This window comes from Sciurus carolinensis, chromosome 1, assembly GCF_902686445.1.
Source record: "Sciurus carolinensis chromosome 1, mSciCar1.2, whole genome shotgun sequence".
Lineage (NCBI taxonomy): Eukaryota > Metazoa > Chordata > Mammalia > Rodentia > Sciuridae > Sciurus > Sciurus carolinensis.
Genome location: NC_062213.1, coordinates 126295880 through 126367968, shown reverse-complemented (window position 1 = coordinate 126367968; position 72089 = coordinate 126295880). Strand labels below are relative to the sequence as shown.

The 72089-nt window shown below is 35.9% G+C and overlaps 2 pseudogenes; both read left to right on the top strand.

Moving 5' to 3' along the window:
* The first annotated feature begins 54693 nt into the window (after positions 1 to 54693).
* LOC124976832 (heterogeneous nuclear ribonucleoprotein A1-like) lies at positions 54694 to 55584 on the top strand (annotated as a pseudogene).
* Positions 55585 to 63201: 7617 nt separating this feature from the next.
* Positions 63202 to 64241, top strand: LOC124958472 (heterogeneous nuclear ribonucleoprotein A3-like; annotated as a pseudogene).
* The last annotated feature ends 7848 nt before the right edge of the window (positions 64242 to 72089 follow it).

Here is a 72089-nt window from a genome sequence, read left to right as displayed (position 1 = left end):
TGCTTGACAAGACTGTGAGAGAAACCCCTTGTTACCCCAGCTATCACCGTGCCTGGCACAGCAGCAGTGGACACATGAGACTGTGCACATGGATGCCAAGTCCCACCTTCAGCAGGGGATTAACATACTGAAGGCAATCTTGGAATGTGAGTCGGCATCGTTTCAGATCAGGAGTAATGGAAGTGAAGCTCACTCTGGTCCCTTGATAACCTTTCCACCATGATCAGAACCTCTAAACACCTACTGTGGCTCAAAGAGGAGAAAAACCTCTAATTTTGACAGACCTATGTATTACTAATAGTCATGAGTTTGCATCAAACTACAGAAAACCAAAGTTGACACTTTGGTATAGACCAGTTTCTAAACATCACCATGACAGCAGCAAGCAGCTCGAGGCAGAAGCCTGACTCTTTCCTGTACTATAGAGGAATTTTTAAATGCTAATTATTCTCAATCCTCTTTAAATCCATAGGGACAGGACTGTCCCTCTACTGCTCATCACTATCATCCCAGCACAGAGCCTGGTATATAGTTTCTGTTCCATAAATACTTTGGAATAAAGGACTGGCTAGCATGGTAGTACATGCCTCTAATCCCCGAAACTCAGGAGGATGAGGCAGGAGGATCGAAAGTTCAAGGACAGTCTCAGCAACTTAGTGAGACCCTGTATCATAAAAAGGGGAGAGGGGAGACTGGGAATGTGGCTGAGTGGTTAAGAGAAAGGAAGAAAGCTAGAGAGAAGAAGAAAGGAAGGACAGAGTGTGGAACATAAAAGAATTCATTAATTCCAAGTCCAAGAATGAGAAGAGTCAGGAGTTATAAGCTGCCTGGACTGTGCTACAGTAACAAATAATATTTATGAACATGTCTTGCTCAAAATAAACACGTCTTGCTCAAAATAATGTCCTTTGTAAGTCCAAGCAGAGAGTCAGAGAGGTATCCAGATTCCACCTGGAGGTGCTGACCGCTTCCAGAGTCAATATGACAGGAGAAATGAGAGCCAGAAAGCCATGCTTCTGTAAGCAAACCACGTCTCTTCTACGCAGGCCATTGGCTGGAACCTGTCACATGACCTAGCCAACAGCAAAGGGAGTGGGAAACAGCGGCCCAAACACAGGAGTATGCTGGCAACATTCACCACATCAGGCCTTCAGCCACCAAAATCTAAGGAAAGTCAGTTGGCAAAGGAAGTATAGGAAAAGTCTCATGCAAAGAATCAACAAAAATAAATATGGTAAATGATCTTGGTTTTCAGGGTTTGTTTTTCTTCATAAAATTATGGCATTTCCACTTGGTAGCTATTAAATTCAGATGTGTAGGAGAGCTCTCAAAGAAATATAATACATATAGTGTGAATTAAGGTAATCCTGTAGTTTGCTCTCTCTCTCTTTCTGACACACACACAAACACAGATATACTACAACATGTCACATTTTTCTCTGGTTAGACTTAGACGCTAGGAGGAGAAAGAGAGATGCAAGTGTTCATTGATAACTGACATTTATTGAGAAGAATCAGGAGATATTGGGGATGGATAGATATCCCTGAAATTCTAAATACCCTTAAAAGAGGCTTCATTCTCATACCATTGGATTAACAAATCAAGGCAGCTCTGACCGTGAACTACCAGTTGACTTGGACCTGGTTGGTACATCTAGGAAAATTAATTATGTAAGTTAATCCCCTTAGTGACTTAAACACTCAGTGGAGTTAGCTGCACAATTACTTCTCAAAAATCTGTCAGTATCCAAATCTGGCCTAAATAGCCAGATATAATCAGTTCACAGTCCATCTCAACACTGTTACATGATTTCAGCTTGCAGGATTCTTGAACTAGAACTAGTTCTTTTTTATGGTCATACATTTCTGAGAAGCATATTGGAACTTTTAATGCCCGAGAATTAACGAACTGTTGTCTAATACCATGCAGAGTTTTAGTTAGCTTCACCAAAGTGAAAAAGCAACTTCCAAAATTCAAGAGGTCACTATAATAAACATGTAACAAATTGGCAGCTGTAGACAGTTGCTGGGGCTTTGTTCAGTCTTCCCTTCCCAGGAATCAGTTAGGGTCAGGTTATATCTCAAATTAAGAGCAGATTTTTAGGGGCTCAGGTTGTAGCTCAGTGGTAGAGACCTTGCCTAGCATGTGTTGGGCACTGGGTTTTATTCTCAGCACTGCATATAAATAAAATAAAAGTCTGTTGACAACTAAAAGTTATCTTTTTTTTTAAAAAAGTACAGTTTCTTTTTGAGATATGCTTTTCTCAAAGCAGAGAGAAAAGGGTAAGGGTACTAACAGAAACACACAATGCCTGTTAAATCTTTTGCTCAGATGTAGCATGAATTGTGCCCTCCCAAGGGCTATTGGCTAAAATCAGTCACATGGCCCAGAATAGAGAAGTATATTCTTCTCTCACAGGATGCAGAAAGTTCCTGGCCACAGGTGGGAAGGTATAATCCTCTTACAGGAAGGGGAGTGAATATTTAAGAACAAAACACGATACCAGAGTAAGTTACCAATCCTGAATCTTTCTCATCTTAATATCCCTAGGGCCTAGCACAGGTGTCCAATGAATATTTATTAAATTACATTGAATATTCATTGTATTGAATGAATATATCAGTTCAGCATAAGTCAGTCATCTAAAAGAGTAGTTTATCATATCTATCACCTCTGTTGTCATTATGTGGTATTTTTTAATGAGCCATGTATAACTAGTACTAATCTGAGCATTCCACAGATAACAATAGATTTTATCAATTGCATTCAGTAGTTTCACAAACTGAAAAACAAAACTAATAGCAAATAATTTTAAAGACATTGTCCTACATATGCATTTGTTACATATAAACTCACAATTTTCTTTTTGAAAATACTGTTGATAATGCCAATCAAACCCTTAAAAAAGTAGAAATATTTTTTTCTGAAACTTGCCTCTGCTATTTAAAATTGTGTTTCATCTACTAGGAACATTTCAGGGGGAAACACCAAAAATAATAGGTGAAGATAGGAATGATTCTTTCTATAAGGAACTCAGAAATTAGCAGTTGATTTGAATTAGCTGATTTTGAAGGCGGTCACTGAAATAGTTACAAGATTGAAGTACAAAATGAAGATTGCGTGTTCAGCCTGAATGAACTCAAAATATAATAAAAGTTTGGGATATGTTTGGACAAGGGTTGGTTATGCTGCCTTTGGATAAGAGTTCAGGCAAAATGAAATTCGGAAACTCTGCCAGCCACCTCTTGGGGATCTGGGGATAGAGGCTACGCTACAGTACGCTTCACTATCACAGAAATCACTCATTTCAATTTGCATCCATTTCAGGAGTTGGTCACGGACAAATTCACACATCCAGAAACTGGCTTTTCCTCAAAGATACCAGTATGCTACACATTACATTACAAGAATCAGGACTAATACCTTTATCCTGTAAAACAATGCAGTCCCCTCCTAATTGCAACTGGAAATTGTACCAAAGTTATCATTTGTGCTCAGTGAGTTTGTGAATTAATTCATTATGCTGTTAAAATCCCAGCGTCTCTTATCACCTGCTGCTTTAAAGACTCTGGTTGCATTAACAGCACTGCCCCGTCAGCTGCCAACCGCAGGAGCTGGAGGCAGCTAAGAAGTGAATCCTTGAACTGAGAAATTCCACCTAGGGGAGGAGACACAGCTTTGACTTGCAAACAGGGCCTGGAACCTAGCAGAGCTATCTAGAGAACCACCTGAATCATCGATCCATAAAACCATCATGAAAGTCAATGTCTCCTCCAGCACAGATCAGAGTCAGACTTAGATAAAAATTCTGTCAGTAATGATAACCCTGTTCTCTGACTGTAGACTACACTAAAGGATCAGTTGTGCCTTACTTTGAGGAAATCTCATGCAAACACTAACCTGAAAATAGTGGCCAGAAAAGACAAGCAAGCCCTTGTTTTGAAATCCTTTTCTAAATATATGTGACTTCTACATTTAAAGTTTGATGTTTCCTTTGAGAAAAAAGCCAGTATCGCTGATTAAAAGAATATTTATTTTCCATGCCACTATAAGCCTCATACATTTGCCTGGCTGCCAAGCTATAATTAATTTGCTAGTGTGCACTGCCTGTCCCGAGATTTCCATGGAGCCACACAAGTATTTCTCATTAAAATGAATCCTGAAGGCACTTTGTTATTGTTTAGTCTCAGAGAAATATTGACAGTGGTTTTCTTTCTCCCTTCATCAACATTATTGTTTTATAAATGCTAAACGTAAAAAGAATTTTTGCACACCTTTGAAGTATTCCTGATCAATAATTCATTCAAAACCACAAAGGAGTAAAATAGCTGGGTGGGTGAAACTGTGGCAATGTTAGGGAAATCACATCTGCTTTTAAATCATCACACTAGTGAGAAAAAGCTTTATAGAAGGAGCAGTGATATCCACGGCTATGCATTTCTGTTTATGTTCAAGTCAGCTGTGCCTTTGAGCTCAGCTTTAGGGGATTGTTTCTCCAGAGTTCCAGACAGCATGGGGGTGTGGGCAGCCTGGCCTCAATTTTTGTTTATTAAGATGCTTCCTGAAGTAGTAGGACCTGTGTAGTGTTCTAACTTTACCTGGGGTCATGGATAATTATCACTTAAGTCTGTGTTTGCCTTATTTTTATATATGCCTAGTAGAAAGGGATTATTCCTACTGGAATGTTCAATCCATAGCTGAATCTATTGCCACTACCAAATAATACTAAATAATAAGAATCCTATTATTCCTTCCATGAAGAATATCTATTTAAGAGAAGAAGAAAATTGAAACCTATTACACATTAGCCAACAATATCCTCTGCAGAACTCAGATATAAAAGTCAGACTCTTCATTTTACTTTTAGTGTCAGATGAAAAGGCCATGCTATTTAATTATTCCAACCATAGGTTAAAGAAAACAGCCATTAGCGCTTTTGTTAAAACATTCCTCTATTCTCTTCATTGATTTGAAAGTTAATAATGCCAGTGGTTTTCTACATCAAGGCATTGAGTTTTAAAATTACTGAACCTTATTTGCAAAGTCTAAAGTGATGGCAAAATGTTAGAGGATGCATATAACAAACTAAGATTTATTTTCTTAAGATTATTAAACATTTTAGAGCTAACATTATTTTAGAAACTACAAAAAGGGAAATAAAAATATTGGTTAAGGAATTTTACTTATAAATGTAAACCTCAAAAATTATCTTTTGGCATACTCCAGAACCCATGTAAGTTTCCTCTGGGAAGTACACCAACATCCTTCAATATGTCTACTCATTACTCAAAAGCAATAAAATCTCTTTTAATCTGAAATAAGTCTTTAAAATTACTTTTCTCATTCACAATAAAACATAACATTTTGCAAAATTAGTTATTCAATAAAAAAACACTAATCATAGCTAATCATAGTTTCATAGTTCACTTTTTTATCTTCAACAAATCAACAAATAAATCTCCTTCAGCTTCTTTCTTCTTTCTTCCTTTCTCTCTCTCTCTCTTTTTTTTTTTTTTTTTTGAGAGAGGGGGGAGTCTCATTAAGTTGCCCAGGTTTCAGTCAAGAGTGGCTGGGATTATAGTCATTGTGCCCATCCTTCTATCTTTCTAATGCATTTCACTCAACTCTATTATGAAACTAGCTTTTTGAGAACTTTCAGAAAGTGGTTGCCAAAGAGAACTAAAGTCAGATTGAGTTCTCACATGTGACAGTATGAATGAAAGCTCACCCCTCAGCTCTGTACTCAGCACTGGGGTCTCCACACTGCAGACAGCATTCAGGATGCACCTCAGATAAGGTATAAGGAAAACAAGGATTTCCTTCATTTCATTGTGTGCAGAAAAATTAAAACCTTTTACTGAGAAATATGAATAAATTAAAACCAATATTAACTCAGGAATAAGAAAGATAAACAGTGATCAATCTTCACTTATCTGCAGAGCAAACTAAGCCAAATACGCATCATTATTTTTTGATAAGGTATTAGTGTGGCATAGAAATTAGTCTGGTATAGAAAGACGTATTGATCAAATTCTTTCACAATATCTTCAGAAATAATATATACTAGCTATCATTGACTGAATTATTACTATCAGTCAGATAATATTTGAGAGGAGATTATATACGTTATCCACAAATTATATACCTAATACATACATATGTATTTGTGTGTGTGTGTGTGTGTGTGTGCGCGAGCGCATGTGTGTGCAAACTTTCAGTCTTTCCAAGTGATAGGAGACATACAGATTGCAAGTGGTGGGAACAGAACATAACATTAAGAGAATAATTCTAGAAAATGGGCACACTATGCTGAACCCTGCAGCCCTGCCTGGCTTAAGTGGATAGGATATGTCACATTCCTCAGCAAACTATCTGTTACCTGTAGGAGAAATGCAGGCCTGAAATAATATCCATAAAAGGAACCTAAGTTACCCTGAAGGTGGAGACTTCTATGACCCTTTTGACAGACCAGATTCCAAAACTCAGGGAGACAAGGATAATTCCTCCTAGCCATAAAATTTGTAAGAATTTATTGTTAAGAATCCAATTAGAATCATTCAGCATGGACCAAAGTGACCTGCCACTCTGCCATGGCAATGGGGACTTTGAAAGTCTGCTGTCATCCTGCTATCCTTCAAGAGTCAAAAGGTGCACCTGAGTGGGACTCTCTGGAAACTTCTCTGGGATGCCCAATAAAACTAGAGTGCAGGAAAGGAAGGCAAGTTGTTCCTCTCCTCTCTGAGAGGACCACTATCTCCCTTGAGAGCGTACCCTTTCCCTTTTCCTGTCTTCAATAAACTCATGCCTGTTACTCTCCAGTAACATGTCTGAAAATTTTCTGATGTGATCACAAGAATCAGGGTTAGAAGGGGGTCTTTACTATGCTTCAGTTTCTTTGAAGGTCCCAGTCTTTTGAGATTGATACTGTGTTTCCCAATTCTTAGTGAAGGAAACCAAGGTTTAAAAAATGGCAGGGCCAGAATTTGAACTCATGTCTGTCTGACTCAAAACTTATCTCCTTAACTATTACTAGGTAGTAGGATTCTCAGAAAAAAAAAATTTTTTTTTGGTTGGGGGAGTACTGGGGATTGAACTCGGGACCACTTAACCACTGCACCACATTCCCAGCCCTATTTTGTATTTTATTTAGAGACAGGTTCTCACGGAGTTGCTTAGTACCTCAATTTTGCTGAGGCTGGCTTTGAACTTTCTATCCTCCTGCCTCAGCCTCACAAGCTACTGGGATTACAGTCCTACGCCACCACGCTTGGATGTCAGAAATCTTAATTGCTGGTTAAACAATTGCATTCAAAGAACGTAAATAGGTGTTGCTGTTAACCAGTACTCTCCCAGACAGAACTCTTCTCTATGAATTTTCACATTTAGCCTTACATGGTTCAACTTTTTTCTTCTTATCACCAACTTTATTAAGATCTACTTCTCAAATTTACATATAACACAAACCTTGAGAGAACAGTTAGGTAACCTAGTGGATTACTAAATATGTTTGGACAAAGACCTAACACACAGGAAAAATGAGCCCAACCTAGATACATTTACTATGGACAAGTGTAATCTTGATCACAGTAAGGGAAAAAAATCCTATTAGTTGATCACAGATAGCCAAATAATGCTACCCCAAAATTAATCAAGTGTGTTCCTCAAGTGGAGGAAAACAAGAATTTCAAAACTGTCAGTTAATCTTTATAATACCGAAGGTCTCAAGGATGTGAGACAGCTTGCAAAAATGTGTTGAGAGGTCCTCTTGTATGCTTCAGCCAGGTTAGGGAAAAGGTCAGGTTCAACTGTAGAACCTACCCGAAATTACCTAGGTCTGGCCTCCTCCCTTCAGAGAGCCCTGCCCCCATACCAGATGGCTTCTCACCTACTGATATGGGAAGGTGTTAAGAGGCTTCAGCTGATGTATTTGGAAAATGTTTACCCAGTGATTCTAGTACATTTCTATACACATTGTATCCTACACTCCCCCAACTCTTTCCCAATGTATCAAATAAACGCCATTTATCTACAAATATGAAGGCTACAACACAGAAATAGAAACTAAAAATTATATTGTAGGAGAAAGATGTCAATATATCTTTTGTTTACAGAGGCTTAGATTAAGGAACACAAGCGCTTAAATACCCTGACATCAAAATAAAAAGAAACCAGGATTTAAAGCAAACATTGTAATTAAATGGTTAAAAGCTAAGATTATAGAGGCAGACAGATCTTGTTAGAATTACTGCATTATTCTTTATCAGTCTTTTGACTTGGGTAAACTTGGTGATCTTGGTGACTCAGCTTCTCTAAGCCTCAAGTTTCTCATCTGCAAACTGGAGTAGTTAGTATTCCTCAAGTTGAATCTTAGTTCCACCACTTCTAGCTACAAAACCTTAAGTAGATGCTCAACCTCTGTAGGTCTTAATTTCTTCATTTGAAAATAGTACAAGACAGGCACTGTGGTGCATGCCTATAATTATAATCCTAGCTGCTCAAAACTGAGGCAGGAGGATCACAAGTTCAAAGCCAGCATGAGCAACTTAGTAAAAAACCTGTCTCAGAATAAAAATCAAAAAGGGCTATGTTGCTCAGTGGTCTAGCACTTGCCTAGTATACATGAACCTCTAGGTTCAATCTCTAATACAAAAAGAAAAAAGAAAAAACACAACAATAATACTTTCTTCATAGATTTTTAGAGATAAAGAAGTGAGTTAATATATGAATATATGCAAAAATATTTAAACATCATGTGGTTTACCATTAACATCAAGAAATTCTACTTATTATTTACCATCTCTTCACAATGAAGATTATATAGCTTCCCTATGATATTTTACAGGACTCATAATAATCATAATGTGCAATGAATGAAGAATCATTCTACAAATTGAAATTCCAACTGAACATAGGTAATATTTTCCTTTTTATCAGTCAGGAGTCTGCAAAGCATTTGTATAAAATTAAACTTAGAATTTGATGATATTTCTAGTTATGTGTAATTACATCATTTAACAGGAATTTTGGGGGGATTTGCAATAAATCCCAAATGTCTTGCTAAGAATTTTGCACATATTTGAAGATATTCACATATTTGCAGAGACTTCAAGAAAATTCAATTTTTTTTCTTTTTCTTGTTTTTGCAGGGCTTGAGATCAAACCAAGGGACCAAGGGACTACTCATGCATGGTAGACAAGCACTTTACATTAAGCCATAGTTACAGTCCTCAAAACAACCTTTTTTTTTTTTTTTTGCAGTGCTGGGGATCGAACCCAGGGCTTTGTGCTTGCAAGGCAAGCACTCTACCAACTGAGCTATCTCCCTAACCCAAAAAACAACCTTTTTAATAAATTCATTTCAGGCTTCCAATAGAGAAGGCAAACAATTCAATTTGATTTTGTTTTTTCCAGTCAGACCTGGAGTTGCTTTTAATTGCTAACCTTAGAACAAAGAAATCACTTATTCACAGAAGTAGCAGTTCAGAATGAGATTCCAAAACCACCATCATCAGAGATTATTCCATACCCACCATTGTCCAAGTGACAATCTTAATACATAGGTCAAAGTCAATTTTACCTTAAACTTCTAAGATGAATTTCTCTATTGTTCAGTAAACAGCATTATGAGTTAATCTTTGGATTCCTTTAACATTTGGACAACAAATTGACTACCTTAGGTTATTTCACTTTCTCTACTTCTGCTTCACTTACACAACTTAACAACTTAAAATTCACTGATACAATTGAAATGCAAAGAGGATAATATTATCACATTATTATATTATAGCATGGCTTTTCTAAATGTAGAAAGAGAAAGTCTTGTACCAAAAGCATCTTTAAAAGACTTTTTTTCCACATATTTTTGTCATAGTCTCCAACCAATGAAAAGTCATGCTGCCTCGAAATGTATTGGATTCACTGAACTGTGTCTTCAAAGGAAAGGAACTAGCTTTTCTTTTTTTCTGATCTGAAGATTATCTAGTTTGAAGTGAACTGTTATCTCAAAATAAATGAGAAGCAGCAATAGAAGCTAAGTGAAAACCCAGGAGACAGGGCTTGCTTTGAACTGAAAGTGGAGTCAGGCTCACACAATGTGTAACCGTCCTGCAAGACCATCAGACACATCTCCTTCAGTGCTGTGAAGCATGGCACATCCTCAGCCTATTTGATAGCCATCAAAGCCTCCAAAAAAGAAAATTTGTTTTCAAATGCCCTGGGATGTTGATGATGCCCTTAATTTCAAAAGGACGAAAAAAAAAAATTAAATAAAAAATTTTGTTGTTTTTAGTTGGTGCAGTTTTTCGGTTGATGCAGTTACCTTTTTCACAATCACCTCCCAAAAGATTTTTATAAAATAATCAGCTGGTCATTGGGAAAGGAAGTAAGTATATAAAATAAAAACTCCAACAGAGACCTCTGGAACAAAGATGAAACAAAAGGCCATGAGTACATTTTTTTTTTTTTTAAACCACAGAGGAAAGTATAGACTGCTTTTAAAACAATGTGCATATAATTACTCTGGAATAATCTATCTGCAAGAAAATGAAAGTTTAGACTAAATGTGTCATGCCATTTAAATATTGCCGATCCATTCCTACCACGAGCACAAGTCTACTTATTCCTGAAAAGAAAGGGAAAAAAAGAAAAAGTCATAGTTACTCCAAATCCATATATCCTACTTCCTCCTAATAGCCACTCTTAAGAGCCTGCCTTTTAAACTGCCAAAGTTAGCCCCAGGAGTTAGATCATGTGACTTTACAACAAAACAAAAGTCTTTAAAATTATCTTTCTTTTGCAAAGGTAAAATGACCATTGTAAACAGAATCTTATGGCTCCATTCCCCCCGCTCCCCCCAAAAAAGAGACGTATCCTGAATTCAGGAAATACCTACTTAAAAGTTTAAAAGATAATCCTTTGAAACTTTCCCCAAATAATTTTATAAAAGAAAGAAGGAAAGCTGGAATTGTCATATACACTCCCCTGTAAACAAAAGGATAATCTTTCTGCTCAAGGTAAAAATACTCCGTGACTGGGCTCAGTTTAAACTTGGACTTCCAACAAGACTTTTGCTCGAGGAAATAATATGTTAAAGAATGGAAAGGAAGCCAATTGGAGACATCAACATTTAATTCTCATTACCAAAATTATAATCATAGAAGGGAGGGATTCTAAAATTAGAACCCAAAATAACTATTGAGCTGAACTCATCCTCAAAGGCAGTACTAAGCATTTAATTAGGCTATTTCTGCAAGGAAAGAGCTGGTAAATCAATATAATCTAATAAGCTTTTGGCCAGGGCAAACGAAGAGTGATCACAATTGCTCACCATGTGTTTACTCTTCAGGCCTTTTCTTGGGCAAGTTCCACTAAAGAACAATATAAACAAAGAGGAAAAGAGCAGAGAGAATTTTTTTTTTTTTTTAATGGAAGAATTCTGGCTTCAGGACACTATTTTATATATTGAAGATATATAAACCTTCTTTGGAAATTCTCCCTGTTTTGTTTGAGCTTCATAAGTTTGATAAATGACTGGTTTTTCTCCAGCCTATTAAACAGAAAGAACAGGATGACCTGAACATTCATGGTTTTAAAGTACAGCACGTGAATCTGTGAAAGTTAGCAACTTTTCTGATTTCATTCACTATGGTACAAAGAAGAATTGGCTTACATTGCAACAAGAAGAAAATATCTTTGAAAAAGTCACTTTGTTTCTCCAGGTCTCATTTTTATTGTTTGTAAAACAAAAAGTTAGGTTAAGTGTTTCCTAACTTTCTTGTCCATAGGAATTTGATAAATATAAAGAAAAGTTATTTTGACGCTTGTTAAAACAGTAAGGAAGACTTTATTCAAGACTATTGCAATAGTTATCAATACAAGAGAAAAGAGACTGGACTCAACTCTATTCAGAGTGCAATAAAGACCACTAAGAAGTTAAAGACATTGAGTAGAATGAGGAGCTTATTAGATAGAAAATTACTCAGAGGCATCAGGGGTAGGGGAATTCTTGCTTAACTAACATAAGATTCCTGCTGAAGACAAGTCAGCTAGGGTGATCAGGTACCAAGGGTGGAGGCTGAGGAATTTGACAGATATTAAGGATGGGAAATTCTCCTTAAAATAACTTAGCAGCATTCTTGCTACAACTGGACCCTGCAGACCCAGCAAGGAGAGGGGCCAAGGACAAGGGCTTAAGGGAGCTTGACTAATGTTTGGTCAGGGAGAGTTTGTTAGTCCTTCTTATCCAAGGAAGGAAGAGACGTTTTTCTTCCTTTGAACAATGTCAGTTCATTTCTCCTTCTTTTGTTCACTAACCACCATCTGAACCAGCTGATGTGACTTGGTAGTAGAGGATGTTTGCTGGATAAAGCAAACCATCAGCCCCTTAAGGTTGGGGACATTTAATAAAAATAAAAGGTAAAACAGATTGGTGGTTGGAGCAGACTGCTCAGCATCCAGATGAGAAGATTTCTAGCTGCTGGGCTTGGAACATGTTTAGGTGGTAGAGAGAGCATGGCACTGACAATCTAACAGATTTCCTGGCTTGAAATTTGAACGTGTTGGTGATAGCATGGAGCAGTGACATGGTCAGGATCAGAGTATAGAAGGGGCTCACTTCAGCTGGCAGGCTTTTTAGATAGTCCCAGTAGGATCCATCTGGGCAGTCAGTTCTAGTTCTATTGCTGGCCTTTCTGTGTGCCTCCGAAATGATCTCTTTTTGTTGACATAAAACACTCTGGCCATTGTGGATTATAGACACTTTCAGGAAAGTATCAGAGCAAGACAATAATTATCTGTGATAATAAAAGACTAAATAAGTCATGGTGAAAAATCTAATGAGAGTTCATTTTGAAAAGGAAATTTGGTTATTCTATATCATGTAGCATTTAAAATAATAACTGGAATTATAAGTAATATAATTAAAACAGATGTCATCAACAGGGAGGGTATTGACAAATTTCTAGAAACTATACAACTTCTAAACTATTTCACTAATAACATTTACCCATTAAAATATAACTTAGGGAAGGGTAAACAGCTCCTTATTTGACAATGCTTTCTATACAAATTAATAAATTAAACATAAAAAAACATTTCAAGTTTTTTTTTACAAGGTGAAACAATAAATCCTTAGAGATTTTCCAGGGTTCCTTTGAGAAACCTCAAAATCATTTTCAGATCAAGGTTTCACTTAGGCTTTGATTTGGGCAAAGTAACATAGTAAACTTGTCAACTACATAATGCCCTAAGTCACTGTGAAGCAATATTTAGCCACCTATTTAATCAAGGGGACAATAAAAGATTTCAAAAGTACCTGAAGAGGGTAACTCAACTGCAAAAACAAAACAAAAAAACAAAAACAAAAAAACAAAAAACAAACAACTTTCTTCTTTTGAGAGTGCAAAGATAATGGTTCTCTAAAATAGTCATAGACATGATAAAAAAGCACAAGAGAAAACATTTTGCAATATCTTTTTAAGAGTGGACCAATCCAAAAGACTTTGTTCAATAAAACCTTATACATCAATCTATCCAATTGCAACTGAAGCAATGGACTCACATCTTGACCAGTACAAATCCAGTACATCATGAGGGAATAAAAGAGAAAGGTTTGCTACTTGCAGCAAACAAGGAGAGCCCTAGAGTTACTGTTTTCAAATATTTTTTACTGTGCATCATAGTTGTACATACTGATGGGATTTGGTGCTAATATTCATACATGCAAACAATACAAATATAACCACATAATTTGGACAGTATCACTCCCCAGCACTTCCCCCTCCCTCCTTCCCACCCCTTGAACCCTTTCCTATACTGATGTCCCTTTGACTTTCATTTCCACCCCCACTTTTCCTTTTTTCTCTCTAGCTTCCACATATTAGAGAAAACATATATTTAACCTTCTGAGTTTGACATATTTCACTTAACATAGTGGTCTCTAATTATATCCATTTTCTTGCAAATGACATAATTCCAGTTTTCTTTATGGCTGAATAACTATATATAGCATATATATATATATGCTAAGATAATGATGCCAAGAGTTAATAAATGGGAAAATGGGATAGTGTATATATATATATATATATATATATATATATATATATATATCACATTTTTCTTTATCCATTCATCTGTTGATGGACACCTAGGCTGATTCCATAGTTTGGCTATAATGAATTGTGCTGCTATAAACATGGGTATGCATGTATCACCATAGTATGAGGACTTTAATTTTTTAGGATAAAAACCCAGAAGTGGTATAGCTGGATCATATGTAGTCCCATTTCTAGTCTTTTGAGGAGCCTCCATATCGACAGTGGTTGTACTAATTTACAATCCTATCAACAGTGTAAAAATGTTCCTTTTCTTCACATCCTTTCCAGCATTTATTATTGTCTGTACTCTTGGTGATCACCATTATTATTTAAAGTTTTGGTAGAATTCATCTGCCAGTCCATCTGGTCCTGAGCTTTTCTTTGTTGGAAGGTTTTTTATTACTGCTTCTGTTTCATTGCTAGTTGGTCTGTTTGGTTTTCTGGGTCCTCTTGATTCAATTTTGGCAGATCATATTTGTCTAGAAAGTTGTTCATTTCTTCTAAATTTTCCAACTAACTGGAGTATAAATTTTCAAAATAGTCCCTAATGATCTGTTGGGTGTCTGTGGTGATTTCTCCTTTTTCATTTCTAATTATATTTTATTTTTATTTTGTGTTTGTGTGTGCTGGGAATTGAACTCAGGCCTCTTAATCACTGAGTCACATCACTAGCTCTATTTATTTATTTATTTATTTTTGAGACAGAATCTTGCTAAGTTGCTGAGGCTGACTTTGAACGCGTGATCCTCCTGCCTTGTCCTTCCAAGTTGCTTGTATTACAGGTATGGGCCACTGTGCCCAGTTTCATTCCTAATTTTATTAATTTGGATTTTTTCTCTTTTTCTATTAGTTTGGCTAAGGACTTATCAATGTTGTTTGTCTTTTCAAAGAACTGACTCTTTGTTTTATTGATACTGTGTATATCTTTTTATTGTCAATTTCATTGATTTTGACTCTGATCTTAATATTTCCTTCCTTCTACTGGTTTTGGAATTGGCTTATTCTTCTTTTCAAGGGCCTTGAGATCTGTCATCAGGTTGTTTATTTGGGATCTTTCTGATTTTCTTACATAGGCACTCTATAATTACACTTTCTTCTTAGAATTACCTTCACGATGTCCCAGAGATTCTGATATGTTGTATCACTACTATTCTCCTTTCAGTCTAATAATTTTTTGATTTGGGACTTACTTTTAAAGCAGTCTTCTTTTGAACAAAGAAAGTGTGATTTTTTTTTTTAAAAGGAATCAATGCTTTTTAAATTTTTTTTTGTTTTGTTTTATTTATTTATTTTTATGTGGTGCCTAGGATCGAACCTTGTGTCTTACACACACTGGGAGAATGCTCTACCTCTGAGCCATAACCCCAGTCCCAGAAAATCTGATTTTATTGGAGAACCTATATGCGTTTGTATAGGAAAGCACATGTAGAGCAGGCACATTCCTGAGCATGCTTAGTTTAAAGCCATAGATCACCTATTGAAAAAGGAAAGATGGTAGATACCAGCACTTCTGGGCAGAGAAGTCTGCTCCAGTTTTCCTCAAAGAATGAGTCAGAATGACTAAGTGCCTGGTTCCTCCTAAATTTCTCCAAAGAGTTCTGGTGAGGGTGGCACTAGGAAAGAATAGAGTTACTTTAGGTAGAGGGCAGTGAAGTGAGGGGAAGGGGATGGATAGTAGAGTGAAACAGAGATTATTACCTCATGTACATTTATGACTGCATGACCTATGTGATCCTACAATGTGTACAATCAGAAAATGAGAAATTATTCTCCATTTATGTATGATTTATCAAAATCCATAAATGCATTCTACTGTAATGTATAACTAATTAGTATAAATTTAAAAATTAAAAAAAAAAGAAACTTTGAAGGTACTCAGCAGCCTTTTAAAGGGACTACAACTCTCTCCCCTTTAAGCCTGTAAGTGTAGGAGTTGGCCCCCATAGGAGCCTGCCTCCCTTGGCAGGTAACGCATTCTTAGATTTAACCACATAGGATGATTTCCTTTCCACAAACCCTCTACAACTTTTTCTATCCACTCAACTTTTTCCAGGATGTTCCTTTCTCTCATTCTGGATTAAGTCATTTTACATCAGAACAAACTTACTTTCTTTTTCCCCTTGTGAAAACACATTCTATATATAATGTAAAACTTGCATCCATGTTGTTTTATTATTTTTAGTAGTTATATTTACAGATGTTGATTATAGTTTTTAACATTAGCAACCTATTTTTTTTAGCATCAATGAAAACCAGTAAGCAGGCAATTGTGAACTGTCCCCACATACCAGGATTGTGTAATGCACTGAAAAGTTTCATGAATATGCCAACACACAATTTTTATAGATATATGGTTCTTTATAATACAAATTTTCTATGTTGCAAAAAGAACGTGTCTATTTACAGACTTGAATAGATTTAGCCTCTTCATAAAAGAAGTCAAACCATATAAACTTAACCTTATGTATAGTAATCAATGTTTCATTAGTTTATCTTACTTAGAAATGATTAATGAATATATACTATGTAGTTTAACATAGGTCAAAGGTTGCAAGTTTCTAAAAAGATTATGGAAAGTATTTTTAGGCAGATAAGATAAAACAAAATTGAAAACAGTGTTGGAAAGCCCCTGTGTAAAAGTTTCATTTCACTTACATCAATTTAATACACATGTTCTCAATAATTATGCTTGGACTGTTCTGAAATTTCACTGGACAGTATACAAGACCAACCATCACTTGAAGCTATTTTTCTGCTATTTTTACATCACACGTATGTTAGTCAAGAAATTTTAGAAATCACAAAAGAAAACCTAGAAAGTTAAATATGTGGGTTTGTGTTGTATTTGCTACTGTGCTTAATATACATCAAGCTATTCCAATTCATTTCATCACATCTTATGTACTTATTCTTAGGCTGAATTTATAATTTTTATAACCTTGAGCATCTAGTAAATATAACATTACCATATTTGACTAGTAAATCCAAGCAGAATAAAAATTTATGCTCATGTACATAATGCTGATAATTCAGAAGACATTTTTATTAAAGCAACACTATCAATCAAACTAGTCTTATTCAAATCACATGAACTTGAAAAACACTTGAGTTAGAACCAAAATTACTAATGTTAGAAACTAACATTTGGCTTTAGTTTTCATATTTCTTGGAGTTGTAGGAACATTTAATTTACATAAGCACTTATTTAGCTCTAAGCCAATTTGAATAGAGCTCTTTTCAGAAACATTATAAATTCAGTTGGTAATACCATCAGGAGATAGAAAACTGTCACCTCTATATACCATATGTACATACTTACATAAACATACAGATAGGTACAACTGTAGAACATAGTTTCCCTTCTAAAACGTTAGCCAGGTAAACACAAAACTCACAAGTTTATGTAAAATGGTTCTCATCTTTGCTCCACTTTATAGTCTGTTTGAATTGTTCAGGTTTTTTTTTTTTTAATTGTTGGTTTGTTTTGGGTTTTTTGTTTGTTTATTTGTTTTGTTGTTGTTTTGTTTTGTTTTGCTTTGGGGCAGATAGATCAAAGTAGGATTACTCAATATGATGGCTAATGCTGTTTACCTCTATGTGTGGAAGAGACTTAAGATTTAGCCTTATATGTGATATACAGTAATAAAGAGACTGTGAACTAAATTTTGGATGAAGGATCTTGGAAATATGAAATGGTTAGCTATTTCCAAAGCTTTTCTGATTTGAGAAAATAGCTATCATGTTTCAAATTAGCTTCTTTTATCTCTTTTCATCTTCAATTGGTTGCTTTTGGAGGCCACTGAGTCACATTAGTCCCTTGAGGGAAACTAAAGTTCTAGTGACTGTAGAGAGTTTGGGGCTACACTGGGAAAGGAATAGCTTGGTGGGTGTGCACAGGGGGCTGGAGGTCATGGGAGTTTGCAGGGACCATATCAATGGATATAAAGGACAGAACAGGAAAATTAAAAAAGGTGGTGAAGGAGGAAGGAAGAAGTCGAGAGGCCATAAATGAGCAAGTATGAGTAAATCATGTTTCCCAAAGAGTAAATGAAGTTCCAAATTATCATCAGTAAAACTATGCCAACAAGAAAGGCAGACAGAGTTGGCAGAACATGCAGTCTGCAGATTATGAAAAGGTGGGAAGAGTTTCAGTAGACTTGAGAAGTTCCCATGGGAGAAACAGAGAGAACAGAGAAGCCTCACAAGGTGTCCAAGAAAATTTCAGCCAGAGTCAAGGAATAAATCCCACTTGAAAAAAGGAACTACGAAGATCTTCAGCCCAAGAGGTACCATTTCAAAGAAAGAAACTTGTAAGTGTGTATACTCAGTCTTAGGAATCAAAATCTGTCCTTACCTGAACTTCAAGGGACTACCATCTGGATCACAGGCTCAGGACTCAGATTGCTAAGGACTCCCAAGTCAGTCAGTCTGTAGTGCAGACAGAGACTTCAAAGGGGCACGCTTGGGGTTCTGAGTGAGAGGCCTCGGGGTTCAATGATAAATCTGCTCCTACCCAAATTCTGGCAGTGTAACTGTTAAAGAGAATCAGAGGAAGACAGTTAAAGCGGTAAAAACATTTTATGGAGAAACTACTGAAGAAGGGGGAAAGGGACCTCAGTATGGAACTGAGTTCAGTGCTAAAGACAGCAAAGAAAATTGGAAATTTGTAGCCAATGAGCAGAACTAGGAGAGTAGATGGAAAATTACTAAAAGAAGATATTAAGTGCAGGGGGTCTTGCTTAACCAAGTTAGCAGTATTCTTTCTGAAGGTAAGTCAGGGTGATCAGAGATCAAGGGTGGAGCTGAGGGATTTTACCAGGTGGCAAAGATGGGAAATTCTCCCCAAACTGATTTAGTAGGATTCTTGCTACAACTGGGCTATGCAGGTCCAGCAAGGACAGGGGTCAAGATCAAGGCTTAATAGAAGAGGGCTCAGAGGAGCCTGACTAATGTTTGGTCAGGGAGAGGATTTTCAACATGTAGGTTAGGGCACCAGAAGAGAGAAGATCAGAATTATCAGAAGTAACAGCTGAACTTCAGGGTTAGAAACAGTCAAAACAAAAGAAGCAAACATGAGTCCCTTAAAGTCTGAGCTCACAGATCACAGCAGAGTCAGAGCAGAAGTGTCCTGGTTCTGAGGGTTTACAGGTTCCAGAAGAGGTATGAGGGGATTTAAAAATTAATCTGGCCCATTAGAATAATAACAATTTATATGAACTTGTCTTTGTGAATGAAGCTCTTCAGATTAGAATGGATTCATGGGCTCCTCCCCTGGGACACAAAGGGAAGCCATTATAAGGTGATTGAAGAAGCAAAACAAAGCAAATGTTTGATTGGTTAAAGGGAAGCAGTTGCCTTGTTTGAAAAGTACCTAGTTAGAGGTTAGTTGATGGTTCCTGATTGGTTGGGCTTAAATTTTATTTTCCAAGAATATGATTTTTTTTTTTTAAACCAGGGATTGGACCCAGGGATGCTTAACCACTGAGCCACATACCTGTCTTTTTTTTTTTTTTTTTCTTTCTTAATTTTAAGACAGGGTCTCACTAAATTGCTTAGAGATTCACTAAATTGCTGAGGCTAGCTTTGAACTTGGTATCCTCCTGCCTCAGCATCCCAAGCCACTGGGATTACAGGCGTGCACCAGCAAGAATAAGATTTTTACACTGAGTTGGATTTCAGTTGGCTTACATAGGAAACAGTGCCAGAGCCACCTCAGTCTAATGCCTTCCTAATTAATTATTTTAATGGTGGGACAGAGGAAATTTTTCTATCTTTTCTATGTTCCATGAAAACAAATGATCCTGGGGAGAACTCTAGATGGAGAGTGAACACTGTAGACCTCCTGGACTATGCCCCCTATACGTCTCACTTTCCTAACTGGAGTCTTCTACTTCTGATATCCCGTCCCCCACAGGTCTGCTGTAGGAGCCCTTGTCACAGACGTCTAGCTGTATTTCTCACATTACTTCAATGGGGTCTCTGCCACATGACAACATGAGAGCCAAGTCTCACCGAGTAACAAATGCTAGATCCTGAGCCAGATTCAGTCCCCAAGTTTGTGTCACACCTGATTGAAATAAAAATTCCATCTTTAGCAATCATGGAACCTTCAAGGACTGTCTCATCCAGAAAGTCTCAAACTCTATAGAGCATAATAATTACTGACTGCTTTTTCAAAAATGCAAATTCATAGGCCTCACTCTCAGAAATCCTGATTAGGCTGGTCTTGGTGGGAACTTGGGAATATGCATTCATAATGAGGCTTCCAGGAATCTGCCTTTTTAAGGGGCCTCTAGGAGACTCCATTGTGCTCTTTAAGAAACGCTGCTTAGTCAGAATCACAAGTGTCAAAAACCCCTTTGAATTTTAATAACCTGTAATCTAGGTCAAATTAACAGTATTGGACCTATTACAGAACAGCATAGTATCAAGGAGTGAATAATTACACAAGAATAAATCACACAACAGGGTCTTGGAACCACGAAAATGTGGGAACAGAATTTACTTCTAAATCTCTTTTATAAAATTTAAGTTTCACGAGTTTTCCTTGAACTAAAACTTCTTGCCACCATTGGAGGGAAGGAATGCTGTGGGAAGGGCAAGCATTGAAGTCTCTGCTAAGTGCCACTATGGTAAGGTCCCCAATGTGCCACAGTCCGGTGTGTTTTTCAACTTCCCAAATTAAGACAATCTATAAAGAAATGTTCATTTATTAGCAACTTGTGTTTGACAGTTTATTTCATGTCAGCCTCCAGCTTTCCTTTGCAAGCTTATTTGCATAATGTGTTATTATGTCTAAATGGAAAACTAAATGCCTCCATGTGGTCTTTAAATGACAAGTGCTTGTCAGCTTCATGCAATATTCAGAAGTAATAGATCCAAATCACAACAGCACTCACTGAGATGTTAAAAAAAAACTTGTTGTGTATCCTTCCTTGACAAATTTACACTTTGGTACAGAATTGTCAATTAGACGTTCCATGTGTTAAACAGTTTAGTTCAACTGTGAAGGAATTTACTGTAGCTTTAGTCTACTGTGTTCTGAGTAATTACAATTCACATTACATTTTTTTTTTATTATTTCAAAGCGTCTCAGGAAATAATCTCCAAATGACCTTGGCAAGATATCTCTAAGAACTTCCTTCTGTTTAATTATTTTAGAATACATGGAAGTTTGTGATAATGTTTTTAAGACCTCTGAAAAATCTATTGTGGACGTGCAAAATTATTTTGGTCTTACATTTGATGTTTCAGGATCAGTAAAAATGGTGTTAATTTTTGGTATTTAGCAAGAAACACTTGATTTTAAAGGGTTTTTTTACTGCATCATGTTTTTCCCCTACATATATTTGAAAACATTCTCATTTTAACACACTGATTCAATATTAACATTTGATTTGACATTAGCACCCACAACCAAATTCATGAAACTTCCTCCACATAACCCTCTGAAGAGAAGTCACTTTGTCTCAAGGGGCTTCTCAATTGAGAGAAAAGAGAATGTGGTCACAAAACAGACATTCACACAGCTTCTCCAGCTTCCTCCGCTCCCACTCACATGCTGCCACAAATAGAGATCGAGTCTGAAGGGGTGGTTGGCCCTCAATAGAATGTCCTGGAAGATTTCCATGAGAAACATAAGAAGCTGATGGAGGCCTGAGACCCCTGGTTTAGGGATCCTGGGGATCTGCTTCTCCACAGAGCAGGCCTAAGGCTCCCATTAGGAGACAAATAGACCCAGACTCTAGAGAAAGGGAAGGGAAGCGGACCTGGTTTAGATGCATCACTGAGACCCTCTCCAGAAATGGGATGGCCAGGAATGGAATGAGAGAAATGACACTGTGACTGATTTACCCAGTGGATCCCTCAGGACGTGGTTGATTTTGAGATTGCGTGTGATAAGAGTTTGCACACCAAGTGCCAGTTGGTGGGAAATGTGCTTTTAGGGATGTTTGACCCCTATCCTGGCCCTGGAAAGTGATGATGTGTTCAATAGGTTTTGTTTGCAAAGGCTGGAGACTGGTGATGGATGGCAAATGAATGGGCAGAAGCTGACCTCAGAGTAACAACAAGGACCCAGTGAACCCAGATAATAGCCTATTGAAGTGAGTTCCTAAGAGACCTCCACACTAGTCACAGAGAAAGAATTCAAAGCAGTGTGATGAAAAGTGAGCAGAGGGAGAGACTGATTTAAAAGGGGGGAAATAATTGATGGGGTAAATGTGGGAATCATGGGATGTTGAACATAAACGACATTTAAAGATATGCAAGCCAGTCCCTTTATTTCACACATAACAAAGAAGAGGCCTAGAAAAGTGAGTTACACAATGATTTCCCCAGCTGCTTAATGGCAGATTTAGACCTAAATTTGTATCATCTAGCATTTAGTCATGGTCACTTTTATCATGTCTCATTGGAGGAAATATCAGTTTATCCAGATCCTCTGCAATGCTTTAGCTATAAATTAAAACAGAGTTAATGGACCAATAACAAACCCAATCCTGTTTCATTTACTGTCCAAAATATGCTTGTAAATGTACATTCTCTTGTTATTTTCACTAATATTAATATTATTATATATTAGAATCATAGTATTGACAAGAAAAAAATATAGACCAATTGGTAGGAAATTGCTCTCCTTTTTGTATCTTTTTAAATCTTTCGGAATGGAGTATGTATGTGTTCCATTTTCCCTTTTAGCAGAACAAGAACATAATACTCATCTATTTAAAATTGATCCAATAAATAAATATGCATTATTTAGCACCTACTCCGTTTGTTCCTTCAACAAAATTATTTTTAATCACTGTTTAAGTGCCAGGCATTGTTCTATAAACTAGAGACTTAAAATACAAGATACATGTACATACATGGTGCCTGTGCTCTAGCAGAAGTGACAATGGTTCCCAAAAATAATTAGTAATACAATCTCAGAAATGGTAAGTGCAGTGTAGAGAAATGAAGTCAACTATGTGTATGGGAGGCCTAGTCTGCTCTTCAGTCACTACTGAGTGAGTTCTTTGGCCACATGGTAGGCAGACTCATCAAAGAATATGGCAAGACTGAAAGTGCACTTCACACTCTATGAACTGGATCATACTAGTTCTGTCACATAGTTCTGTCTGTGTTTTATGAGAAAACAACAAACAAAATACTTCTAAATAACTTTAGTAAATCTTGGATTAAATAAATGCATTTCTTTACAGTTCTTTGAGGGTGTGGAATGCCAGTATGGGCTAGAGCTCTACAAGAATATTAGAATATTACAGAGCCCCTATCTTGATTATGGAAGTTGCTGACCCAGTTCTCTGTGGGAAGGACTTTGGAAGAAAACATAGCACTGTAAATTCTGCTAAATGAAGATTGGAACTGTATTCTGCAAATGTTTATGATGTATAAGACACAGTCTTAGGAACCCAAATGTCCACATTGTTTACTAGCATGGTAAATTCATTGCTATATTTTAAGAAGTGACTGAGGCATCCAACCTTGAATATTGATATCTGAGGAACCACCTGTTGCAATCTCCACTAAAGTTTTAAAAATATTCTTTTTAATTACAAATCATGTAGTCGAATTGTAAAAGTATAAGATGAAGATTGCAAAAAGAAAAGCTTTCATAGTCCACATAAAATAGCTTGTATTTGTCTATATTCCACACTGGACAATGTCCTAAAAAGACACTGAGTCTGCCTGGATAACACAGTACAGTGCTTTGCAAATGTACACAAATAAATATGTAAAAATACATGAACAAATCAATAAAAAGACAAGGAATTACATATTAGAATCATAGTATTGACAAGAAAAAATACCCCATAAAATGCTTACCTTATCTTATAGTTGACACATGAAGTATTCTTAAATTATTTAGGAGAAATTCACATAAAATTTATCACTTTAAACAATTTAATGGCACTTAGTCCATTAATAATGTTGCACAACTACTATCTCTGTTGTCCCAAAATATTTTCATCCCTCCAAAAGGAAAACCTGTACCCATTAAACAGTCAGTCCCCATTCCTCTTTTTCCTCAGCACTTGGTAATCTCTACTCTGTTTTCTATTTCCATGTGTTTAGCCATTTTCATTAAATGGAAAACATACAATACATTATGTTTTAAGTTTGACATTTTATACTTGGCGTGTTTTCATGTGTCCTTACTTTATTCCTTTTTATGGCTGAATAATATTCCCTTGTATATATTCACAATTTGTTCATCCATTCATCCATTTATGGACATGTGGGTTGTTTTTCCCTTTTGGTTTTATGAATAGGGCCTCTGTGAATGTGCAACAAGTATCTGAGAACTTGTTTTCACTTATTCTGAGTATATACCCAGGAATGGACTTGCTGAATCCTATGGTAAGTCTATGTTCAACTTTTTGAGCAACTTCCAGTAATATTCTTGATAATAAAAAAGAAAAAGCTAGAATACTAAATCCTAGCCAAAATTCTGCTAATGCTTAATTATAAATAAGAAAAAATAGAGTGAGTTGGAGGCAAAATTTTTAAGTAGGCAATTATCTTGAAAATAACCTCCTCATGGGCATGTGTTCTGTCTTTCCTAATTCTTTCATTCCAATTTAGCAGTCCAAGACTTTTGTGAGCAGAGACTTTTCCTGCTTATTCCTTTTTTCCAAGGATCTTAAACAATGACTGGAAAATATTAAGTGCTCAATAAATATCCATAGCTTAATTTCTTTAATTACAGAACACAAATAGTTTGTGCTTGTAAAAAAAAAAAAAAAAAAAAAGAAAAGAACTTTAAGGATCAACAAACTGGTGTCTGTGTGTGTGTGCATGTGTGTGTGTGTGACCCAGTTATTTACAAAGGAAGGAAACGCTGAAACACCACTGTCTAGACAAGCACACATCCTCTATGCACAACCTGTCCAACCAGCAGCCACCACGGTTCCGGGGCAGCACAGCTGTCCAGGTTGTTCCCAACCATCTGCAGCAGTGAATTGCAGAGTGTGGAATCTTTCAGGTTTAGTTTTAAAAAGAAAATGATGAAGCCTACTATTCTCTAAAGTGACAATGACTTACATGTGGAGCTCCCCAGGTATTCAAGAGAAAATGAACCCCAGGATATCTGAAGCTAACAGAAATAAAAAGCTTTCTAATGCATTTGTACATACGCTACCAACTAGATTTAATTACCTGGAGAGAAAGCAATCAGCTTGTTTCTCAAGGTAAGAGAAAAATGAAAGGTAATAGAAAATTGTGTAAATACTACTCTTCATTTTATAATCTATTATAAAACCAGGGAGAGAACAATCCTTTACCTTTCTTGGGCATCCTTATTTGGGAATAATTGTGCCTGTAGGAATTGGTTACAACCTTAAAGTCAACTATGGTGGATTTCAGTGGTTGATAAGGTCCAGTGGTAATAAAATGAAGCAGGACCCTCAAGACAACTTGGTGGGGGGCAATTATGACCCATTAGTGTGTGAATCGCACACTGTGATTAAACTCGTAGGAGGCACTCAGCATCCGCACTTGTTGTGAAAAGGGTCCTGATTAGCATTTGTACTATGCATTTGGTAATCAGAAATCATTATAGAGAATGCAACATTAAATGAAGGAATATGGCAATCTCCCATGCATTAAATAGGCTAATTTTTAAAAGAAATGACTTTGTATCTGAAGAAAATAACATAATTTCTTTTCCTGCAAAGTATTAACACGTGGTCAGATTCTCTCTACTACAGTTCTATAAGTATCACCATGGAGAACATCTCATTAACATATACTCCACTCTGCATGATGTTGAGGCTGTTTTCGTTTAAATGCTGACATGTAAGAGCTATTTTTGCTATGTGTCTTTCGTCTTGTAGAGATCTAAAATGATGAATTAAAGTAGCCAGAGATAGAAACAGTAAGTTTTAAGTTCTTAAATCATCCCAACAAATTAGGTCAAGAACCAAGAAGCTTCTGACAAAGGCATCAGAAATATTTTTCATTCTGTAAAATGTTAACAGGGATGAAAGCTGCTGATATAAAAATTTTGACATATTTTGACATGATCTATCGTCACTTAAAAAGATTTGAATCTACCCATTGTATTACAGATTTAAACAATTGTATCCAACCCCGTTGTGTGTGAATTTCAAAAGACTTTTCCATGTTTTAATAGGTAAACACTCTGAGAAGTCCTTTTTTCAGTCAAATTTCCCACCCACAAGTACTCATTTCCATTTGTTTGAATTGTATAGATTTCTTATAAAATTCATGTAAAAGGCACTCTCAAGAATTAAATAGGACCGTCAAACTCTGCATTTGCTCAAAATAAATTTTAAATGATTTATTGTTAGCAGACAAAATTTGAATTATTATATGACCATTTAATCATTATTTCATATCATATAATTAAAAAAAAACTTTTAACTTTGACTACAATGTTAACCAGATTTACCTAAATCTTCATTGCTGCATTTTTGTGTTGTTATTGTAGATGGACACAATACCTTTATATCTTTTTTTTTTTTTTTTTTTTTTTTTTTTTTTTTTTTTTTTGTGGTGCTCAGGATCAAGCCCAGGGCCTCACGTGTGCTAGGGAAGTGCTCTACCACTGAATCACAACCCCAGCCCATCATTGCTGCATTCTTAATACTCTTTCTCTAGCAATCGTTTAGATTGATTAACTGAAGAGCTAAGTTTGGCCAAAAAGAAAGTAATTATCACTTATTTCAAAGGACATTAGACAATACCTAAATAAGGAACTTTACTAACATTTACTAGAAGATGGAAATATGATGGTTATCCAACATTTTCCCTTGCTTTGATATTATTTGTAAATTAATATTTCTGAAATTATTTGTAAGTTATCCTGTGGGTGTTTTAGTCAGCATTTTCACTGCTGTGACTAAAAGACCTGACCAGCACAATTATAGAGGAACAAAGTTTATTTGGGGACTCACAGTTTCAGAGGTCTCAGTCCATGGACAGCAGGCTCCATTCCTTGGGGCTTGAGGTGAGGCTGAACATCATGGCTGAGTGTGTGGTAGAGGGAAGCAGCTTATGTGATCAGGAAGCAGAGAGAAAGAGAGACTCTACATCCCAGATACAAAATACATATGCCCCATAATCACGCCCCCAATGAACCACTTCCTCCAGCTGCACCCCATCTGCCTCCAGTTACCACTCAATTAATACCATCAGGGATTAATTCACTGATTCAGTTAAGCATATAACCCAATCATTTCTCCTCCAAACCTTCTTGTGTAGTCTCACACATGAGCTTTTGGGGGACACCACATCTAAACCATAACAGTGGGTAATTCAGTGTTCATGAAAATTAATTTAGTGTCATATTGAAGAGTTTAATAATCTGTGATCTTCTTTAATAGAAATGTTCACACTGACTCATCAGCATTATTTTACTCATATATTTTCCCATGCTTTAGTCATGTTCTCACTTTGAGACCAGAGCATTAGGATAGTGGTCATTTCATGTAAAGCAGAAAGCTGGTGGTGCCATCCTGTATTGAGGTGTCAGGGTTTTGAAATAGAATGGAGGGAAAGGAAAAGATAATGACTACTGAGTGCCACTGTCTGCCATACACACATTCTTAAACATTTTTAAAATAATTTGATTAGCAGTCACAGTTTAAAAGCTAAAATGAGCACCATATATGCAAGTACAACATAAAATGTGAAAATAGTCATGTCAACAAGTACAGTGAAAGCCATCCCCCTTGATTCTCAAATTCAGCTCATTTAGAAATCCCACCTGTCTCATAGTCAACATGAATCCAATGAAGAATATCATTTGGATTCATAGAATGCCAAGGCTGTGTTCAATGTATCCAGAGACAAAAGAACTGTATGTTTTCTACTCAGTGGGGGGAAAAAAACCCACTAAACCTTCTTTTACTTGAAAAGGTCTTAACCTACCATTATTATATAATAGCGGTTTCCCTGATGATGGATCTTTAGGTTTAAATGTTTTGATAAGGTTCAGAGGAAAAAGGTATAAGAATATGAAATTTCCTGTTTACTTGTGTAAAGAAGGACCTGAGCAGGGTATTTTGTGTTTTCAAGGTTAGGGTAAACAGGAAAATCTGAAGATGGACTTCAGCAAAAATATCAGGGATGCGTTAAACTAGGAGAGAAAATCCTCCAGCACCCTTACATTTGGGATTATTCAGAATGCTGACAGTGCCAGGAACTAAGAGATCTCTTCAACTTCCTAAGCAGAAAGAGAAAAATTATCATTCACTCAATATGGTAGTGCTAGACATTGAAGTAGGTACTATAAATTGATGAAAAATAAGAGAAAAGCTTGCAGTCTAGATGGTGAAACCATGCATAACATGATCATTTCAGAATAGATTGGACTTCTTGATCTAGCCCAACTGTTGGAAGCCCTGAATGAATCGTGTGCTTGTTTAAGCCAGCTCCAAACTCTCGGTATTATCTCACTGATTTGAGACTGCTCTGTGACTTTGGCAAATGTCTTGCTCAAAGAGAATTCTGTGATACCCAGAATTTATTGGGTCAGACAGTTCTAGGTTCAAATGCAACTCCAGGTAGGTGGACAGAGATACCAGTGTGCCCAACTATCCTTGAGGTGCCAGCTGCCCAAAGAAGGAAGAATTACTGTGCAAGTGATAAGTCCCCAATCAAGCCAACTTCCCCAGAGCCTTTTTATTTGCCTTGAAGAACCCTTCCTCACAATAAATCCCTTTGATGTGTTTCACTATAAATAAAGCCTTCTCCAGCTTTTTCCCTTTGTTAGGATCAGATCCATCAGATCTTTTCCACCCGTAACACCCCCACTTAAAACTACATTTCTTATGTCCTTTGTTTTTCTCTCTTAATATTACTTTTTCAGCCTTTTATTTCCAGTCAGCCCACACCTCCAACAGCTACATATTCCCTTGCTGTATAGGCAGTGGTAAGACCCAACGTTCTGCCCTTCAAATGCCAGGTGCTGTATTAAGTGCTTATTCATAGATTAATTACTTTGATTTATGCAGGTCTTTGAGGTAGTTACAGTTTTGTCTCCACTTTGCAGATAAAGTTTAAAATTGTAAAACTGCTTAAGTTCCAAATCCCAAGGTTAGCTATATCCTTAGCCAATTTTGGGCCAGATCTTCAGATGTCCCTACTTCCATCTGCATTCTAAATCTGTTATGGTTTGGATGTGAGGTGACCCCAAAAGCTCACGTGTGAGAAAATGCAAGAAGGTTCAGAGGAGAAATGATTGGGTTGTAGCCTTAACCCAATAAGTGATTTAATTCCCTGATAGGGATTAGCTGAGTGATAACCAAAGTGGTAGGGTGTGGCTGGAGGAGGTGGGGATTGGGGCGTGGCTTTAGTATATATTTGTATCTATTGAGTGGAGACTCTCTCTGCTTCCTGATTACCATGATGCCAGCTGCTTCTCTCTGCCACCCTCTCCTGCCATGATGTACGTCCTCATCTCGAGCCCCAAGGAATGGATCCAGCCTTCTATGGACTAAGACTAAGACTAAGACCTCTGAAACCGTGAGCCCTCAAATAAACCTTTTCTCCTCTACAGTTGTGCTGGTCAAGTCCTTGTAGTCAAATCAGTGAAAAAACTGACTAAAACAAAATCCTTTCTGCCTCCTTGATATCACAACAGCCTCTTATTAGCCAGATTACATCTTAGAAAAGAGTAGGGGACAGAAATCTAAAAGAGTTAATATCTTCCCTGGAAGGTAGGAGTTATCTGAAGAGATTGTTATGGATTCTCTAGATCCAGCAGTATTTCTGACATGGAGTGGCAGAGCAGATCTTCCCCTAAACTGTTAATGACTCAGTGTGGCCCTTTCTGCTGTGTAGGCTTAAGTTCCTGTGCCTGCCTCAGAAGATGTGCCTCCAGTTGTTTGTGTCTGCTCTTGAAGAGGCAGTTCTCGGAAACCTTATTCAGATCCCACACCTCTGCTGAGCCAAGGGCCCATTCAGTATTCCTGTGTCTCTTCACTGAGTCACCCTGTGTCTCCTGTTCTGGATCCCATACATGTCATGTGGAGATGGTGCCAACCATGCAGAGGCAAGCTATGGGAAGGTGGAGGTTACTTCAAGCATCCCCTTCTAGCCAGCCCCTACCAATGCTGTTGGCACCATTGCTCTGAGCCACGTGGGGAGTATGGGGAAGAGGAGAAGGTGTAGGTGTGTGTGGTGTGTATGTGCAGGCCCACATGCACTTCTCCTATCTGAGACTACAAACTTTAAGATTGTGTGCTGAGAGATATTCCATGTTTCATTTTCCACTCAGAAAACAAATCTCTCTCTGAAATAGATACTAAAACTTGGGTTCCAAGACTGGTTCTGCCCTTTACTAGCTGTGCAGTCTTGGAAAAGTCACTTAATGTCTCGGTGCACCCATTTCCTCACCTGTAAAATGGGTTCTTTACTAGCCCCTTCCTCCTAATAATTATGATAAGGATTAAATAATTATAAAAAGATATGACACTCAAAGCAGTACTGCATGTACTTTAAGCAATATGAGAGCTTGTTGCTATTTGTCATTTCCTTTCTCCTCTCCTCTACCTTCTATCAATTTCCTACCAGGACCAAAGGCTCCAGACTCCATACACTCAATATGGTATCTTTCTTCTCCCTAAGAAAGAAAACTTTAGTTCTCAGTGAAACATGATTACCTCTGTAGCAGGAAGCAATCTCTACCTTTTAAACTGTTCATTCTTGGTCCTTGCTGCCTCTCTTGACATAAGCTGACTTTTAATTTTTTAATTTGTTCTTTTTAGTTTTACCTGACAGTAGAATGTATTTTGACATATCATACATACATGGAGTATAATTTTATATTCTTGTGGTTGTACTTTATGTGGAGTTACACTGGTTGGGTATTCATATATGAATAGTTATGTCTTCTTCATTCTACTTTCTTTCTCCTTCCCATCCCCTTCCCTTTCCTCCCTGTCCAATCTGGTGAACCTCCACTCCCAACCTATTGTGAGAGAGCATCCACATATCAGAGAGAACATTCAGCCTTTGGTTTTTTGGGATTGGCTTATTTCACTTAGCATGATAGCCTCCAGTTCCATCCATTTACTGGCAAATGCTATCATTTCATTCTTCTTTATGGCTGAGTAATATCTCATTAATGTATATGTACCATATTTTCTTTATCCATTCATCTATTGAAGGGCACCTAGGTTTGTTCCATAGTTTAGCTACTGTCAATTGAGCTGCTATGAACATTGTTGTGGCCATGTAACTGTAGTATGCTGATTTTAAGTCCTTTGGTTATATGCTGAGGAGTGGGATAACTGGGTCAAATGGTGGTTCCATTCCAAGCATAACCTGACTTTTAAAACTTATGGTTTCCAAAAAGTTTCTATTTGAGAATCAGCTAAATATTAACAACTTTACTTGGCACTTCTACTCCAATACCACCATTTCCCCTTTTGAAGGCAGATGAATACCTTGGGCTGACAAGATCAATCAAATACTGTCAAAGCTTAAACCTCACTACTGTATTTCAAATTATCATTTCTATTATATACATAATGTTATTTAAGACCTTCTAAGGGAAGGAGTATTCTCATTCTTACATGTACATCTGAATTACCAGTGAAATTTTTAAAAAAGTAGTTCCAATGTCCATCCAAATTTGCTAAATTTTAATCACAAATGAAAACAACCTATCTTTAAAACAATCCTCTCTAGATAATTCTGGTCAGTGAGGATTAAAGCTGTAACTGTAGAGTAATAGAAGGATGCATAAAAATACATGATTTGGAAAAAGTTGGAACTGAATTCTAATTCTCATCATACTTAATAACTGAGTGATCTTGTGAAATTTATTTGACTTTCATAAGCCTCACCTTTTTTATCTACAAAATAGGAATTTTAAAATAGTATAGGGGAGGAAAGATTCATTCTCCTTGACTAAAGCCTCTAAGATAAAAGATGGACTAAAGTTTTACAGGATAGCTCAAGCCTGAAGTCCCAGCACACAGAAGGCTGAGGTAGGAGGATCTCTTGAGACCAGGAGTTTGAGATCAGCCTGGACAACATAACCCTGTCTTTATGAAAAAGAAAAAAATATTTACAAAACAAAAAACAAAAACAAAAAGATGAACAGATGGGGAGAGAGAGACAGATCAACAAGAGAAAAGTACACACATTTATTTATTTGTTTTGTTTTTTTGCAGTGCCGGGGATTGAATCCAAGACCCCCTCACATGCTAGACAAGCACCTATCACTGAACCACATCCCCAACCCTTAATATAACTTTGATGTGACAGGGGGCCCTTCAGAATTGAAGGCCCAAAGAAACAGGGGAAACCTATAGGTTTTTGTGCTAAGTTTGTTGAAGAGTGGGCAACTGTGAAGAAGTTTGATTCGGCAAAAGGTAATATGTAATGTAGTAAACAGGAAGGAATGTAGCAAGGCCTGTTAATTCAGATTCTTCTCTTTGTTCTTGATTCTTCAGAGGTGAGGATGTTTCTTTCCTCTGGACACAGGAGAGGCACCTCAAATGAATGTCTCATGATCTACAACAAGGAATGTCAGAAAATTATTTTCTAGGTGTTATGTCTTACTTCACAGAAAAAGGAACGAGGGAAAAATAAGGGTGACCTTCCTGTTTCTGCTGTTTGCTCAAAGGCCAAGGTGCCGTATTTGGGGGTAGCATGTCCTAAGCCCCACCAATGGTAACTACTTTACAAGGGTACTGTACAAATAGAATGAGATGATGCAAATATGATGTGTGGTGCTTATAAGCACTCAACAAATACAATTAATGTTCCCATTTTATTGATGATAAATTCTCAGGAAGTTGGGAAAACTTCTCGTAATCTACAGTCAATATGTAGCAGAGCCAGTATATGAATCACTGTACATCTGACCATTACAGTCATGAATGAATACATAATAAATTAGAATCCAGTCTCAGGGACATCTAATTCAAAACTCATAAGCTTTTCAGTTTTCTATTTCACTTATTAAATGCAGTAGCATAAAAAAAATCAAGGTAGACAGAACTATAATGAAAGAAGAAAATTTTTCAACTCCAATTAAATATCACAGAAGTAGTAGAAGTGGTCAGGCAACAGGAGGCTTCTGATTGGGGTACAATATACTATAAACACCACCCTACACGCTCAGCTTCTAAGGAGAACTTAGCAAAAAGTAACAAGAACCTAAGTGCCTAATGTCGGCCGATGTTTGCTAGCATCAAATCATCAAATTTAGTCTTCACTGGAATGTATTTCTTCAAACTTAAATAGCAATGGTAACTATTTTTCCAAAAGAAATTCTTTAAAAACCATCAGATTGGGGCTGGGGATGTAGCCCAGTGGTAGGGTACCTGCCTAGCATACATAAGACCCTGGGTTCAATCTCCAACACTATCAAAAAATAAATAAATAAAAACCATCAAAGACACCTGCCCTACTGCATCCTTCAGTCTAAGGCTTCCTATTCATTAGGCAATCCATCAGGTGCAGACACAGAAGGGAGACTAAAGAGGCTCAGTAAAACAAAGTTTAGCACCACATGCCACACAGGGCCTTGTTGAAACCTGGTGGTTAAGAAGCAGGAAAATGTTTAGGTCAGAACATAAACCAGAAAGGTGAGGCGCAGCAGAAGCACAGCTCCAGTTTGACCCAGGATCATCAAGGAATATGCCCTCCTGGGGTGTATGGGCCACATAGAGGAGGTATTACTCTGGACTTGTTTACTTGTATATGAAAGACTTGCCCCCAGCTGCTATCTCTAAGAACTGACTCCCCCAGCAGAGGCAATTTTTCTCCTGCCCAAAAGATTGGTTTTGTTTGTGTTTGTGTTTTGTTTTTCTTTAAGATGTTAAATATATTACATATTTATATATGTATTATATATATGTGTGACATGTGTAGGTATACATCATAATTGTTTTAGACAACTTTTTCACTGCTGTGACTAAAGTACCCGACCAGCACAACTGTAGAGGAGGGAAAGTTTATTTGAGGACTCACCGTTTCAGAGGTCTTAGGTCATAGAAGGCCGGCTCCATTCCTAGGGGATCGAAGTGAGGCGGAACATCCTGGCAAGAAAGAGTGGTAGAGGGAAGCAGCTCACATTATTAGGAAGCAGAGAGAGAAAGAGACTCCACTCTTCAAATACAAACCTATACCCCAAAGCCACACCCCAATTCCCTCCTCCTCCAGCCACACCCTACCACTTCAATTAATCCCAGCAGGGATTAATTCACTGGTTGGGTTAAGACTCTTACAACCCAGTCATTTCTCCTCTGAACCTTCTCACATTGTCTCACATGAGCTTTTGGGGGATACCTCATATTTAAAATATAACACATATTGAAGGGATTTTAGTTATATATTCACACATCAAACTATTTTCATGCACAATATGGAAAGATATTTTGAAACAATTGTCTGTTGATGTGGTTGACATACCGAATAACTCTCCAAACAGTCATTGCCTGAAATTATGTTCTAAATCAACTAACTTCCAATGACCAAAACACTGGGTAATTTAGGTACATCTCTCTGTTGAAAAAGTTATGAAAACTCTTCTAATTACATGTTACCTGCACCTGCCTTATATATAAGTGTCCATCTTTCATTCTTGGTATTGCTAGTGTATGAACATTGGGTCGGGTGAACAAGACTGTTCTTTCAGAAGAACTCAGGGAAATGAGACCATCATTTCCCTCCTGTGGGACAGGAGTGATGAGGACCCCAAGCCTGAAGACAGAGCTGATGATCCTATCTCTCTAACTGCTCCACCTTTTCCTTATTGAGACAGGTTTTCCCAAAGCTGCCACTGTTCAAGGGTGACAGAATGTGACCTCCACAGAATACAGGAGATTTCAAGACAAATTGAAATTTCAGGTAATTTATTTCAAGTAAGAAATGTAACAAAAGCCTTTTGCTGATAAAGAGACTTCCACACAGAATCAGAGCTATTAATCTCTAAAACCCAAGTGAACAAAAAGTATTATTTTCCTAAAATGCTGTATCCCATTAGTGAAGGAGAAAATATTCACATTTGTGAAAATGGCAGATTCTGAAATCATCAGAACTTCAATTATTGAAAATATACCCATGTATGGAATGACTATTCAATCCAAAGCCCTAACCTAGATATTGCAAAATAGAAAGATGCTTAAGTCATGGTCTTTATCCTCAAAATACTTGCAATCTAAAAAGGGAAGAGTATGCAGTGAAATATCTATATTTTTCCCAGTCTAGAAAAACCGGTAGATTCTCTCAACTCCACCACTCCTATTCTACTTCTATGGTACAAAAAGCTCCAACTCAATTTCCAAAATCTCCTTCCTCTTTGAAATTCCTTCCAGATCTTTCAAACATGGAGTCACTCTCTGCTTGGTGCACTTCTAGCAATTTGTATTTATTTCCCCCCAAAACTCATCATGTGATAGTGTGGTATCTGTTACCCCTTCCACCCTCCCCCCGGGGGAGAGCATAAGATCCTCAGGTCATATTCATCCTGTGAGTACCACTTCACCCTCTTCAACCCGTAATCATCTTCCAGGGATAGAAGATCATAAGTAAGTTGAATAGGCAAACCCATAGGTGACTGAATGAATCAAAGATGCACAAAACTGTATGAGTACACACTATTTTGCCCAGTGGGATGGATCTTGGTCTTAGTTGTGTTCTGCTTACAAATCTGTGATTTTTCTTGCACCTCAAGTTTTCCAAATTCTGAGTGCAACCAATTGCCCCTGGTTGGATTGCCTTAGCTGGCCAAGTGAAGAACATGCCAGTTGCCCTCCAAAATTTTATCCAAGAATAGAGTTGAAGCAAAAACAACTTTTCATAATTGGAAGGAGTCTGTACTAGAGGGGGCAATTTTCCAATAACTTCAGCTTTTAAATGATTCACATTGGCAAGAATAGCCCCAAAATGAAGAACTTCACCATGGCACTTGTGCTTAAAGCTTGCATTTCAAGCCAAAAGAATTAAAGTGGTTCAAATTTCAGCCTTGGTTGGCTTGACATCCTGTCTACCCAAATGTTTTGGCTATTCATTGAACAGTTTGCGTAGCCCTTATGGTTACCATGGGGCCCATGTGGGACTGAATGCCATTTAAATCTTCTAAATCCCTCCAGTAAAGAATTTCATCCCACTCTCTCTGATTCCTCCAACAAAATAAAATTTGAATGGTGGCAGTCAGTAGGTATTTCAGAACAAATTTCTCAATTTGTAAAACAGAGAAGTGATTTCTATTACATAACATTTTGCTAAGAATCTCACTAGTAATCAGGCTTTGATGTCTATAAAATAGACTGAATTCCTTAGAATTCAAGCAAGCTGACATTTCTGATTTGAAAAAACTTAAATTTAAAATATCTATAATGAAACATATCAATAATTCCTGGTAATTCTGTTAAATCCATAATTTTTAAAAACTTTTAAATTTAAAACATAAACAAATTAGAAAGCAAAACCCTTGATTTCCTTCCCTGGATTAGAAAGGATAGTTTTGTACTTTACAGTTCTTTCTTTTGCCTTAATCATTGAGTCATCTTTAATTTATTAGGCAGCAGTCCCCCAAGGATCTAAGCAACTGCTATTTTTGGTGTTAGAGATTTATCATTTTTTCTCTATATTTTATAAAATATTATTCACACATAAAGCAGTAAGAAATGTCATATTTGTACACAACTCAGTTTTACTGGCTGGAGAATTCTGTCCCTAAAAACAGAATTTAAACAAATGGTTTGTAGGAGGGCATGTTTACCCTCTATTATGTTAATATCAGAATGCTAAGTCATATTCCTCAATAACTCACCAGAAATCTATCATCCATGCCTGTATCAAAACCTTTATAAACACATTTTATTTCAACTTATTGTAGTCTTCCTTATCTGCAGTTGCACTTTCCTTGGTTTCTGCTGTTTGTGGTCACCCACAGTCCAAAAATATTAAATATCAAAGTCTAAAACAATTCATAACGCTTAAATTGCTCACAGTTCTATTCAACATGATAAAATCTCGTGCCATCCTGCTCCATCTCACCCAAGGCACGAATCATCCCTTTTTCCAATGTGTCTATGCTGTGTACCCTACCCACCCATTAGTAGGTAGCCAGATTGGTTATCTGATCAACTGTCCCAGCATGCTAATGATTTTTTTTTTTTCAAGTAATTCTTAAACTACACCCTAGTGGCATGTCACAATGCCTATTTCATTTCCCTCACTTCATTTTTTCACATAGGTATTGTACTATTTCAGATCATCACAGGAAGGATAAATACAATACAGTAAGATATTTTGAGAGATGGATGTCAAATTCACATAACTTATTATATAATACAGTTATAGTTATTCTATTCCATTATTAGTTATTGTTGTTAGTCTTTTATTGTGCCTAGTTTATAAATTAAACTCTATCATAGGTACATGTGTATAGGATAAAATAGTGTATATAGGGTTTAGTACTGTCCTGTTTTAGGTGGCCGCAGTGAATCTTGGAATGTATTTCCCACAGATAAAGGAGGACTACTGTATACTGAGATTTGAAAGCATGTATTTCCATAACTTCAATATTATATTAAACTTCTACATAACTTCTGTAATGTTTTCACATTCATTTAAACCTCAAAGGAGTTCCCCATTATAGTTCCACAGGTGTCAGTGAACAAGTCCATATGAGTTACCCTTTTCAAATTTTTTCATATTATAAATTTTGATTAAAATCCTTTTTATCTTTGTACTAAATGTTCTACTTACTTAATATACTTCATAGTCATTATCCTCTGATGACCTGATAAATATCAAGACATTAGTCCTTTTCAGTTTCCATTCTTTTTATTTTTCACATATGACATTGTTGATCATATTCAATTTATATTCTTTCCTACCTTGGTTCTAATGACACACTACATTACCTCAATGTTTACACTCCTATTCATTCCTTACTGTACAACTATTCTCATTTTCTTAGCACTAGCTCTTTCTTCATCTAATCTAAGTTTAGAATTTGACCACTGTGCTTCTCATTCACCTGTTCTCTTTCCAGTCTCCTGAAATATATGTTTAAAAATTGACTTCAGGAGTCAGTCTATAGTGATTCTGAAGTTCTGAATCAAAAATGAGGAATTTCAGGTTAAAAAAAGTAAGCGTATTATTTTATAATATTCCCCCATGTCTCTACTGAAAAATTGAAACACTTTGAAGCTGAAATGGCCTCAATAAGTCTTTTCAAAGTTTATATGCAAGTTTATCTTTCCATATGTGAAAGATAAAACTGAGTTCTCTATGCAAAATTTGTGACTTTATTATATTCTTTTCCTGGGTCATTTACTAGTGTGTCAAATAGTCACAATATTTGGGGTGCTCAATAACTTATGTGTCCCTAATTTATAGGTTTTTTTCTTATATGTACATAAATATATGTAATGTGTATATATATATATATATATATATATATATATATATACACAACATTCGGCAACCCTCATTTGTTATTTAATTAATTTCCTTGATCTTGTGGATGCTATACAGACCTCCCTTAAAATGATCCAGTCTTTCTAGAGAGGACCACTTAGTGTAGTGTTCAGATTCTCCTGAATTATTATACTACACTCACCTTAACATAGGAACTTTAAAAAAATACAAGCTTTCTTTGTGTACACTTTAAGTCTGTTATAGGAAAATAAAGATAGACATTAATTACATTATAAAGGCAGAATTTTCTAAGAATTTTAATGGACATTACAATATCATTACATGTAGTAAGAATAATCCAAATTATTTATGCTTAATTTAGATTATATTGAAATGTAAATATTTGCTCTCCATGAACTGATCAAGCCACCCTGAACGAAGCAGGATAATGGGACATATATAATGGACACCCTGGGTGTGGGTTGAAATACCTAACAATCATGCCTTTCAAAGGTATCACAAACTTATTTCAAAGGTATTGCAAACTTATCTTCAAAAGTATTTAATTTCATATAATTCTTAGAAAGGCTGTTAACATTTGATGCAATAATTGTCATGGTGCCTGCAGAAGTTGTTTTATATTCATGTCATCTCATTCTTTCTCCCCTATTCCAAATTCTACTTTTAAATCACTTAAGTGTTGTTAGTGAGGTTAACAGAAACAAAAAAATGTGTATGTGTGTGTATGTGTGCGTATGTGGTTTGTTGTGAGGAATTGGCCAATGGCATTATGGAGGCTGACAACTTCCTGTCTTCAGCAAACTTGAGACTCCAGAATGCCAATGGTACGGTTCTGAGACTGGAGTGCTAGCAGTGTAAGTCTCAGACAAAGGCAGGAAAAAACTGGAAAACCAGCTCAAGCAGTCAGACAGAAAGGCCAAGTTCCCCTTTCTCTATCTTTTTGTTCTACTTAGGTCCTCAGCAGACGGGATGGTACCCACCCACACTTGGAAAGGCAATGTACTTTATTAAGCCCTAGGAGTCAAATGATCACCTTCTCTACAAACATCTCACAGTCACACCCAGAAATAATATTTAATCTAGGTACCCTGTGGGTCAGTCAAATTGAAATATAAAATTGACCATCACAGGCATATATTAAAAAATAAAATATTTCACTTAATCTTGTCATAATGACCCTCAAAAAACAACTGTGTTCCTAATAAAAATCCTGATAGGTATGTGCATGTGTGTGCACATATGTGTATGTGTATATTGAAAAGTTGATTCTAAATTTTGTTTTAAAATGCAAATGACTTTCAAATAATGACAATGATAACTAAGAAAAGAGCAAAGCTAATGGCTTTACATTACCAGATAGGAAGATTTATTATGAAGTTATAGTAATTAAAAACTTCGTGGAATTGGTGTAAGAATAGGATAGACGGATGGAATAGAATATAGAACTTAGAAAAAGACTCCTCTATACCTAGCCACTTTTTATATATCTATAACAAAGATGCCTGTATAATGCACTTAGTAGAGCTGATCATTTCCATAAAAAGTGCTGGGTTAATTTATAACAATACAGGAAAAAGTGAACCTTGACCTCTACTTCTATAAAAATCAATTCAAGATGGATTCTAGGCTTTAAATGTAAAGAATAAGATATTAAAGGTTATAGAAGAAAATGCAGAGGAGTATCTTCATGCCCTCAGGCTAGGCAATGATTTTTTTAAACAAAACACAAAAGCACTGATCATAAAAAAGAGATTAACAAATAGGACTTCATTGACATTGAGAACTTCTGCCAATTGAGACACCATTAAGAGATTAGAATGTGAACAGAAAGAAACTTGCAATATAAACATTTGACCAAATCCTCACATCCAGAATTTATAACAAAGTTTCCTACACGTCAAATATTAAGAGATAGAAAACCCACCTTGAAAACATGGGCAAGACACTTGAGCAAGCACTTTGCAAAGGGATATACAAATGCCCAAAAAATATATGAAAATAGATTAGTGAGATGAAAATTGAAACCACAGGGAACCAGGACTGCGGACGCAACTCAGTGGTGGAACACTAGCAAGCATTTGGTCCTGGGTACATCCCCAGCTTAACGAAGTAGAAAAAAGGAAAAAAAAAAAAAAACTGAAACCACAATAGATATGATTGCATAGCCACCAAAATAGTTAAAAATATAGAGTGATAGTAGAGAATTAAATATTGGTGAGTCTACGACAATCAAACTCTCAGATGGTGCTAATGGGAATAGAAATGAATGTAGCTACGTTGTTAAACCATGAGAACATTAGAGCTAAACATACACCTACCATATGACAGAGCAATTCCAAGTTTATATACATGGTAAAAATGAGTACATAATCCACCAAAAAAAAATTTATAAGGCTGAGATTTGTGGAAAATCCAAATATCTGTCAATGGTAAATAAATAAATTGTTGTATATGTATATAAAGTAACATTACGTAGCAATAAAAAAATGACACTATAGCTACATGTAATAGCATGGCTTAATTTTGAACACATAAGATTCAACAAAATAGTCAGAAACAAAAAACTTTATGAAGTTCAAGATCAGGCAAAACTACTCTATAGAGATTGATCTCAGAAGAGTGATTGATTTTTGGCAAGGAGATATTGACTGGAAGAGGACATAAGAAACCTTTCTGTGGTCCTGGCAATGGTCTCTATTTTGATTTGGGTAACAGTTACCTAAATGCGCACACATTTTAAAAATTCATTGATATAGAAGCTTAAAATCTGAATACTTTGTTCCATGTGTGTTAGACCCAGAAATAGAAGGAGGAGTTGGTAGAAGGAAAAAACAGAGAGGAAGGGAAGGAGAAAGGCCTATGGAGGGAGAAAGAATGAAGATGACAAGAAGCAGAACCTATAATTTGAAAACTCGTGAATTCAACCTGCTACATTTATGACAATACAGATGTTGCCTTCATAGAACTATCTCAGATAGTTGTTTTTAGATTTGTTTTAATAAGGAAGAGAAAATTTATTATGGAGAAAAAATATTTTTTTCTTTGATAAAAGTCACAATATACTCTAACTTTCCATAATTATTTAAATTTACTTTTATCTGTATTTACATTGAAAGGATTTTAGGACTTTTCTGGTTTTATTTTCCCATTACCCCATGTATCTAGCTGTTTAACATATTTTCTAAAATTTCCAAACTTAGAAAAAAATAATTCATAGCTCCAAAAGTCATAGGATACATTTATACATATATGAAACACATTTTTATTAAAGAAAAATATGCAAAACTTAAATAACTAATCTTTTTCATTAAATCGTACTGCTTTCTACCAGTGAACATTTATCAGTTTTTATTCAAATTTGTAATATCAAAATCATATCAGTTACAGAGGAAAAAAATTACAAATGCCTTTATGAACTATTAGCCACAACACTAAAATAGTGAAAACTTAAAATAATGCCCTATTTAATATTAGAGAATATATAAATGGTTTGAATGTTATTGTTTAATTTGATACCTAATTTGACATATACTTTTAGTGAATCTTTTAAATAAATTCATTTCCGTATGTATAAGATTATTTGCTTTTAGGGTCAAATCTATATAGCCAAATCTACCTAAATTCTCATAATAATTTTCGGAGTTACATGAAATAATTATACTTAGATATTTGAAAATAAACAGTAAAGATTTCTTCATAAAGAGTGAATATTATAGATTAATTTTAAATATGAAATTGAGCCTAAGCTATCAAAAGTGGTCTTTATCTTGTTTTGTTTTTGTTTTATTCTCTTTTGTTTTGATTTGAGACAGGGTCTCACTAAGTTGCCAAGGCTGGCCTTGAACTTAAGATCCTCCTGCTTCAGCTTCCTGAACTATCGTCCCTATCTTTAAATATTTTTTTTCCCAGTTTCTCAGGAAGAACAGTGAGGGCTTTTAGTAAACAGTATATACGATGACTGTCATTGTTCTGACCTGTCTTTTCCATGTGCACATGGCAAAAAGCATTAAAGGAGTTATTATCTGCCTATTGGACACAGAGCAGATTTGTTTACTGTCCAGTGTAATAAAGGTAATGTTTCCCTCCAGGGCAAAAATCTGGCAGGTTTGTTTTCATTTTAGTGTAAAATATGCAGGTCACCTGAGCTCAAAGTTCATCATATGTGACAGTCCCACCATATGCACAGTATCTACTTAGGTCTCTCACATTGAAACAGAAACAAACCAATATGCACATAAGTTTCATGCTAATTTTTGTACCTTGAGTAACAAAGTCTTCATCTCTGACCCAGAACTCTTGTGTCTCTGTTTCATGTCTATGTGCATGAATCCATAGCAGGCTCTTTGGTTAGCATGCAAATAAGGTTCCTGACAATCAACACCTTAATGTTAAAATAGCCATTACACAACCAAGGATAAATTGTTTTCTCAGGCCTTACCTTCATCTTGACATAGAATTAGACCATAACATTGCTGATATTATCATTTGGAAGGATCTGACAAGGAGTTCCAAGCACTGTGTTCAAATGCAGCTCTCTCTAAAATGGTCAAACTAATCAGATGGATTGAAACATACTCTGACCATTTCAGTCCGTTTTTTTGCTGCTGTGCTAAAAGGATATGACCAGTTTTAAAGGAGGAAATGTTTATTTGAGGGTTCACGGTTTGAAATCTTAGTCCATAGAAGGCCAGCTCCATTCCTCAGGGCTCAAGGTGAAGCAGAATATCATGGCAGAAATGTGGCAGAGGAAAGCAACTTGTATCATCAGGAAGCAGAGAGAGAGAGAACCCACTCTCCTGATACAAAATATACACCCCATAGCCACACCCCCAATGAACCACTCCCTCCAGCCACACCCAACCTGCCTCCAGTTACCACTCAGTTAATCCCACCAGGGATTAATTCACTGATTAGGTTAAGACTCTCAAAAACCAATCATTTCTCCTCTAAATATTCTTGTGTTGTCTCACAGGTGAGCTTTTGGGGGACACCTCATAAACAAACCATAACACTGACATTTTACCTTTTCTAGTACTGATCCAGGAATAAGTACCCATGCCACTCATTCATTTAAATATATGTCTCTATTACCTAATGCTTCTAGATTAAAATCATCAGTGTAGCATATGAAGCCACACTTAATATGGCCCAATTTTTCCAACCTCATTCTTTTTTCCTTCCTGTGCCCCAGCTCCTGCTTCACTAAACTTCACACTCTTCCTTTAATGTCACCAATTTCACTATCAGGAGCTTCCACACATTGTTTCCTTTCCCCTAGAATGCCCTGCATTGTGCCATGGATCAAAAGTATATGTCGAGAGACAATTATGGGCCAGTCAGTCTGCTAAATGTGGACAAGAAAAAAGTTTCTACCCACAGGATGAGTACAGTCAGGGGCATTTTCTGGTTTAACAACTGCTTTGCCCTTTAATACCTACTTCAAATCTTCTGTGTTCAGAAGACTCATTGCATTCCTTTCTAGGCGTATTTGAGTGTTCTTTTCCTCCATGCTTCCACATGATATTTGACCCATATCTCTGCTTAACTCTCTGTTTTAACTCAGGGATTACATGTCATTCATTTTTCATCTGCATTACTGATCTCACTGTTGGCACATACTTGATACTTAATATTTTAGGTAAAAAGTAAGAAGCGAGAAAACGAAAAAAGTTTAAATGTGTATAGATGCTGTACACTGTTTAGCCTTCTCTCATGCTGAGGTCCTGAGTAGGAAAAGACTAGGATAGACTTTGATTCATTTATTATTTCATTTGTTTATACCCTGTGGCCTAAATGACTTGAGCATGGTTCAAAGCCCAGAGAAAGGATCTCTCTCAGCAAAAGTCCATACTGTCTACCCAGAGAATTACAGATAACCTTTGATTAGGATTTGTGGCCTTATATAATGGAAAGGACATGTGCTTTAACAGAAACTGATTAAAGGCTTGGCCAGCCATGCAGGTGCCCTGGGACTCCAGAATATACAGGACAACAAGACATGATCAAAATATGTTGTTTTCCAGAATTCCTCTCTGGAAAAATACTGTAAAATTTAGAAATAATTCCTTAATATATTTTTTGGGGTATGAGGGAGTAGCAAATTAGATGATGCAAATTACCAGTTTTCCCAGAAAATGGATCCTGTAAATTGTAGGACTCTGGTTTCAGCAAAGGATATATGGGTTTGAAGGCCAAAGAGGAAAAGCTGGATACTGCTATTAGGGGGGGTCTTTCTTCTCCCTCCCCTCTCCCCCAATCTTTCAGTCTCTTTGCCAAATAAAGAGTTAAAGAATTTCAGTTTGCTGGTGTGGATGAAGAGGAATTGAATAGATATTTCATTCTGGCCTTGTACTCTGTTCAAATCTTATTTGAGGAAACAGGATTGACCTCTCCAGACAGGACCAGCTACATAATTTGCTGCACCTGTAAGAAAAAAAAATGGGCTACTTGTTCAAAACTCATTAAGAATTTTAAGATGCAACAGCATTAAACTAAATTTAGTGTTCTCTCTAAATGTGAGATCCTGCATGATAGCAGAATTGATATGACCATGTTGTCCTGTGCATTAGTCAGCTTTCCATTACCATAAAAAAAACTTGAGATAATCAACTTAAAGAGAGGAAAGGTTTATTTGGCTGACAGTTTGGGAAGTATCAACCCTTGACCAATGGACCCCATTGCTTTGGGCTGGTGGTAGAACAGAACATCACAATGAGGGCATGTGACAGAGGAGATTCGTTGACCTCATGGCTTGCCATGAAGGAGGAACAGATCAGTGTTCACAGACCTCTTGAAGGTCGTGAATCCAATGTCCTAAGACCTCCCAATAGGCCTCACCTTATAAAGATTCCACCACCTTCCAATAACACCAAGCTGAGGATCAAGCATTTAACACATGGGCCTTTGAGGGACATTCAAATTCAAACTATAGCCCCCAATCTCTAAGCTTTAGATTCCTTTTGTAAAAAATTGTTGGTAAAAATGGCTCCCTTGCAGGATTCTTATGAGTTTCATGAGTTATGAAGTGAGAAGTGCCCAGCTTATGGTAAGCAATCAGTAACTATTAGCTCCTCTCTTGTCCCTCCCTCCTCTCTCCTTTCCTTTTCTCCCACACACTTCATTATAATACAGATAATATGTTAAACACACCTCTGCTATTGGTTAAATTAACTGTCAAAGAAACAAATATAATGTACATGTGGATAATGTTAGAGATCATTTTCTATAATAACAAAGATAGTACAGGATGATTGAAATCCATGAATTATCTCAAATCACCTAAGCCATAACATAAAAACTTCCCCCATCAATTACTTTTTAATGAGAATTAATAGGAATCAATTTTTTTAGTGCCATATTTTACAATTACGTCATATAGTGCTAGAATTAGAGTAAAGATCTTTCCTTAGTTCAATTACATATACATTAAAGGACTCTCTTTTAGTTATCTTAAAATTCACTGCACAGTCACAAAATCGTATCTCCTGTGTGTGTATTTTTTTTTCTGTGTGTGTATTTTAACAGACTATAAATCATAAGAATTGGTTTTATTTTGTTTATATTTTATAGTCAGTTCAGACAATAGCAGATATACACTGCATACCAAGTGTTCTGAGTATGAAACTTAAGTGTTTTATGTGAAATTCTCTACTGAAAATATTGAGAAAATGCCAAAGTGTCTGTTATGTAAATTAAATATCAGCCTTGGGCAGCTGTGAGTTATGGGTCATTCACATTATACAGTAAAATGCTTTACTTTCTCTTAACTAGCACAAATTCCCTCTAGACCCAAGGTAAGAGTCTCCCACAATCACATATTAAGTGCAGAAAATGCAAATGACGATGCTTCAAATCCAGTCATGTCATGAAAGAATACATATTTTGCAAACACTGAAAATTAAATTTTCAAATCACTTTTCTAAATGCTTTTATTTAATTGCCAAAAGAATTGACAATGCTTTTATTTTAAAATTTCTATGCCTAGGAAAGATGTGTTGTAAAATTTAATTAAATTTGAGTGCAATAAGACAATATCCATTGTATCTAATAAGCATGTCCATCATTTCAGTTTATAATATAGTTCATATCCAAAAAATTAACTCTCCTGTCTTCAAAAAACTTAACAGGAACACTATATATGTATAATATACTATATACTACATATATATATGTAAATTATATTAAGAATGTAAATGCTATTTCATGTTTTATAACTGTACATTCCATGTTACATGTTATATAAACATTATAAATATATAAATATTTTTAAATGTATGCACATCTAAGAAGAATAAAAGATATGTGACCTTTATCTACCTATTGCTTAGTGGAATTTAAATAATCTCAAAAGTCAGCTGGTCTTTTGTTCTCTGGTGTTATTGCATAATGAAGCCTTCCTGGCTAGCTTCATCACAAAAAAGGAGTTGAGTAGTGTAAGAGCTTCCCCCAAACCCTACAAATACAAATGCAATCACATCAGTCTCTGTAATTTAAAATGAGGATAATAATTCCTATTCTGGCTGCCTCTGAGTGGTGTGATGAGGATCAATGGAGATAAAATGTAAGAAAGCTTTCCTCAAGCTCTAAAGCTTTTTATAAGTGTGTGGGAATGCAGGGAAAAAAGTGATATTGTCATTTCTAAGTATTGTCAAACACCACTTATTAAATGCATGATTGCTTGTAACACTGTGCTAGGTGCAAAGTGCTGAACTAAAACAGTGGTACCAATATTGTGTTTGCAAGTTATGATGCTATATTTTATTTCTGTGAACTCCACATGGAAGATAATGATCCTTTTACCAAATACCCACAGGAATGTTTGCTACTAATATTATTGACTAGAAAAAATTTATTTTATTTTAGTTATCACATATAGATAGTACTGTTGCTTTTGTCTAAACTAGTTAATCTAAAAATTTATTTTTATTTAAAACATCACTGCTAGGCAACAAATATAATTTTTCCAGCATTTCTAAATGTCCTGTGTTGTTCATTGGCAAATATATTTCCATATAATTTGCATTTTCTTTTAAGTCTTTTAAGTAGAAGTATTAGTTTAAGAACACTTAAATATTTCCCAGGCGTGTACCAAAGTATTAAGTCATATTTATTCAAAGTTAAATACTTAATAAAAGTCTTCTCTTTCATTCTGATTGTGTATATGGGTGTGTGTGTGTGTGTGTGTGTGTGTGTGTGTGTGTCTGTAAACATAGATAGTCATTATTTTGCTACTTATATGTGGTTTTCATCTATTTGTTTTATTGTTTCAAATAGTAAAAATATTAAAGTTTACAATATTTTCAGTTTTCTTCTCTACCAGACTGTTTTGCTATTTTGTGATCAAAGTGGTCTAAACATCAAAAATAAATTATAATCACTTTCTTGCTACTTTTGATTTTAAGATTTTGCTTAACCTTTCCCACATAAATTTATATTTTCAAGGAAGCATATTTTCAAAAGTTTCACCACTCGAGAGTTCTAACTCCAATGACTAATTAGAAGACATAGATGTTTTATAGTTTTATTCACTGTGGCATAATCTTGAGCACATAAATAACTATCTCTGAATTGGGGAACAGATAATTAATATTCAGTTTGTCAAGGAAAAAAAAAACAGTTCTGATGTTAACATATCTAGAACATCAAAAAAAAAAAAGAAAAAAAGAAAGAAAAAAAGATCCTGAGAAAATTACAAACCTTGTCTGCTTAGTCTTACCCTCTACTTGCCAGTGCAAGAGAATTTCTGGGGGTTGTTCCAGTCTTGAGGTTTCCTATTGGAATGACTCCACTTGGGCTTTGCGAGTGGATTTTGACAAGTCAATCAGAAAACGCAGCTTTAGAAAACCAGACCTGGAGCCAGGTGCCATGGTGCATGTTTGTGATCCCAGTGATTTAGGAGGCTGAGGTAGGAGGATAACCAGCTCCAAGCCAGCCTCAGCAATTTAGCAAGACACTGTTTCAAATTAAAAAATAAAAATGGCTTGGAGCATGGCTCAGTGTTAAAGCACCCCTGGCTCAATCCCCAGTAAAAAATAAAATAAATAAAATAAAATAAATCGGACCTTAACTTTCTGCTTTGAATTTCCAAGTTTAGGGATTGGTCATCTGCTCACTACAACAGTAACACCATTACATACTTTAATTTTTGAATAATGAACAAGTGGTATAGAGGAAGGAGGAAGAGGAGAGGACTTGTGTATTATCTACTCTACTAGATATCATACTAAGTGACTTAGATGGGGTATTTAAAAGAGAATGAACCCCCAGATGCCCAAGTCAGAACACAGGTTACAGAGACTAACTTCAGAACTGAATATCCATACAGTTTTATATGTGAAAAAGTTACCTAGTGAGCTCTTCCCTAAGGAAAAAGAAACTTCACTTCATCTTTCATAAAACTTTTAGCTCAAAATTGATTTAAAAAGCCGGGTGTGGTGGCACACGCCTGTAATCCCAGCAGTTTGGAAGGCTGAGACAGGAGGATTGCAAGTTCAAAACCAGCCTCAGCAATGGTGAGGTGCTAAGCAACTCCGTGAGACCCTGTGCCTAAATAAAATACAAAATTGGGCTGGGGATGTGGCTCAGTGATAAAGTGCTCCTGAGTTCAATCCCTGGTACCAAAAAACAAAAAACAAAACAAAAGGTTAAAAAAGCTAATTGTAACACAACTAATATTAAACTATTAGAAGGAAACAGGAGAAAATATTTGTGATCTCAGACTAAATGAAGTTTTGTGATATGACACTGAAATCAAAAAAAAAAAAAATCAATAAACTATATGTCATAAAATTTAAAAACTTTTGCTCTATTAATGACCCTGTTAGGATGATGAAAAGATAAACACTTAATTAGGAATAAAATATTTGCAAATCACATAACTGGCAAAGGATTTATGTGGCCAAAATATAAAGAACTCTTTAAACACAACAGTGAAAAAAAAAGAATCCAGTTAGGAAATGGACCAAAGACTGGGACAAACAATTCACCAGAGAGGATATGCAGATGAAAGATTAGCACATGAAAAGACATTCAATTTCATCGTCCTTTAGAGAAATGCAAATTGTAAATTAAAGCCACTGGAGCTCCCACCACAAATCTATCAGAATGACTAAAATGAAAAATGTTGATAATACCAAGGGCTGACAAGGATGTAGAGCCACTGGTTCTCTCATCCACTGAAAGGAAAATGTAAAATGGCATAACTACTCTGGAAACCAATTGAGCAGTTTCTTGTATAATTAAATATGTACTTACCATAAAACCCAGCAAATATATTGGCCAAATTATATCATCATATTATGTGCATGTAAAAATAGGTAGTGGCAAATCCCACCATTATGTACAACTACTATGTACCAATAAAAAAAGGTGGGGAAAATAAAACAACTATACCCTTGGATATTTGTCATAGAGAAATGAAAAGTTGCATCACACAAAAATTGGTATGCAAATATTCATAGCAACTTTGTAATATCCCTAACTGGAAACAAATCAAATGTCCTATTGTGTGTGAATAGTGTTCATACAATGGAAACTCTTTAGCAATAAGAAACAAACTACTAATACAATAGATGGATCTCATGGGCATTATGCCAAGTAAAAGAAATAAGTCTTAAAAGATTACATACTAAAGAATTCTATTTCTATAACAATGACAAAATCATAGTGATGAAGGACAAACAAGTCAGTGGGTGTTAAAGGTTAGCATTGGGGAAAGAGTGGAACAAAAGAGAGTGTTATGGCTAGGATATGAGATTTCCCTCAAAACCTCCTACTAATGCAGGAATATTCAGAGATAAAACAATTATATTATGAGAGCTGTAACTGAATCAGTCCATCCTAGTTTGAATGGGCTGATTGGGTGCTAACCGTGAGCAGGTGGGCTGTGATTGGAGGAAGTGGGAGAGGGCGCCTTCCTGGCAGCCCCTCTCCTCATTCTCTCTGCTTCCTTACTGCAGGATTAGCTGATCATCTTTCTTCCACTGGGCCTTTCCCTCTTGATGTACTACTGCATTACTTGGGCCTACAGCAATGGAGTAGGCCATCCGTAGACTGATACTTCTGAAACCAAGAGCCCCAAATAAATTTTCCATCCTCTAAGTTGTTCTTATCAAGTATTTTAGCCACAGTGACACAAAAGCTAACTAAACCAGTCAACATGAGGGCCTTTCTTTGTAGTGATGGAACAGTAAAAAATCCTTATTGTGAAGGTGATTATATGTTTATCTATGCATGTGATAAAATTTCATAGACCCATGCACATACACACACACAAAAAAAAAGAAGAACAAAGTGCATGTAAAAGTTGATGAAATCTCAACTAGCACTCTAGTTTTTTTAATAATATCACACCAATAACAATTTTCTAGTTTGACAATTTAGTACAGTTATGCAACATGTTATTGGAGAAAGCTGGGTGAAGAATGCACAGGAAATCTTTGTACTATTTTTACAACTTCTTGTCAGTCTTGTGTTATTTCAAAAATAGTTTTAAAAAAAAATGTTTGATGTTACTGGAGTGTGAATTTCCTTTCACCTGCTGCTTCAGGTCTGTATGAGTGTCTATACTGATTAAGAAAAGACAAAAACAGGAAAAGCTAAAACCTAGACACTTTAAAAACATTTAAGTCCATAGTACAACAGATCTGTAAAGAACCTAGATTTCTCAGTGGTTTACTCAGATTTCTCTCTAGAAACAATGTTCAGAAACAAACAGGGAGGAAGGAACTAGTGATTTGTGGGAGAAATTGGGGACTGAGAAGTGCTTTGAAAGTGAAAGAAGGGTTGAGAAGATTTGAGGCTTATGCTAGAAGCTACCATTGGAGATAAATTTAGGAAAACAGATACAAAATAGTGGGTTATCAGGAAAAGTCAGTGATGAGCTTGACTAACCATTAACTTCATTTAGTGACGTTTAAGTCAAAGATTACAATTTTGAGTTAAAGTTGCTGTTTCTGTTTTTTGTCGTCATTTTATGTAAATAATTGAACTACTTTGGAATGTAAAGTTTTGGTGTTTTGGTTTCTTTATTTGTTTTGTGCTGGTAATCAAACCCTAGGCCACACTTGTACTCTACAACTCAGTTGTAACCTCAGCTCCTCCACCCCCACCTTACTCTCTAAGCAGAAAATTCTTATAAATTTCACTGGGTTAGGTGAAACTTTTAAAATATTCCATAATTATTCTCTAAACATTTATCTCAAAATTCAAGGAGTTCTTCTGCAATGGGAAATGTACTGTGATCATTGTTGTAGTATCTTCATTCATGTGAAGTTGTTTACAAATTGTCTTAAGTTTCAGTAACACAATTGGACTTGGTTCATGATTTTAAATGCTTCTTCTAGCTTAAAAAAAAAAAAAAAAAAAAAGTAGAATCCTCCAAAGTCACAGTAGAGACTAAGTTTTAAATCTCTCTAGATCACTTTTTTATTTCCAGAAAAGTATTTGCTAAAATTCTACACCCATCTTATAAATTAAAGATTAAGGCAATGACACAAGAAAATTGGATATTTGTGATATGGAAGTAAGGATCAGTTCTTGGAGGAATATTCAATGCACTAGATTATAGACACCAATGCAGCCACCATTGCAGCAAATGGACTGCAACAACATATTTTGAATTATTGAACCACTGGCTTGAAACTATTCAGTAGATCAGATGTATTGCCTTCCTTCATGAGATTGATGAGAATTCAGCTCTGCTCGCCACACTCCAGTGCAGAGGACTGGAGGGCATTTAGCATGCTGAGAAAGGTCAAAGTCAGACTGTATTAGTTTCTGAACCTAAAAATTCCAAACTCCTTGCTACCCATTAAAATGAATGAAGAGAAGCTGTGTTTTGATGTGTAGCATCCCAAAGACTAGCTTGAGGCATAAAGGAAAGAAACCAGTATTCTTAGACCAAGAAACGCTTGTTTGCCATCTTCCAGAGCTTATAAAGAGCACAGTGCTATGTGCGCTCTTGTCCTGTAAACCCTGTCATCTCAAAAGTTATATGCAGCTTAAATAATGAAGATTCTGACATTTAAAAAAAATGCATCCCTATACTTGGCCCTTCTTTTTGATAGCTATTACAAAAACAAATCATCAAATTGATTTTTGCTATTTGAATTTATTGTGAAATGGATTTTTCATGTGGAAGACTAGAGTTAGATTTCACTGTAGGCAAAAGTCCACTAGTTTAAGAAAAATACTAATTGTGCAGAATACTAGGCTTTTGTGGAAACATTCTAATGATGAAATACACTTAGGTCCTAAGTTGAGCTTTGCTCACGCTTGAATGAGCCACAGTATTTCCTAACTGTAGTGGTGAGGAATATTCTTGGTCAGACCTGTACAATGGCTGTTCTCCAGCCTGAAGTAGTGTGAACTTGGTAGGTAGGAAGGTTTACTTCCCTTGCTTATTTGCTTGGTTTTAGCATATCAGATTGGTTGGAACTACAATTGTACTACTCTGTCCCACAAAAGACACATTTATTGAATAATTTTGCTTCTGGAGGAAGAAGAGTTGGCACACACATGTACACATACCTGGACATAAGACAATTTCTTTTTGCAAAATTTATCTCTGACATTCTTCCTACTATCCTCAGTCAGACTAAGTGTAAAACTTAAAATCTTCCTTTGAGACCCTATGACTGGTAATCTGCTAGAGAAAGGAACAGCAATAGCTCTGTTCAGGAACTTAGAATGCCCATGGCAGCAAAGGGGGATGAGTTAGTCATTAAGGCTTCTGTTCCACCTTTTTTATTAATTAATATTTAATACACACATAAGAATATGTGTAATATGAATTATTTAAGACATGCAATAAATAGAACAATTACAAATTTACCCCTCAACTTAAGAGCATCACCAATAATGCTGCATCTCCTTTTGTGTTCCTCCCCTGGACCACTTCTTGGTCTCCCCATCTCCCAAGACATAACCATTATTTTGAACCTTCTGTTTCTCCTTCCTTTCATTTTCCTCCCCATGGTTTTTATCATAAATTTATTTAGGTGTAAACAAAATACTGATTGATTTTTTGGTTTGGAGATTTATAAAAATGGTAACCTCTTGCAGATAGTCTTCTATTATTTACTTGGTTCAAGCAGTGTTTTATTTCAAGGCTACATCCATGTTGTTGCATATAATTGTAGGTCATTTGTTTTCAGTACTGCATGAAATCACACTGTATAAATATTTCCACAGTGTAATGATCCATTATCTTATCAACAGACATTTGGGACATTTTAACTACCACCAGTTATGCAAGCTTTTTTCAACTCACATTTCAAGGATGGGTAAATCTGACTACCAGTAAGTTAAAAAGCTCCTTCAGTTAGAACAGGATTAGCCCTTGGTAAATTGTAGCCCTTTGTGAGGAGTAACTCAAGAAGACTCCTTAAATTCTTCTGATCATGAGAGATACTTAGCCTTTTAGTAAAATATGTGATGGGTTCTAATAGTTACTCCTTTCTTCCCTCCTACCTCACTCCATATACAGATTTTGTAACACTATATTATGCCTTGTGTTTACTTTAAATGAACTTGTTCTGAGTTGAAATCTTGAAAGGAGAAATAGTTTCCATAATGGAAAGAGTTTGCATTTTTTATTGAATCACATCTGGATTTAAATCCTAAAAATCTCTCTCTCTCTCTCTCTCTCTCTCTCTCTCTTCACCCCCCCACTCCCTCCCCACCACCCCTTTTTTTCTTTTTCCCCAGTACTAAGGATTCAAACCAGGGGAACTCTACCACTGAATTAAACTCCCAGCCCTTTTTTATTTTTTGAGACAGGGTCTTACTAAATTGCTAAGGCTGGCCTCAAATTTGCAGTCATCTTAGCTCAGTCTCCTGAGTAGCTGGGATTACAGACATGAGACACCATACCTGGCTTAATTTTCCCATTTTCTAACTATGAGATTCTGTATAATTTTGCTTCCCTGTATTTTGGATTCTTCTTCAGTAAAATTAAACCAATAATACATATTCATAAAACTGAATAAAATAGAATGAGTAATGAGTTGCTAATGCATAGCCTAATGCTGGCCCATAGAAGGCACTTAGTAAGCATTCAGGAAATTAGATTGAATAAGTGAAGGGATGAACAGGAAGCAAGGGAAACACCTACAAAGAAGGTAACATAAGGGATACGTCCGTAAGCTCACTCCTTTCTGCCCTCCGAAACCTTCCAGAAAACATCATTAAGTCTCTGTTCCTACAGCTGTCATGTCTAAATCAGAGTCCCCTGAAGAACATGAACAGCTGTGGAAACTCTTCATCGGAGGGCTAAGCTTTAAAACAACTGATAAGAAGCCATTTTGAGCAACAGGGAACACTCACAGACTGTGTGGTAATGAGACACCCAAACACCAAGTGGGTTTATCACTTATGCCACTGTGGAGGAAGTGTATGCAGCCAGGAATGCAAGACCACACGAGGTGGATGGAAGAACTGTGGAACCAGAGAGCTGTCTCAAGAGCAGATTCTCAAAGACCAGTTAACTATGAAAAAGATCTTTGTTGGTGGCATTAAAGAAGACACTGAAGAACATCACCTAAGAGATTATTTTTGAACAGTATGAGAAAATTGAAGTTATTGAAATCATGACTGACAGAGGCAGTGGAAAGAAGAGGGGTTTTGCTTCTGAAACTTTGATGACCATGACTCTGTGGATAAGACTGTCATTCAGAAATACCATACTGTGAATGTCCACAACTGTGAAGTCCTGTCAAAGTAAGAAATGGCTAGTGCCTCATCTAGTCAGAGGTCAAAGTGGTTCTGGAAACTTTGGTGATGGTCGTGGAGGTGGTTTTGGTGGAAATGACAATTTTTGTCATGGAGGAAACTTCAGTGGTCCTGGTGGCTTTGGTGGCAGCCATGGGGTGGTGGATATGGTGGCAGCGGGTATGACTACAATTGATTTGGTAATGATACAATGATTTTGGCAATTACAACAATCAGTCATCAAATTTTAGACCCATGAAGGGTGGAAGCTTTAGAGGCAGAAGCTCTGGACCTTACGGTGGTAGAGGTCAATACTTTGCCAAACCACAAAACCAAGGTGGTTATGGTGGTTCCAGCAGCAGCAGTAGCTATGGCAGTGGCAGGAGGTTTTAATACTGCCAGGAAACAAACCTTAGCAGGAGAGGAGGGTCAGAGAAGGGACAGGGAAGCTACAGGTTACAACAGATTTGTGAACTCAGTGGTGGCAGGGCCTAAAAGACATGATTTAGACAATACTCATGTGTATAGGCAAAAAAAAAAAAAAAAAAACTTGAAGACGGTGTTTGTGACTAATTGTATAACAGGTTATTTTAGTTTTAGTTATTTTAGTTATTTTAGTTTCTGTTCTGTGGAACGTGTAAAGCATTCCAACAAAGGGTTTAAATGTAGACTTTTTTTTTCTGCACTCATGCTGTTAATTGCTAAATGTAATAGTCTGATCATGACACTGCATAAATATGTCTTCAAAAAAAAAAGAAGGTAACATAAATATATGAATTAGGTGCACAAAAATCCTTAGGAATGGGTCCTGGTGCTGGGAGGGCACAATGCCCCTTATTCACAGACTGCCATGTTACACACAGGGGGCATCCTTCCCAGTTGTGCGACATGATTGCTTTGTTCTGGACCATTCTCACCTGGGGACATAAGAACAACTCATATGTGACAAAAAATGAAGCTAATGTCTTTTGTGTGTCTACTACATGCATGTGCTCCTCTAGGACCAGAAAAATAGGCAAGCCCTGATTGGACAAAACCTCATCATTTTTTTTATAAGGAACCTAAAAGTGATCCCTCTGTCTTAAGACAGTTTCCTGACACTTCTCCTCACCCAGGTAAGCCCTCCCTGTCTCAGATACACTTTATGGAATCAGTGCAGGACAAAAGATTTTGAACATCTAAGATAACCTTCAAACCTGCAAAGCATGTTTGCTTACAAAGCAAAATCAGCCTGCCTGCTTCTCCCCAGCCAGAACATACTCGATGCTCATTTGCCTTATCCTTTTCATTCTTCTCATCCTCCAGCTCTTTCCAAGTTCATCCCACAGTGTGTGCCTATTTCTCTGATTTTCTTTTTCAACGCTGTCCTCCCTAAAGCAAAGATGTTCTGGGTAGCATATCTCTGACCTCCTTTCTCCCCCTCTTCCCACTTCCTAGGAACAACGCAGAAGGATCAATCATTTTGCTTGACTCTCTTCCCCGCTTGACAACTGAAGAGCAAATCCGTCTAAGGGTTGTTTAATTCTAGATCAAAATGCATTCAGCAAAAATAAAAAGGAAACATTTCCAGTAGAGGATTAAACAAATAGGAGTTTTTTTGTTTTGTTTTGTTTTTTTCTTATCTAACCATAAATTCTGAGTTAGGGAATTATTAAATCTCTTCAATGCCATTGAAGACCCAGGCTCATTCTGTCTTCCTATAGTGTGTGCTAAACACGTACCTATTGTTCCCATATTTACAAAATAACTACTGTACTTTGTAGGCAGGCAGAAAGAAAAGTCATGTGCTACCTTCTCACAGGGTTTCTCCTCTGGGCTTTCCTTCCCCCCAAATCTCCACTTACTTTTATTATTATTATTTTTTTAATCAAAATTGTGTGCTGGCCTATCCAACCTGCAACCATGCTCAGGCACTCGAGTATTTTAACTTTCTAGTCCTTAAATAGAGGAAACAAATTTAATAAATATTATTACTTCTTCCATTGAAGACTAAATCAGAATTTTTTTCAAAGTTTAAGGAACTGTATTCATAGAATGTAGACACTCCTATGTATATCTGTATCTATATCTATATATCTGTTACATTTTATTATGATTTTGACTACAGTCCTTAAGGTACTATGTAACTCTCAAAAGATAAGCATCATACAGAAGATCTAATTTCTTAAAGATCATACTACAGGGTCAGAAGTGTGCAGAGTGAATAGGAGAACATGAGAGAGGGAAAAGAAGCATATTAAGAAATGAAAGACAGGAGGGCAACAGAACCAAATATGATGCCAATAAGTTAGCAGCCATCCTAAGTGCTTGTTTCTCAACATCAGAGTTGACTTGCACTCAATCTTATCTTCCAAGGGTATTGATGAGGGTGCTGCAGGGAGAGGGGAAAAAATCCAGATGTTTCCCTGCCTCCACAAAAACACATATGTAATACTTTTTAAAGAGAGAAAATATTATTGATTTTTTTATACTACATGAGAGTATTAGGCCACAGGCTAGAAAAGAAAATAACCAAAGTTTTCTCTCTTTTTTTTCCCCTTTATCTGAGGAATTTAAAGCAACTAATTTACTTTAAAATGTACTCAGAAGGAATTTTTAACAATATGCTATATATAGAAATTAGAATGTATCAAAGATGCTCTGCTGATTCTTTTTTTCTCTCCAGTGATTCAATTTAATCTTCTATCCCCTTTCTCTTTTTCTCCCTACATAGACACATGCAAAAAATTAAACCCAAACATTTTATATTTCTGTCCTGTTTCAATAAAATACATACACATTTTAATAATCAATATGTATTAGTAAATAAAAGTAAGATATTAAAACATTGAAGAAACATGTCAATTATTTACTTCTTACTTTTTTTTTTTCGGTGAGACAATATGGTATGGCGATAATATACTCCAAAGTCTAGTTTTGTCCTAGTTTTTATCTTTATGCATCCTTGAAATCACTTCAGACAACTTTAATTCTACTTAAGGTTTATGCCTCCAACATCTGAATTCTACCTTAATACCTTTTACTTTCAATAACTTTCAAATTCACTTTAAATATTCGTACATGAATTCCATAATTATGGATGTTTTTAAACTTAAAGTGTTTTTTATATTACAATTAATTCATTTAATATATATCTTATGAATATTATCTAGTATTTTATCACAGTGGGATAGTGACATTTTAAATTTATTAACTCATCTGACCTTTTTTTTAAGCACCTGCTGTATGTTGTGTATAACACGTATAGCCCACCTAGAGAGACTAAGGAGAGGGTCAGTCTTATTCTTCACTCAACTGCTAGCATCTAACTTAGTGTCTGGCACATAGTTAGTGTTGAATGAACAATTTTTTGAATGCATGAATTGGCTTTCATCTTAAAAGTCTATTTCTGTTTTCTGGTCCACTTCTTGGTTGTTGTGAGTCTAAATCATTCTTATCAAAAGAGTAATCCTTTTCCTTGTGGCAGAACCTCAGGTTTGAAAAATACTTTCATTTATTTCCCAGCCATGTACACAGGTGCCAGACTGCTTGAGGCAGGGCTTGAGTAAATTCTGAAAGCATTGCTCTTACTCTTTGCTCTTCCTATTTGCATTACCTGAATCTAGATCACCAGCCATTAACTTCTCAGCTATCTTCTCATAGACATTCTCCTGGGAAAACCAAGAACTTTTAAATATGAGCATAACTGGATCACTCAAGAGCCTACTTGCCCCATATCATCCTCCCCACAAAGGGCAAAGCTTGTGTGAATGTCCTTGTCAGATTCATTTTCTTTCAAAAGGGAAATTCCACAGGGTAGAGGGGAGGTATAACATTGTTTCAATACTTTTAAGGTAAATGGGCTTATCAGATTGTTTTTCTTTCTGAGAGAAAACATCCAGGGCATGTGACAATTCCACTTAGTACTCATGGATTTTTTATTCATCTTGTACATTTAAGAGTAAGCCACAATATTTTGTGTAAACTGTTTTGAAGGTTCAATGGTCATATAAGTCTAGTAAATATTTTTTAAGAAAAAAAATTTGTACGTGAAAATACATTTACTGGATTATGAAGGTTATAATTGTGACAGATCAAGAACTAATTTCTGGTGCACATTATACTTTGTTAAAGATTTCATGAATCATTTCAGAAAAGTATATTGCCAGGTGTGGTGGTTCATGCTTGAAATCCCAATGGCTGAGGCAGGAGGATCATGAGTTGAAAGCCAACCTCAGCAAATCAGTAAGGCCCTAAGGAACTTGGTGAGACCTTGTCTCTAAATAAAAAATAAAAAGAACTGGGGAGGTGGCTTAGTGGTTAATTACCACTGAGTTGAATCCCCAGTACCCAAAAAATAAACAAATAACAACAACAACAAGAGAAAATTATTATTGAATAAAAAGTTAAAGGCATATCCTAATTGTCTGACACTATTTTGAAACTTTTCTCTTTATAAGTTGATTATCCCATCATGATATAGATGCCTAATTTTATGATGAATTATAAGGTTGAAGGAATTTGAATTATATCTCATCAAAAAATATTCCAGACCAATTAACTTCCCAAATGGTCCCTAGGTCTACCTTCTCTCTCATGCACTCCACAGGAACTCATATTTTTAAATGCCTGTAAATGTTCTCAGAAGCTGTGAACTCTAATTGTGTTCTATCAACTCACTTTGTAATCCCGTGTTGCTTTTCTTCTCCAACTTTTCTTCCCACTATAAGAAAGGATATTAATATAAGAGTTTTCTCACAAGGACACTGAGATTTAAGTAATGTATGTATGTAGAACAATCTGGGGAACTCAGAAGAGAGATATTGTGTAAGAATAGAGCATTATACTAAAGTTTCAAAACTGACTTTAATGCAATGCACATTTTCAACATGGCTATTTTGGCTCTATGTTCTCTGTGCTAATATTGTAATCTAAAATAATTATAGTAGCTTTACTTTTCAAAAAGACATCTTTTTCTTTAAACTACTCAATGCCACTAGTTTTTTTTTAGCTGTTGTTAAAATGATAGTCTTAGTAATTTTCTATTGGGAACCTAAAGACATATATCACAAATTCAGTGAGAGTGAAGAAAATGACTACCACGGTTGGCTTGGATGACGGTTGTTTGTAATGACATGCCCACACCATTAGAGATGCTTGACTGTTCTCAAGTGGGCTTATGTGATCTGCATAAAAAGCCAAATTTAAGTTTAAAGCAAACCTTGATAAAGTAGTGTCTGTTTATTAAAAAAAAAAAAAGCCAACCATTTTAAAGGGTAGGGAAAACTCTGAATGTCACAATGACAACCCTAAATTTTCTTTTGTTTGTTCCACTAAATGAAAGCAATAATAAGCCATCATCCACCTATTATGTATTAAGTCCCATAACTTGTCAGCTGCTAAAATAATTGTCCAACCACTTAAATATTTCCAAAATGTACCAGCAAGCGATGACAGTGTCAAATTTCCCCAAAGTACAGAATTTGTGATCTTAGAATCTACTGCCTTTTCTTTGAAAATCCCTCATGCATATATACATTTAAAATCTTACTTCTAATAGAATTATTTGAACTCATACTGCCTGTCATCTGTTATTCTCAAAGTACTTTACTAATAATAGATAATCTATGAAATTTGTCTCTGCTCTGGGTATTACTACTTCTGTTGCTGCGGCATGTCCCTGACATTGGTCCTGTTTCTTACTGCCAAGATATCTGATTAGAGAAATTAGACGTGGAACTGGAGACTGAAGTCAGAGTGCAAGGTGGGTGGCTGGTGGTTCTGCAGCTTCTTAGTCCTGTGCCTGTCAAAAATACACTCCCAGTGATGGTTCCACGCAGGGATCAATTTCAGAGTGTTTCTTCATAGTAAGACAGCAGCCACAATGAAGCCCAACATAGCAGCAGCTGGTGCAGGGGAAAAAAAAAAAACTGCCCTAATGTATGCCTGTTCATAACTCCTTTACCTGAACACAATTTACTTCTCCTTGTTCTGGTGTTTTCAGTTCCCCTCATTCAAGAAGCTGAAAGAAGTCCAGAATGACCATTTACTTCATCCACAATGGTCAAAGTGGAAATCATAATAATCTTAGAGCATTGGCATTAAGGCAGTATGTTAGTTAGCTTTATGTTACTATAAAAAATACCTGGGATAATCAACTTATAAAGAGAAAAGGTTTATTTTTGCTCATAGTTTTAAAGGTTCCAAACCATGATTGATTGGCTTCATTGATTTTAGTTTTGTGTCAAGTTAGTACATTATGGGGGGAGACTTTGTTTTTTTCATTCTTGTATCCTTAGCTCCTTAAACAGTACCTACTTGTAATAAACACTTGTATGGTGAATATATTACCAAGGATACCACAGCATATAGTCTGCACGGAAACAGTTTAAAACAGGTAAAAGTTAATCCCTCCTGGAAATGTACATGAAAATTTCAAAACCTGGAATTATCAAGTATGTGGAATAGAAGAGACTATAAGGGGAAGTAAGGTTGTTTACAAAACAAGTGTCTATAGAATACTTGGTAGTGGATCCCTACTTTTTTAGTGCCCTATCCAAAATGATTTGTATCATTTTGGTCCCATAACTAAACTCAGAGAGTTACTGTGCAAAAGGAGCCCTTCTCTTGGAAATCTCTAGAATTCTTAATGTATCTATATATGAAAGAGAAGGAAAGTAGAGACTCTGGCAAATAGGGACAGTGACAGCAACTCTACTCCAGGAAAATGCCATAACTGAAACCTGCCCGTTCCTTTCAACATGCACATCTTAGCACTGCTGCTTCTCTACCCTCATTTCCCTAAATTAAATTAAAATTTTGTTTATCTGTGATCCATGATTATTTACACAAAGCAAGAAGTCAGCTATTAAATGCAAGGAAGAAAACTGGATGTATAACTGCCAACAGTAACCTAGAGTTAACATGTGCATAGTACTTGCCAGGTTCCAGACACTGTTGCAAGTGCTTTAAATATATTATTTCATTTAATTCTTCAACTACTCCACAAAGAGTTGATAGAGTCAGTCTATTGTCCAATATTACAAAATACCTGAGTACACGTAATGATCCAAATTAAATAACTCCTGGTCATGGGAAAAAAATGACAAAAATGACAGAAATTGGAAGACAGCACGAAGACGGGAAGGGACGAGTAAGGAAGCTCATTTTCCATATTGTATGGTTACTAGAAGATTCTAAAGTTAATGAATTAAAAAAAAGCTAATAAATGAATAAAAAGAATACTAATATTTAAAATTATAATAATAATTAATTAAAGTAATTAATAAAGTAAATGTTGTGGGGAGGAAATGAGAGGAAGGATAGCATGGTAGTCTAACTGTAGTCATTTGAAATTTGCTCAAGACTGATGTGGTCCAGTTGTCTAAAACAAAAAAGTAATGGTGTACCATGTTATTTAGAGACATAATGGAAACCTCCAGAGCAAACAATTTTTATAATAACTGACTAAATAGTCATGAGAATTATGAAATTCTTGATACCAGGGTAAAACCATGGCTACAATACTTATCAGAGAAGTTAGTCTTCCTATCATCTGGCTGAAAAATAATAAAATGATATTACAAATTAAAAGCATTGAGTCTTAAAAGAATGAAGTGTGTGAGCTGTGCAAATTAATTTTTAATGCAATTGATGACCATTCCTTAGTTAAACTAAAGGACAATGAATTTCTGCTAAACAAAGGTAAATAAAAATGAAAAATGTATTTAAATAAATGCTTACTAGTTTTTGAAGCGTAATAAAAATATTTTAGTGGTATTCAATATTTACAAGCCTCATCATCATCATCATTATTTTGTGGATAGGTCTGCAGGTCAGCTAAGACAATATCTTTAAGTTGTGGGTCTGATATAGTGAGTGGCTCAGCTTTCTAGAGCAATTTAGGAACCCAAGCCGGTTGGAGCAGCAGCCATCTGAAAAAATGTTTCTGATGGTGAAGTTTGGAAGTTTCTGCAGGGATGAGTGAAAACACATACTGCCTCTTATAATCTGGGTCTGATCTCAACATTAATGAGACCAAGAACATCCTTTTACCGCACAGGTAGGGAAGAAAAGGAAATACTTGCTATAATATAATCAAAGCTACCACGTACACATAGATAATTACTTCTATTGACTATGACTGATTTCATTCAGAAAATTATTTTAGGAAATTATTATCTCAACCATAGTCTTTACCTGTATTAATCTATCAAATGTAAAAAAGAGTCACTATAAGGCTTACAAGATAAGCTGTCAGTAACATTAAGCCAATAAAGCAAATATGACCTACCCATAATATATTACTCACTATAAGCTGACACTAAAAAAAACAACAACAACAAAAAAAAAAACTGCATGATAAATTATCTTCAAAAATGAAGATTATATTGAACTCGAGTCTGGTCTCAAAAAAGGAAGTAAAACTGCTGCCCAATCACCCCTAGCCCCACTCTGGCTGCCACGGCTGCCACCCCCGGGGAGGGGGGAAGGGACACATGATCCAAAGGAACCTGAGCAATTGAGGAAGTCATTCATTGGTCTGAGCTTTGAAACCACAAATGATAGTTTTAAGAGAACATTTTTAGAAATGGGGCACACTCACAGATTGTGTGGTCATGAGAGACCACCAAACAAAACAAACAAAACGTCCCAGAGTCTTTGGTTTTGTGACTTACTCATGTGGAAAAAGGTGGATGCAACAATGTGTGCTCGGCCACATGAGGTTGATGGGCATGTAGTGGAACCTGGTGCCCATGTAACAGTGAAGAAAATTTTTGTTGGTGGTATTAAAGAAGATACAGAAGAATATAATTTGAGAGATTACTTTGAAAAAGTAGAGCAAGATTGAAACCATAGAAATTATGGAAGACAAGCAGAGTGGGAGAGGATTTGCTTTTGTAACTTTTGAGGATCACGGTACAGTTGACAAAATTGTTTTTCGGAAATACCACACTATTAATGGGCATAATTGTGAAGTGAAAAAGGCTCTTTCTAAACAAGAGATGTAGTCTGTGGGATCACAAAGAGGTTGTGGAGGTGGATCTGGCAACTTTATGAGTTGTGGATGAAACTTTGTGGTGGAAACTTAGATGGAAGAGGAGGCTATGGTGGTGGAGGTGGTGGCAGCAGAGTAGTTACCAAGGAGGTAATGGTGGATATAAAGGATTTGGAGGTGATGGTGGCAACTATGGCTGTGGTCCTGGTTATAGTAGTAGAGGAAGTTATGGTGGTGGTGGTGGACCAGGATATGAAAGAAAGATGGTGGATATGGTGGCAGAGGAGGATATGATGGTTTCAATGAAGGAGAAAATTTGGTGGTGGTAACTATGGTGGTGATACGAATTATAATGATTTTGGAAATTACTGTGAACAACAGCAATCAAATTATGGATCCATGAAATGGGGTAGTCTCGGTGGAAGAAGTTCTGGCAATTCCCGTGGTGGTGGTATGGATCTGGTGGTGGAAGTGGTGGATATGGTAGCATAAGGTTTTAAAATCAGCAGAAAAGGGCTATAGTTCTTAGCAGGAGAGAGAGTGAGGAGTTGTCAGGAAAGCTGCAGTTTCCTTTGAGACAGTCTTCCCAAATGCATTAGAGGAACTGTAAAAATCTGCCACAGAAGGAACGATGATCCATAGTCAGAAAAGTTACTGCAACTTAAACAGGAAACCCTTCTTGTTCAGGACTGTCATAGCCACAGTTAGCTAAAAGCACAGCTATTGATTAATGAAATGTGTAAATTAGATGATATACATTCCTGAGGTCTTTTATCTCTTGTAGCTTTTTATTTTTCTTTTCATTACATCAGGTATATTGCCCTGTAAATTGTGGTAGTGGTACCGGGAATAAAAAATTAAGGACTTTTTAACTTTTCGAAAAAATAAATGAAGATTATTGTGTATTCACCGTCTCAGCATGCATATTCATAGGTACATTATATTTAGTCTCTAAATGGAATATTCACCATTTGTACATGTCAGAATATGTACAGCATTGATGTGAAATGCTCACTTTGTTCTATTGAGTAGCAATATCATCTAGAATATTAAAAATAAATTACCATGTTTAACAAAGTGTAATCTAGTGAAAGTTTCAAAGTACCACTAGTTTTCAAAACTAATTTCTTAATGTATATTTCCAAATTCTTTTAATATGGGACATATAATTTTAAACCCCCACAATTATCATGTAGTAACTAATCTTATTTTATTTTACCTCTATTAAAAGGGGAAATATTAGAATTATTTTTTAAGATTTGTGTTTTAGAACAGTTTTAAGTTCACAACAAAACTGAGGTAGACAAATTTCCCAAATACATTCTCCCCCAATTCATGCATAGCTTCCCGTATTATCAACATCCCCACCAGAATGGTGACTTTGTTACAACAGATGAATCTAAAATGATACATCATAATCACCTGAAGTCCATAGTTTGCTTTAGGGTTCCCCCTTGCTGTTGTACACACTGGGTTAGGACAAATATATGAAAAAAATGTACATATATATGTATATATAGAGAGATATAGATGTAATAGGTATATATTTCTAAATATATATAACACAGTATTTTCACAACCCTAAAATTCCTCTGTGCTCCACCTATTCATTTCTCCTCCCACCCACAAACCCTGGCAACCACTGATTTTTTTACTACCACCATAGTTTTGCCTTTTCCAGAGTGCCAGATAGTTGGCATCACACAGTATTTAGCCTTTTCAGATTGGTTTCTTTCATTTTGTAATATGCATTTGTTTCCTCCATATCATTTCATCACTTGGTAACTCATTTCCATTTAGTGCTGAGTAATACTCAATTGTCTGGATGTACCACAGTTTATTTTTCCACTCACTTACTGAAGAAAATCATGATTTGCAAGTTTTGTCAATTATAAATGGAGCTACTCTAATTATCTATGTGTAGATTTTTGTGTGGACATAAGTTTTCAACTCCTTTGGATAAATATCAAGGAGCATACTTGCCGAATTATATGCTAAGAGCATGTTTAGTTTTTAGAAACTACAAACTATCATTTTGCTTTCTCCACTGGTAAAGAATAAAGATTTCTGTTGCTCCATATCCTCCCCAATATTTGGTATTGTCAACTTTCCAAATTTGGACAATTCTAAGACAAATTTAGTGGTATTGTATTTTTAAAATTTGCATTTCCCTGTTGATCTATAATGTGCAGTGTCTTTTCATACATTTATTTGATATTCAAGTTTTTCATTTTGTGATCATTGAGTTGTAAGAGCTCTTGGTGTATTCTGGATGTAAGTCTTCTATGAAATACTTTTTATGTTAACTTTTCTCACAGTCTATGACACTTCTTTGTCATAAAGCACATTTTAATTTTAATGAATTCCTGCTTATTGATTATTTCATAGCTATTTGGTTTTGGTCATACTTAAAAAGTCATTGATATACCCAAGGTCATTAAAGTATAATATACAATGTCATCTGGGAGTTTTATTATTTTGCATTTAGGTCTATGATCCATTTTCAGGTTAATTTTCTCAAGGTTATAAAGTCTATGTCTAGATTTATTTTTTGCCTGTGGATATGTGGTTGTTCCAATACCATTTATTGAAAGACTATCTTAGTTCCATTATATTGTCTTTAATCCTTTGTCAGAGATCTGTTGACAATATTTATGAATGCCTGTTTCTATTTCATTGTTCTCGTCTGGTTTTGTTGTTGATTACAATTAGCTTTCTGGTATGTCTTGATGACAGCATCAGTTTTCCAACTTTTTTCCTCTCCTTTAATATTTTCTTATCTATTCTGCACCACTTGTCACTACAAAAAACAAACAAACAAACAAAAAAACCTTTAGAATCAATTTGTCAGTACCCACAAAATAATAACTGGACTTTGATTGAGATTGAATTGAATGTATAGATCAAATTATAAGAAACTGACATCTTGACCACAGATGCTCTTCAACTTTCAAAGGAATAGGTACCAAGAAACACATTGTAAGTTGAAAATACTGTAAGTAAAAAATGCATTTAACATAACTAAACTACCTGTATCATAGCTTAGCAACACAGTACACTGTACACTATTGATTGCTTACCCTTGTAATCACAGGGTTGACTGGGAGCCAGCATAATGAGAAAGTATCATACAGCATTTCACTAGCCTGGGAAAAGAATTTAAAGTATGAGTTCTACTTAATGTTCATCAATTTGCACAATCCTCAAGTTGAAAAATTGAAAGTGAAAAATTGTAAGTTGAGTTATCATAAATTGGGGTTTTCCATGTTGGGTCCTCCTATCCATGAACATGGAACCTCTCTCTATTCATTTAGTTTAGTTTCATATTTCTTTCCTTTAGTCCACTTGGATTAAATTTGCTCTTTTTTTTCTAGTTTCTTAAGGTGAAAATTTGGATTATCAATTTTAAATCTTATTTCCTCTTGTATGCATTTAATTTGATATTTTTCAGTTTAAGCACTACATTCACTGCATTACAGAAATCTTCATACATTGCATTTTTTTGTTTGTTTATTTTGTTTAGTTTACTAAGTATGGAACCCAGGGTCTCATGCATTCTACATAAGCATTCTTCCACTGAACTCTACCTCCAGATTAATAAGTTGCATTTTTATTTTCACTTAGTTCAAAATATTTTTTAGCTTCTCTTGAGATTTCTTCTTTCACTCATAATATTTAGAAGTGTGTTTAACCTCAAACTACTTTGAGATTTTCCAGTAATGCTTCTATTATTCATTTCCAGTTTAATTGCTTTGTATGAATACCAACCTTGTATGATTTCTATATTTTTAAATATGTTAAGGTGTCTTTTATGGCACAGAATATGGTTTATCTTGGTGAATGTTTGATGTGAGCTTGAGAAAAATGTATATTCTGCTATTGCTCTATATCAGTTATACCTAGTTTAAAATGGTATTGTTCAGTTCAGCTTTGTCTTTAATGATTTTCTGCCTGCTGTATTTGTTCATTTATGATAGTATCTCTAACTGTGATAGTGGCTTCCCTACTGCTCCTTGATGTTCTATCAGTTTTTTGCCTCACAGGGTTTGACACTTGTTTGTTAGGTGCATACACATTAAGGATTATGGCTGTTTGAAAAAATGACTCTTTTTTTTTTTTAACATTTCGTAAGTACCTTCTTTATCTGAGACAACTTTCCTTATTTTGAAATCTGCTCTATCTGAAGTTAAAATAGTTAACCCTGCCATATTGTCCCAGCCAGCACCTACCATATGGCTTAGGGTGTACCTAGGAGAATGAGAGTAAAATAGGTCCAGAGATTTTACCCAAGGGAATTCACATGACCAGCTGAAGCTGGTCAGGAATCTGAACAGGCAAATATGAGTATGCTCAGGGAATAAACATGGGAAGGCTATGCTCAAGGGGATGGGGGGTCAGGATTGGCTCCACTGCCCTACAAGTAGAATCCTGAAAGAGATCTACAAATGGCAGACCCTAGGGGTTTGGTGATCTTATCTCTCCAGAACAGATACCACCCATCAAAGCCCTTGAGTCTCATTAGACCTAAGCCACTTGGGCCAGAGCTCCCTGCTTAGAACTTGTGCAGCAACACCACCCTAGGAGTGCATGATCTGGCCTGTGAAGATAAAACTCCCACTGACAGTACTTCCCATCCCATCCTACCTCATACTGGTGAGAAGGGAAGCTGGGATCTATTTGAACCATCTTCAGCACTCCAATAGGCAACTCAGAGAGCAACACAAAAGAAGAAAAAATAAGCAACTCCCAGATTTTAATCTCACTCTCATTACAAAACTCAAGAAGAAATGGAAAGAAGGATAGTCAGGCATAGACAGTACTATCCATTCTTTGACTACCTCAGTGAAAAACTATTCCTTCATTTTTCATTGAGAATCATTTTTCTTTTTCTTTTCCTTTCTGAAAAGAAAGAAATATGTTTCTTTTCTTTCTCATTTTTAGCATTTTAAAAATATAGTTATTTTTCTTTTCCTTGTCTTTTGAGGGTGAGGGCATAGGGTTTGTATATTCTGGTTTTGTTTTGTATTGTTTTCATTTGTTTGTTTCTCTTTCTCCCTTTTCTTCTCCTGCTAACAGCTAAATTTGTTCTCTCTCTCTCCTTTTACTTTGTTATCTCTGTTTTCCTCCTCCTTCATTATAATCATCACCTGCTACATCTCCTCTTCATTCTCTGTTCACTTTTTGAAATTACAAACTTTTTTCTACCTTTCTATCACAGTTTCTTTTCTCTTTATGAATTGCATTTTACCATGATTTAGAACTACTTGGTTTGTATAACTTCTGCCTCCTTGAGCATCTGTCTACTCACACATCCTTCCCACTAAGGGAAAACACTATTGTCATTTCTAAAAGGTTAGCTTTTCATACTTTGAACAATATACTTTTGAATGATGAATTGATGATAGAAGAAATTAGTGGAGAAATTAAACTATTCTTAGACTTAATTGAGAGTAGTTATACGACATACAAGATCCTCTGGGACACTATGAAAGAAGTTCTAAGAAGAAAATTCATAGCTATGAGTGCTTACATAAGGAAGTCAAAAATACCCCAAATAAACAACCAAATGATGCATCTCAAGGCCCTTGAAAAAGAAGAACAAGCCAATTCCAAAGCCAGTAGTAGGAAGGAAATAATGAAGATCAGAACTGAAATCAATGAACTTGAGAATAAAAAAAAGAGAAAAACCCCAAAGGATCAATAAAATAAGGAATAAGTTCTTTGAAAAGATAACAAGATTGTTAAGCCCTTGACTAAACTAATGAGAGAGAGAGAGAAATAGTAGAGAGAGAGAACACTCAAATTAATAAAATTAGAAATGAAAAAGGAAAAATATCACAATAGACATCACAGAAATTCAGAGAATCATTAGGGAGTATTTTGAAAGTTTATACACCAATAAATTTGAAAATCTTAGAAAAAAAGGATGTATTTCTAGACACATCTGATGTGTCAAAACCAGAAGATTTCATACTAACAAGGAATTAACACTTTGTGGGTTGTTCATCGTTCCATTATAAAAGACTTCCATGAAGTAAATAAGGTATGCATGACTGTAACATAGTTGAGATACAGTTGTAAAATAAAACAAAATGTAAATAATAATTTTAAAAACCTAAACATACCAATAACTAGCAATGAAATGGAAGCAGAAATTTTACAAAAGCCTTCCAATAAAGAAAAGCCCAGGGTCAGATTGATTCTCAACTGAATTTTACCAAACCTTTAAAGATGAATTAATGCCAATACTCTTCAAGTTGTTCCATGAAATAGAAAGGGTTGGAACATTTCTAAATTCATTCTATGAAGACAATAACACTTATACCCAAACCAGATAAGGACCCATAAAGGAAAGAAAACTACAGGCCAATACCTCTGATAAACTTAGATGCAAAAATTCTTAATAAAATATTAGCAAATCATGTTCAACTACATGTTAAGAAGATTGTGCATCATGACCAAGTTAGTTTTATCCCAGAGATTCAAAGATGGTTTGACATACAAAAATCAATAAAAGTAATTCATCATATAAATAGAATTAAGGACAAAAATCACTTAGTAATTTTGATATATGCAAAGAAGACCTTTGGCAAAATTCAGCACACCTTCATGATAAAAACGCTGAAGAAACAAGGGATAGAAGAAACCTACTCCAAATCATAAAAAATTTTATATGAAAAACTCAAATTCAACCTCATATCAAATGGGGAAAAACAAAGAATTTCCCTTAAAATCTAGAACAAAATAAGAATATCCACTGTCACAGCTCCTATTTAAAAGAGTGCTAGAAATTCTATGCAGAACAATTAGGCAAGCAAAGGAAATAAAATGGATAAAAATAGAAAAGATGTCAAATTATCACTGTTTGCAGATGATATGATCCTTGAAGATTAAAAAACTTCACCAAAAGACTGCTACAGTTAATAAACTCAGCAAAGTAGCTGGTTACAAAATCAACATACAAAAATCAGTAGCTTCCTTATAGGACAACAATGAATCTTCTGAGAAAGGAATCATGAAAACGATTTCATTCACAATAACCTCACTATATCTATCTATAGCTATATCTATATCTCAATATATATATATATATAAACACACACATATATGTATAAAATTCACACAAACACACACACACACCCCTAGGAATAAATCTAACAAAGGAGGACCTCTTGAACACTTGAAGAAGGCCTCAGAAGATGAAAAGATTCCCCATGTTCATGGATGGGCAGAATTAATATTGTTAAGCTGGTCTTACTACCAAAAGCAACATAGATTCAATGCAACCCCTATAAAAATATCAGAAATTCTTCACAGAATTAGAAAAAAAATGATCCTAAAATTCATTTGGAAGAATGAAAGACCCACAATAGCCAAAGCAATTCTGAAGAACTACAATAACAAAAAAAAAAAAAAAAGATATTGCAGATTTCCTCTATCGACTTATAATGTCCCTGAAGATTGCTAGTATATCTCCTCTTATCCTTCAGTAGCCTGAAGTCTTGGAGGAAGTTGATAATGCGGAGCTCCACGAAGAAGCTGCCTCTCTAGGGGTGGTAACCCTCAGGTGGCGTATATTCCCTGCTAGTGGGCAGAGGTGCCTCCACTTGGTTTCATCCCAGGGATGCAAGGTTGGTTCAACATCAGGAAATCAATAATTGTCACTCACCATATCAATAGACTTAAAGTCAAGAATCACATGATTATTTCAATAGATGCAGAAAAAGCATTTGATAAAATACAGCACCCCTTCATGCTCAAAACACTAAAAAAAATAGGGATAGTGGGAACATTCCTTAACATTGTAAAGGCCATCTATGCTAAGCCCATGGCTAATATCATTCTAAATGGTGAAAAACTGAAAGCATTCCCTCTAAAAACTGGAACAAGGCAGGGATGCCCTCTTTCACCACTTCTATTC